We start from the raw sequence: 72089 nt of genomic DNA, 5'->3' as shown, positions 1-72089 counted from the left end.
CTCAAATGGTGTTGTCTTCAAATTTAGTAAGCTGTTTCATCATCTCAGTTGTTAATGAACACATTGAATAGTACCAGAACCAGAGAGGCCCCTGTCCAACCCTACTCCATTCCTATGTATGGTCTGTTGGTGAACAATCAATTACCACTTTCCAGATGTGGTAAGACAATTAACTTGGCTAATGATGCCATGTATCACATTCAGGCTCCCTGATAACTTCACCATTGGTCCAGGGAGGTGACTCAAGTAAAGACTCATTGCCAGCCTTCATGGTCAATCCCGCTTCCTCACAAACTCCTCACACTTTTGCTGCTTGCCACACATCCGTCACGTTCATACCGGAGTCATCACAACAACAGGAGGATAGTTCTTGCCAGTGCCACTCTGAGAGGCAGCTACCTTATGGTAGAACCACACACAGAACACCCCACAGCACCAGGTGGGGGAACCCGGGCAAGTTCCCAGTCCTACATTTTGTCTAGAGATGAACCTGGGAATCCTGGAGGAGAAAATAAGACTGGAGTAAGCTTTTACACTTTCACCCCAGGAATCTGACTCTGGGACCCTATGGTCAAATGCCCAAAAGAAGAACTTAAGCAAAAACAGACTAGAGACTACAAATGCTTAATGAGGAGGAAATAATTCTGAAATATTTGCTTGTCCACAAAGCATATTAAAAAGCCACAGAAGCACAGGAGAAATAAGACCTTTAATAGTAACACTATAAAACTGTACCCTTTGTCTGACCCATGGCTCAGTTTAGGCAGCCTGGGGCTAGAAGTGCACAGCATTCTTGTCCAAGTTTTAATTTATCATTATGGTGCATTTGCCATTTTTCCTATGGCTGACCAAAAAGATCCAGTTAAAATTGCCCACGTCTTTTTTTAATTGTTTTTAATTCTTTATTCAGTGAACCCAAGGTTTTACTCAGTCGCTTAGCTCAAAAAAGGAAAGCAACAGAGGAAAAGAAGTATAAGCTTATGATTTATGTAGATGGTTGGTCCTTTATGTATTCCCCAGATCTCTTTTCCTTGCCTATTATGCATAGACTGGCTTCTTACTGGCCTCCTAAAAGACATACGTTTCAATGAGGAACTTGAGCAAAGAGAACAGTGGCCCTAGTGAGTCCTTAAGGCAATAGCTGCAATAATCTTCTCAGATGAGGAAAATATACATACATATAACTTGATTAATATTCTACAGGATAACGTATTACTTTCAGAATGACTTCTTACGTGAATAGCTGAGCATCTTCGAACATTCAAAGTGGCTTTATGTTAAAAGCAGCGTGCAAGGCAAATAGCATGACCTTGTAGAGGTTACAGGGCGTACTGCTGTGAAATGCATCCAATATCAGCAGTCACATGAGCCAACCTGTCCCATATGGGTAAAGTTGTATGCCTAAGGCATTTGCTGGGTATAGCCCCATAGCTGCAGCCACTATGGAAGTTGTTTTATAGCCTGTCTTTCCAACAGAATTAATAAGCTTTTCCAAAAATAAAATACTACAAACACTGTGTCTTTGCTATCAAATTTGGGGTAACAAAATAATGCTTCTCTGAGGCATAATGTGAGGATAATCATGCGCTGGGAGTGCTTTCCCCAAGCTCAAAGTCATTCTTTCTCCTGATTAAGGGACCATTCAGAAACAACTGGTTTTCAGTGACTCCAAAAACCAGACAATTGCCTCCTTCATACCAGAACATATATACTCTTAAGGTGTGTTTCTGTGTGCCGCATTCCTCTTCAGTCAAAATGATTTTACAACAGGCAGGCACATCCAGACTATTGTTAAGAGGGTTAGCAAGCATAACAAAAATTGGCGGCATGGGCAAGTGACTACTAAGTGTGCCCAAGCTGCTTGTACTCCAGTTGCTATCCTGTGCTGTCATACCTTTACCACTGCTGTTACCAGCATGAAGAATATTAAAATTAACACAGGTAGCTCATGGGTATACCAAATCTGCCTTGAGCAAATATTTATAGTCTGTGTAGACATATCCAGTTCAAAAGCCAAAAAAAATGGAACAAATGTCTATGAAGATGCGCTCTTTTTTCTTTTTTGCATATTAGCAAAATAAGCTTCCTCTGTGGAAGTTCTTATTATAGTCTTACTTAGAATAGACTGGCAAGCGACAGGCTGAGTCATATTGGGTTCGATCTCCCTTATATGGCAGCAAACCAGGAGTCACTGCTGAAGTTCACTGGACTAAAACTAGGCTAAGTGGGATCAGAATCAGGCCCACAAACTTGTGTGAGAGTGTTATAAGTCCTGCTGGTGATACACTTATTTTAGAGTTAACCCTCACCTAGTTCATCACCAACACGGTGATGGTAACAGTTCTCAGAACTGAACAGGAGTCCAGATCCACACGGAAGAGTATATGGCAAAATGACGTACAGCCTGGGAAAGAGGTTTTGCTTTGGCATATGATGTATGAGAGTCTCTCAAACACACACTTGATACTTGCATCCCATAATGGTAATGGGACTAAAAGCATAAGTAAGAGTTACAAGATAATCCCTGACATAATTTTACTAATGCCTTACGCTCATTTTTTTTCTGACCCTCTAGGCTGTCATATAACTAAGTATTAAAAACTACCAGGGGATTCCTTGTGATTTAGCTCTAAAAGCTCGTTCATGAATCTTGTGATCTGACTAGCTTAAAAGGCCAGTTGTTCCCTGACATGTAAGCAACATCATAACAACATTAAACAGCACATCATCTCATCTTCAGACAATTCCTGAACATTTATTATTGTGTAAGTGCTATCAGTTTCGTTGGCGAAGACTGTACCAACAACTTTCCAGGGTGTATTAATTTCCAACCATTTTTATTGCAGTCCCTGCTGTTCTTCTTCATTATTTTTATCCTCTATGGGCCATCCACCACTTTGCTGAATCCAATGTCTTTTCTTAATAGCCAGTTTTCCTTGCTAAGTTGTTAATTTTTTTTCTGCTGGCTTTGATGTCTTTCTTCAGTTTCCCAGTGCATCCTCAGAACTCCAATTCATTTCAGGCTTTTATTTCTGTTCATGCCTGCTCTTTAATATACTGCTACATATGCCAGCAATTTACAACTGTCTGCTTTCTTTAATTTGAATTTTTCACGCAATAATAAGACACTAAGTCGATGCAGTGCTATCAACCTAAAGTGCAAAAAAATAGAAAAAAAGAATGTACCAAACAACATCCTCAGTTGGTTTATGATGCTAAGACTTTGTGGCATTTTTGGTCTTCTAACGTAAAGGTAAGGACAAAGATATGCAAATTATAAACAACAAACATAACCCTGAAGGAAAGTCCAGTGTATTTGAAAACATAGTTGAGATTAGCAATGAAGCTAATATACACACTTTTCTCCAAAAGGTATTCTAAATCTCAAGCCAGAATGCCCAAGGCCATTTGAAACTTGCTTTCAAGAATTGTTTGAAGGTGAACTGTTCTGTCAGGGTAAAAAACCCAGCTCAACCATGCAGCACTTGCACAGAGCCAGTGTTACACCCTTCGTGGGGGTTACAGAATGGGGAGAAGGGGAAGTAAGGAGTAGAGAATGAGGCAGGAAGAAACAAAGGCTTGTGGAATTATCCTCTGGCTTCTTACGTGTCCCTCAGAATATAGTCTGTGTCCCACTGTTGCCCCTTTATCTCACTACAGGACACAAAAGCACCATTTCTCTGCTTTGTAGTTCACCTTTAAGACCTTACTGTCCTGAAGTAAACTCCTTGTAAAAGCTCTGACATACAGGATAATTCTGCTCGGATCACAAGGAACAGGCTTGTATTTTATGTTGATGTAAACTATAAAGGCAGCATTTTCTGTATGTGGTTAAAACAAAGAATGGAGAATTTAGCATGCTTGAATTCACAATGAGAAAACCTGAATGTACTTCTAAGGAAAAAAAATGTCAGACACCATTCTCCTTGTTGTATTCATAAAACCATCCTTTCTGAGTGATTCCTTTTAAGTTCAAAGCACAGTTTTTTAGTAAATGAGACAAGGGGGAAATGGTGAAAACAGTTTCCCTGAGGAAAACTATTCCCCAGTTCTTGAAAAGTTTGAACATATTGAAACCTTAGGGAGATGAAAGTATTTTCTATTACATTTGTGCTTTTCTTCTTTCTTTTTATTTTTTTTAAATTATTTTTTACAGAGTGTAGCATGGGGAGAAAGAAAGGAAGAGATCATTCAGATCCATAAATGAGTTCTTGCTTGGGCTACACCAGTCTCTTCCTTCTCACAATTTTTTGAAAGGTTTCCCACCGTTTTCAGTGGTGTGTCATGGCATCTCTTGCTGTCCTCACACTGGCCCTCATTCAGCTCTTTCACGGCTTTGTAGGTGTTTTGTGCCTGGTGTGTTGATTACAGAAGAAAATCCAGCACAAAAAACATCTAAGCAGAGTAGTTTCAGTTATGTCCCAGATTTTTAAAAAATATATTTCCATCTGAAATACACTGGAAATCTTTACGTATAGCAATAGGCTCACAAACAGCAGGCAGGAAGGGACCTTGGAGGTCCTCTAGTTCATCCCATGACCTTACCCACAGTAGGATGGACCATACCTATGTCACTTCTCACAGATGCTTCTGCAGCTTCCTCTTAAAGATCGCTAGAACTTAGAGATCTGCTTCGTAGGACATATACTCCAGTCCTTCGCTATCCTTACCGTTAAAAATCTTCACTGATACCCAAACTACATGTTGCACTTGCATTATCCCCCTTAGCACATTGTTTTTGGTCTTTATTCAACATGAACACAGAGGTCAGTTTCCTGTCCTCTCCCTGGCAGGCCTCGATATGTCTGAAAAACACATTTGAAGGCTGACATCATGTCACTCCTCTCGCTTCATTTCTCCACAGAAAATAACCTCGGTTCCTCCTGCCTTTCCTCAGAGTCTGTGCCCTCATGATTATTTCTTGAGCTCTGATCATTCTTGTTGCTTTTCTCATGAAATTCTGCCAATAGTCCCCTTGCCCTTCTGAATCCAAAAATGAATTCTGTATGGATGATAAAAAGATCCCACCCTTGTCAGACCCTGCCTCTCAAACTCACTGTGGAATATCAATATGGAAAATCTTCACCAGCCACAGTAGAAACAAATAGTATTTAAGGATCTATTAAGGTCAGCTTTCAGGAAATCGCATTTTGGCCTCATTGTGTCGTTTGCCAGCACTAATAGGCATTAAGGCTAGTACCACATACACTAGTGTAAGGGAACACGCATCCAGAGGGAAGGAAGGTTACAGGCACCGTTGGATCCAGACCTGGAGTTCCCTTAACTGCCATGTCAGGGCCTCCACCATAGTGTTCCACTACTAAAGGTCATTTGCCTTCCTCACACACGATAAAAAAAGAGATGCAGAAAATCTGAGATGAGAAAGTGCTGACCCACTGTAATTCAATCAGTGCTGGTACAAAATGATGCTTGGATAGCAGGATCATATCTTCATTCTTGCCTTGTTCTACAAAAACTCAATCTGGTTCACACTCAATTAGTGTAAAGTTTGCTGGAGGCTAACTTTCAGAGTTAATCTCCTGAAAGACTGGTCAGTATCTTTAATAAACAAGGAACCTTATGTTGTGTAGCTGCCCAGGGCTTCTCTCATGTAGTATTTAGGATTCCATTCAAGAGCAGTTCCCCTTTGTTGCCTTCATAAATAACGGATACATCTTGCGCTAGAGATTAGCAAAGATTGTTAAGCTTCCTTTTTTGCATGTGTAAAATTTGGTAGCTTTTGAAATATTGATATAGTTGTGCAATCTGGTGCACCTATTATAATTTTAAGCAAGAGTTTAGAAATAAAAAAAAAACAAACAGGAAGAAAATTATGGTAGATCTAAAAAGCAGATCTCTGTCACTCAAAAGCATCAGAAAATGGGATCCATTTTTAAGTCTGTGGAGAAATAGTTGCATTACTAACTTTTGTAATACTCTTTTAAGAAGACTTTACAGAGATTGCTGCAGGTTTCAAAGCAATTACAGCAGGAGGTCATGAAAAGCCTTCAGGAAATGCTGCCAAGGTACTGCACCATCTATAAGGAAGAGCACAGTGCTGGAAACTTTTCAAATCTGATTGAGAGTAGACAAAGGAAGACAAATTTTCAAAGTCCTCTTTACTCATTCCACTGATACTATTTTTAATGTAATACTTCACAATTACATCTTTTCTCTGAAAACACTTTCATGTTTAGCTTTGGTATTCCTTTTTGGAAAAAAACTCAGATAATCCACTGCAGGTTTTGGTGGGAACCAGCTTTATCAGGATTGGTGAGTTGTGTTTTTTCTTTCCTGTGCATGCTACCTAGTTTAACTGTCTAAGCACTGACATTGTACTTGTGGTTCTTTGTATGCAATGAAGTCCTATTTCCAGCTCTCTAGCCCATCCCTTCCGCATATCCCACAGACAGGACTGTTAAATGCAGCTTATTACAGGGACAAGTTAACCGGTAATTTCATTGTGTTCCATGGCTAGGATCCTGAAATGCAGGCTGCATAGCCAAAAAAGGGTGGACAAAACCTAAAAGACTGCATTAAATAACCATAAAAGTTACAGGGTCTGATAATACATACAGTTATGGCAAAATCATTGCTTTCATGCTGTAGCCAACTCTGGATAATCCAGAGCTATGAGAAAGGAGGAGAAGAATAAAGGCTTGAAATAACGTAGCTTGAAATAACCATGCAGGCAACATGGTACTGAGCAACTTTGTGCCAAGGCATTTGAATGGTTTGCTGTGAAGTCATCCAGGATGGCTGGATATGTGCTAATATGCCCTTCTGGAGCATGTGGATGCCTTCAGGACCACACAAGTGTGTCCTTTTGTCCATGCTCCAGGTTGCAGGGATGCTCAGAGCTGGGTGAGGAGCACAGTGCAGTTGTGGTCAGGGCTCTGCAGGAGTTAGTTAGCTCAGGTCCGGCTGGACTTAATACCTCAAGATTAGTGCCATACTTGCTAAACTGAGGCTGGCTTCATGCAAAGTCACCTTGAGCCATGGGGTGCTTGGATACCCAAGTTGCCTCTGTACAGAGCAAACTTCAGTCTGCTGGGATTAAATAGTTCAGTGTGCAAAATTTACAAAATTGGCTGAGCTTCCTCAGAGACAAACTTACTTTAGATATGCCTGTCTATGCAACACTGTCTAAACTACCAAGCCTGGTCAGATCCAAGCTGCCTCTGTAATCATAATATAATTTAGCCTGAAACCACAGATCGCTGAGAAAGGACTGCTTTAAAGACAAATCATCTGAGATACGCAAAAGATAAGAGATTTATTCCAAGTCTCATTGCATGTCAGTAAGAAGTGCATAGCTGCTAACTATCTCAAAGTTTCCAAGCTTTAGGTCTTAGTCCAGGCTACTCTGTCAAAACAAGGCTGGAGTCTCTGTCTTTGCCTTCCCCAACTGCAGGGAACGGCAGGGTGAGGGACTCCTAACTTGTGAAATGAGAACTGCAAAACTGATCATTCAGCAGACGGAAAGCAGAAATAACAGGACTGAATTAATGGGGACTGAAATAATCAGCTTTCATGACTACATAAGGATACCACAAAAATGATCAAGAAAACAAAGCTATTTGGAAGTTGAAAAGCAGGGGACAGGTACTTTATACCCAAATGGGTTAGCTAAGGCATCACTGACTAAAATTACATGTGCCTTTTTAAATTACCCATTTAGCAGCACTAAATGGGTATGTGAAGAGGGCAAGAGATACTGACCGCATTGTTTCTTTTGACTCTGAGGCAGACTGTTCGGACTGGAAGAGAATCGGAACTTGCAACAAGCTCTTCACTCTTCTAAGATTCATCAGGTTACACACAATGCATCCCAAAGTGACTTAGCCTCTCCTCACATCATAAATATGTTGTGGAAGGAGAGTGGGAAAATACATGGAGAAATGACAATATTCGGAGATTTTCTTACTTTCAATTTTCCTCCTATTGACCTCTATTCACGTTCCTCTATGAGTTACCATTTGATTTCTCACTTCCTCCAACTTTTCCTATAAAGGAATGTGAAATAACCCACAGAAATCTTTCAAAACATAGAAACAGGGACACCAAGTCAAGGAACATCAGCACAGCCCAGTATGCCATCTGTAACAGTGGGCAGCTGTAAATGGCTAGAAAAGAATGTAGGAACAGAGCAAGTGCATGATGTTGTTCCCAGAATATCTATCGAGCACACAGCAATTTGTGGTTCGGAGGATTCCTGAACCAGACATGGTGAATTGGCATTTAATAGCCCCCAGTTGATTCATCTTCCATTAAGTTGTCTAGTCACTCTGGAACCCATGCTAATTTTACTCATCTACAGCATTTTGTGGTGAGGGGGGTCACATCTTCAGCATTCAGTCCTACATGTTGTTGCTTTAGGTTCTTGGTTTTGATATCTGAAGGAGATATTTCAGGAAATATTTCAAGAACTGACAAACTAGCATTGATCTCTGACCTTGAGATGAAGAAATGTGATTCTCCTTCAGAAGATCAGAAAAATGTACCTCTGCCTTTAAACAAAAAAACCCACAGCTGAGCACTACAGTAGCATATGTTTTTACACAGTTCAAGTACTTGAGTCTGGTTTCAGGTGCAAGCCTTTTGTCATGCACAGCTGAATCCATTAGAAAAGTTCTCAAGAAGTAATCTAAACTTGGCTGCATAGTGGGACTGTGCAGATGTATTGCTTTTTGATAAGTATTGAACAGAATTTATGCTGCAGTGTAGCTAGTAGACTCACTCCTGTGGAGTTTCATAAGCAGCGTCTTCTGTTTTCCACTATTCCTTCTTGCCAAAGGAGACAGTTCCCCATGCAATTCCTCATAAGTTTCAAAGGAATTCACAACAAAAGTGTGAATTCTATCATATACTCAGAAAAAATGGATTCTTTGTGCCATAAGGTAATGGAGCATATCTAAAATAATACAGCACAAGCATTAAGCTTAGCAAGAAAAATTCTGTGCTGTTACCACTAGCTTATTGTCAGAAAATGAAACTGAAAAATTTGGCCAAGCGTACTTCTGTATTTTCTTCACATCTGGTGGTTGTGTTCAAAGGCCTTCTCTTTTCCACAAAATATAAATGCTCCCTGTTCAAATCTAGAGTTCATAACTTAAGAATTTGTTAGCAGGGAAATGTTTTTATTGTTGTTACTAATGCTACTGAGAAGAAGGGGGGAAAAAAAAGTTTACTAAAGCATTACAGACAGAAAGAAGGAAAACACTAAGCAGTGAGATGACTTTGGCCATCCTGGCCAGCAGCAGCCACAGCACCCTGCTGGCACACCCAGTTTGACCTGACATCAGCTGGGAATTGCCCCAGAGTGAGGTGCTAAGATGGGGACAGAAAGCTCTGGCAGAGAGGTGGAAGTTCAAGATACCCACAAGGATATGCCACCTGATTTTGCTGAAGGTGGGCAGGGAGAAAAGAAGACTAGGGAGAATTTGCCCGTAGGATCTGTTTAGAAACCTGGAAAATGGAAAGAAAGGCCTTCCAACAAAAATGCTAGAAGAGGAGCTGGGAGGAGCAGAGAGGGAAATTGGTATGATGGGAGACATTCAGTATGATATGACCCAGCATGGGACTAACTAGGAGCAGGAAGTGGTTAGAAAGGAATCCAAAATTTTATAAACTCCAAAATGCCTTCTGTGAAGATGTGGGTCAAGAAATATGACGATAAATGAAATTTTTTACTCTAATATGTGCAAGTATCTTCCCCTATACAAAAGTCTATCTTTGCAGTGTATTGCTGCTTGCTGCAGTGGTAAATAAATTCTGCTTTTGCAATTCAGGGAGGACGAGGTCTGCTTTCTGCTTCCCTCTGAGGACACCAAGGGCCCAGACACAGTGGGATGGTGAACAGCAGTGGTGTAAGCAGGAGAGGGGACAAGATGGCTCCATGGATTACAATGGTCCAGCAAGCAGGATTTTGCAGAGGAAGAGTGGGCAACTGGACCACAGGGCTGTTGCTCAGCTGACTGACTGCTTCTGAGCGAGACAACACAAGGTGGGAGCTGCAAGCAGCCACGAGGCCAAGCTGTCCAGGGGGAGAACCAGAACATCACTTGTCTCTGTGAAGTCCACACTGAAAGGAGGAGAGAAAGTGCCTTCAACTGCCACACCCCCAAGCATCCCACTTGGGCTTCTGCACCCTCAGATTGCGTGGATGAAGATTTTGCCCTAAGGAACAGACATAGATTGCTCTTCAGCCACTACTATGTCATACTGTGCTGTTTGCTGTAAGTTTACATTCAAAACAGAACTGGACTTTTGAACTGGAGGACCCCGGGGAGGCAGAACTATGTACCATTACTAAATTTAGATGCTTCTGAAGCGGAAAATGGCAAAATGTTTTGCAAATAGCAAACTTTTCAGGATGCGGTGCACAAGAGTTGTTCCACACAGCCCAGCTGCTACAAACAGATGATAGGAAAACAGGCAATCATTAATCTCCTTCTGGAAAGACATATAGACTCCTAAACTGTTCACAGATCACTTCAGATACATCCAGAATGAAAGGCCTGATTTTTCTTCTTGGCTCCAGTTGCACACAATATTTCACACTGGCACTTCTGCCTAGGAATTGCTGTTCCCCAGGGAGGCATTTGAACCCTCTGCAGAAACAGATGAGTCCATGTAAAAGCTGTCATATTTCCTGACAATATTTGGGACGGGTGTTTTTACCCTGTATTTGGCACTTCTCTTTTTGGGGAAGCTTTATAGGTATCATCAAAACTGATAATCTACTATGTCAGGTAATCATGGTATTTATGGCTTTTATCACCTTCAGTTCAGTTCAGAGTATTTAATTACACTTCAGGTATACTTACATTTCCATGTAGATGTACATCTTGTACTTTTCTGTACATTTCTTAATATGGGTACATAGTGCTAATTAGAATACTTTACTCCTTTGTGTCTTGCTATGGCTTGTTTACAAAGATCTGTAAGAAATTTGGCTTTGGATTTCTTGCCTCTTCTGTGAAAGATCATCCACTGCATTGCATTGCAACATCTGCTTCATGTAAGCTCCTTGAAGGTCACTGGGACTCGGCATAACAAGTAGTAACTAGGGGTTGGCTTGACTGGTGGAGGCAAGTGAAGATTCATCTGCAGAACCTTTCTGACAAGCACTGTGGTCACTACCAGTGATCTGTGTATTTTCATGGTTATTCAAAACAGTAAGTCCAAATGGCTTTTGGGATGTACAAACTGGAATAGATAAAGAGGAACAGAAAAAGCCCAAAGCTATGCTTCCTCCTTTAATTTTTATTCATTACCAATAGAGAAGCCAGATGCAGTGAATAAAAATGTGTGTACTTAAGACCAGAATGCTTTACTACTTATATAACAGAATCATTTAATAACAAGAGGTAAAATCCTATAAAAAATAGCATTTTGCCTGTCTGATGTGGAAGATATGATGCAGACTGGTGGTTCAGAGTAAAACTAGGACAATACAGTTGCATGAATTATGAGACAATATAACTTAAGAGAAAATGTAATTCTGTTGCAACACCATCTCTTGGTTGCACAGCAGGCCAAGGGTTTCCTAAGACAAATTTGATAATCACCACAGAGCTTATTTTCTTTTTTTAGTTGCCTAGTTACAGAGTTTGTAAGCATATATTACAAGGTTAGCCCATTTCCGAGGTATCCTGAATATGTTAGGCCTGAAAACTATAGCCTTGGCAATGTAACACAAACCCAAAGGTTTCTTACAGGAGACTCTGATATGCATCAGTTTCCAACAAAACCTGCAGATGAAGATAATATTTGGCATACAAAAAGGTCCAGGTTAGATCCAGATGGACAATGACCCAGTGTTTCTCCATGGGTTTCTCCATTAGGCTTCTTTGTGATTCAATCATCTTGATATCTGCAATATGCAAAACAAAAGTCTATTTCCTTCATTTCTGTGAAGAATTTTAAGATCTAAAAATAAGAGTTGTATAACAGAGCTCAGTACTATTATCCTAACTCATTCTACTGTTGTGTCTTAAATCAATATATCTATATTCTATGATTCATAATTTGCTCTCTTTTTAGTAGTAGTTTATACATTTTTTTGTGGTTTCTTGATTATTTTCTGATGTCATGCTCTAGAATTTGCAAGGATTCACTTTCCTCAGGATTTTAGAGGTGCAGAACCTAAATAGGCATGGTGTCCGCTCCTCTCCTGTATGGTCACAAAGGTAACCTTGAAACTGTGACAGTGTCATCAACCTGTGTAGTAATGTCTTCCTGAGGTTGCAAACAGTCTGAATTTAGCACAATAAACTGCCTGTTCGTGTTCCAGGTGATCATGCATACGCTGTGATTCTGCGGCTAGGGTATAAAATTTGTCTAAGAAAAAATAGGCAGTGCCTTTTTTCATAAAATATTTTCCTTCTCCAACCTCTTCTCCAACACTTTGTTTACTCTTTTTCTGTCCTACCATGACCTCTCTGAAACTGCCCTTTTTTCAGCTCTTTAGGAGCAAATTAATTGGATCAAGCAACTCCTCCTTCAACCACCAGGAAAGGAAGTAGGCTGTTAGACACCCAGTCTGCAGCTCTTCAGGCAGAAAGCTGCGTATGCAGGAGGCAGAACTAGGCAGCTCAAGGACCAGCTGGGAAGCTGGGACCAGCCAAGTCCCAGGGCAGAGCTGCTGAAGCCACCTAAAAGCAACCTCTTTCCTTTGAACAAATGGAAGGAAAAGAAGGTGCTGAATAAACACCAGCCAAGCCAAGACTCAAGGAGCAGAGCCTAGCCAAATGAGAGATGTAATGTAATAATAACCTTTGTTGAGAAAAATCACATTAGTTTCGCTGTCAACTTCAGCAACAGTCAGTCGTCAATTAACCATCATGGATTATTCATCCTGCTCTTGGAAACACCTAAACCAGCTCTGCACAAGCCCAGGTCAGGTCTAGAAACAGTATAGGCCCTTCATGGGGAACTGTACCTGTCTGGTCAGCATAAAGCTAGCTTGCTGTTTTTTCTCATTGTATGTCTTTACAGCCTGACTTAGATATGTTTCATATTGGTCTTTTTTTTATTCAGGCCAAGTGTTCACCTCTGTCTTTGCCTGCATTTTGCTAGATAATTAGCAGCTGTGTGAACCATACTTATGGGATGAAGGTGGGCATGGAGAGCTGAGAGCAAAGATTAAGGCCCCATTCTTTCACCTTAGAAACAGCATTTTGTTTCAGAAGAGCCTATGAGTGTTGCCATGGCACTTAAGGACTGGTTTTGTGCGTTGGGTTCCACTGTGTGGTAACTTACATAGAGCTTCTTTTAATTTCCTGACATTTTCAGTGATGAGGCTAAATTATAAATTCTCAGATCTCTGAACTTTGCTCCTATTGTGTGGTTTGAGCTCATTTTATTGACTGATAATGATTTTATAATAAGAGAATTGTTTCACTCATTAGCAGTGCAGTGACTGCTGAAGGTCTGTGCCCAGTGTAAATTACTTAATCCAAGCTGGCCAGATACTTAAATCAACCATGCATTTTAGCTGTTTCAAATGAGGACCATTTTCATTGAACTGGTTTCTATTCATTTTCACTGCCCTCTGACAGCTGCTGCATCAGAGTTTCCTTTCTGTAATTAGTTATTGCAAATTTGTATATATTAACAGTTTTTAAGTACAAAAGGTAGCTGACACTGGTGCCATTTGCACTGCCAAAGTGGGAAAATGAGTGCAGCAGGAAGAATAGGGGAGACCTTACAGAAGTGAACTGCTGCCGTATGAAATGTCTTTTGATGTAGTGAAAGGCCTTAGAACCACACAGTGATCACACAGCATGCAACACCCACCCAGCCACATAAAGCCATGGCCCACCACAACCAACCAACAGTCCTCAGGAACAGCTCCCTCGCATTCTCCTGGACCCCTCTGTCATGAAGCTGACTCTGCTGCCATGCATTTAGCAGGCCAGATATACCATAGGTTGCAATGAGTAGTCAACATGAAATGCTGGTTGCAAAGAGTAAGGCCATGAAGAAGTGAAGCTGCCAGGCTAGGTTAGCCATTAGTGCTCTCTCTACAGAGACACCTCCAATGGACAGGTCACTCACCATCCACCAGCATAGCAAATGGGCAGCTTTTCCACTGGTATTGACAGCTTAACTGGGTCTCACCATTTCTTCTAGCCACTCATTTGTGCCTCCACAAGACTGCCTCAGCAGGTCAGAAAAACTCTATGTGGCCACTCTGTGACCACCAGATCAAATGACCAATGTGGACACAATTCGCTGCATCCCACCAACAGAAGCTTCAATAGCACCAGTCATACAACAGTGCAGAGGAATGAGAAGGCAAGGAGACAAAAAGAGCTGCAATTTAATTAAAGCCGTTGCTGACAGCAAAGGAAATATCTGTGAAGCCACCACGACCACACTAACTGCAGACCGACTGAGCCTCCCCTGCTACTTGTCCCACTCTGCTAACTACTGACAGAGACAGGAGACCTCCTCAGGCTAAACACCTAATTTTGAGATGGTTAAAGTCAGATTAAAAACCCCACCCAAAAAATCTCTGGTCTTTGGTGTGAAAGCACCACATCCTGGTACCTTGTTTGCTAACCAGACTATCAAACAATTTCTGATCATGTACCTGCCTTGATGCCCCCTCACTACCTGCTCTTTTTCTCCCTATCCTTTCAAATTGTATTTTGACCCTTTCATTTGCTCTGGCTTCTGTTGTACTTCTTTTCCGCTTTCTTTCATGTTTTTTATCTTCTCTTTTTTTTCTTCTCTGGTTTCAGCTTTACGTTTCCGTACTTCGCTTTCAGTGAGCTGCTGCCTTGTGGGTTGTCACAGTAACACCTTGTACATAATTAGCTCCTGTGCTCTTCCATTGTACTGTTGGCTAGAGATCTAATTGGCCTCTCAGTTTCCCTGCTACAACTCCATAGCCAGGCCAAAGAGCCTTGGTTGTCCCTTCCCCTTCATGCTAACCATCACCATTGTCCTCCTGAATGTTTCTTCACTCTGCCATCCACATGCTGTTGGCAAGGAAGTATATGATGTAGCCTCAGAGCCAGCCGGCTTCCTGCTTTAGTAGCTCATCAAAAATTTGCCTTCCTCAAAACCTAATTTGGAGCTGGCAACTCCAAAGCCAAGCTTCAGCAGTCACGTGAGCATGTGATTTCAGGATAGGGTCACTGACTTGGGGGAGTTGGATGCACCAGAACTGCCCTTGGCCCTCAGCACCAAAACCTCTGAAAGATAGAAACAGAAATAATTCTGCGAATTGAATCCAGGGGTGACTGGGAAGGGCTGGGGGGTGCTGCGGGGAGGAGGGGGAACAGACATGCTCCTCAGTGTTTGCCAAGAGACAGCTTGCTGTTCAATCTGCTTTATAACCATTAGCTTATAAAAAGGTACTTCTCAGCTCTGCTGTGCAGTAACACCAAAGAGTCAGTGCTCTCCAAGTTGTGGAGGGCCTATGCACAGCCTGTTGTAACCAAACAGTGCATTTGATACATTTCCTCCAGGTACTGCCATACATAAAAAATATCCCAGATTGTTTAGCTCCATTAAAGAAAGCAATTACACTATGTTCATTCAGCTGGACTGGCAGGCCAGTGCCACTGTAAAGGAAATTCATCTCCAGGATCTGCAATTGACAGACCTGGCTCCCCTGTACAATAAAGCTTACTGCAGCAGCATTTAGCTGCAGTACCATTCGTTACATTCTGCTTACTCTGTACAATATTGGGTAACTTGATATTGCTCCAAATGACATTTAAATTTAAGTCCAGAAGAAAGCTGATTGTCATCTTTTGTGAAAACATTACGTGAGAATTTTAGACCCCTATGTCACTTGAAGTAAATCAGCTCTGTATATAAAAAGCTACTAAACTACCCTCAGACCCTGTAAGGGCTATAATTTTCACGTAATTTTGGGGTGATTATTGTTCAGCCATTTATGTGTGACTATGATAAACATACACCCTTAGAATTAGTCCATTTAAAAACACATTTCCATGATCAGCTTGCCCTTCTTAGCCCTTCTTGACCCCCACTTGGTAATTTCTTCTAAGCCATTTTATTCATGTTTTATCATTACAAGGCTTCTTAATAGGACAGTCTACCCTTCCTTTCTCACTGCATGAACACTGCTGCTGGAGCTTGATTTGCATGACCTAAATGATTTCTGCAATCACTGCTCTCCAGTTGTTTGTCCTGGAGGGACAGTGAAGGATTATACTGTTTTAAAAGCATTTCTATTTAGCAAATACCTCATTTGCAATAAGACATCAGCATTTACCACATTCATAATGCAGCTTGTCCTGTTAATAAATTTCGTTTCTGCTTCAATTTTCTTGCTTCACAGAAGACCAGAGACAAAGATTGCATAATTGAGATCCAAGAGCAGGTAATAATTCCTTGCCCATTAGCCCTCCAACTGCAGAGCTGTAAGCTCATTCAAAACACCATCCATCCTATCCCAAGGACCCCACATGAGGACCTCCACATCCCCCTGCATAAAAAGGGAGGAAGACCACGCTGCTGAAGCCTTGAATTTCTGTTTCTCATGCTACTGTTCCTTTCTGTCTCAGTTTCCCTTCATTTTAAAATAAAAAAAATGAAAACCCTGAGGCTTTTAGCACCACAAATACTTTGACATTAAAGATGGTATTTCTTGTGTTTGAGGATCTGATCCAATCAATAGGAATTTCATTATTGAGTTAAATCACTCCTAGTTCAAGCCCATTTTTGGGAATGGGGAACAAAAAAATGGTGAGGTGAGGTGAAGGGATGGTGTTCAAGCCTTTTCCAGCTGCCCTCCCAGATGAGCTATTCTCTATAGCTAATGGAGGTAATACGCACTAGGCCAGGAGCTATTAAGCTCATTTCCTTTGCTGCCACTACACGGATACACTGAGGATGAGTTAGGTTAGAGGAAGAAGAGTCTAAAGTTTCCCCCATCACACTGCAGCTATGCAATAAAAGAGGCACGATTCTCTTCATAACTGTAGGCTAAATGGAAGTTTTAGAGTTGATTAATAATAGTGGCAGAAAAAGAACTAGTAGTGAAAGCATTTTTAAGTCACTGTATACCTTCCAGTCTGGTGAAGGATTCTTAAATGTACTACATCATGCAGTAGTTGCTGTTAAAGGAAGGCATTCATCTTGCATTATTGATATTGTTTATTCATACAGGTCTTCAGAATAACCACCAATGCCATGTCAAAAGCAGAAATAATGGATTTCCACATCACCTTGAAATAGCCTGTCTTTCTTAAAGCAGGGTATGTCTCTGCCACGTTTCTGTCATGCCGAGGACATTGATATTGGACCTATTAAACTTCATCATAATAGAAGGAGTAATTATTTTATAATCCTTGTAAGAGCACTATAACTCAATAACTCAATAAAATACTTCCTTTTCTCAGCTCCAATATCTAGATGATGCAACACCATCCAGCTCCGCAGTTGTTCCATAAAACAGGTCTGTTTCTGGCAAAGGGAAGAACTTCTTTGGGGAAACATTTTTTTTTTTTCCATCTGCCGTTGAATCCAAAACAGTCTCTCCCTCAAGACCACCAGCAACCCAGAATATTGCTGCTTGGAGCAGAGCACACTTCCCACCACACTGCAGGCCTGCTTTGTAGGGGATAAAAAAGCAGCTGAGCCAGCAGACACTTGTTGAATTCTGAGCATTCTCCATCACCCACCACAAGCAGTGAGGGCAGCTCAGCTGCTGGCTGCAGCAGGAGCAACACAGAAGGCATATTAACAGAATAGACCATAAGGCATTTTATCAGGTTACACAAACACTCATGCACACAAGTACCCACACACTCACACACAAGTACTCACAGGCTCACACACAAGTACACACACAGAGAAATAATAATGGCGCAAGAGAGATAAAAGCAATTTATAAGGTTTTCACCTTGCAGTGCAACAGCAAATTAGAAGAGAGACAACTCCCTAAAACATGGCAGCTGGCCATAACTGGAAGTCTCACTATTAGCATTCTGTTTCTCTGCTGAATTTGGATTAAAGGGGGAATCACAAAATCTGGTGTTGAAAGCATAATCCCCTATAGAGCAAATAACACTCTCAGAGCAGGTGAGGTTCACAGTGAATTGATACAGCTCATGCAACATCAGGCAATATGAGGTGTCATTTACAAAAAAAAAAATATTTGGCAGATAACTTTGGGTCTGTTGGCTGAAAAAGAAAAAGCAATCAATACACGTTGGCAATATTTACTCACTTACAGCACTGCCAAATGTGAATTTGCAGGAATGTATCAGCTGTTCTGAACTGATCTTTGACTTTGTCTCTCCACAGACGAATGTGGACTGAAACTAGAATAATCCACATTACAAAGGAAGAGATATGGCAGAAATGCACAGGGTCACCCCTATTATTTGTTCTTGCTGTAAGAGTCACTGCTGAAAAAATTAGGTCAGATACAATTTCCAAAGGGATTAAGTGAGGTAAATCAGATTGATAACAGAATATGAGTCTGAAAAAACTCACTGTGTCTGACTTGATCACTCTTCTACCTGAAATAAAACCTAGATTTTAAAAAAACTGGAACAGAAATATTGGATTTTAGAAGAACAAGCCCACATCTGGTGAATTATGTTTCCAGCTCTCTCACTCTCCCTTCCTCTCTCCCCTCAGGCACTAGCTTTTAGATGCACCCCCTCAGAAACACAGACTGAGACATCAATGATGTGCTGCAAGTGGACAGTAATGAACACCACCTACAAGACACAAATGCATCCTATGGCAATAAAAAGGACAAAAATTACTTCTGCTTATATAATTTGGTTCATGGTTGCTATTACAGTCCATGCTATGAAAATTTCACTTAAAAACAATAATGATTCCAAATATCAGATCCTAATTAAAAGCTGCAGAAATGTCCCACTAAGCCAAGCTAAAGATCCATCTCATCCAGTATTCTGTCTTCAACACATGCCTTTTTGTCCTGCTGATACTATCTGCTCCCCCAACCTCCCTTATCACTTGTGTAACACAACAAAGCCTTTCTACTCTATCCACATCTTCCAAAGGAAGGCCCAGCTGCCTCAGAGATACAGACCTTGGGCCATAAACACCAACATGTGGGTCCCTTCCTAGAATGTCTTCCTTCTCATTTTTCAGAGGCCAAGAAATAGTTTGAAACTGAAGATCTGGCTTCTGTGGGACAGCAAAGGCAGGAGAGGAAAGTTAGCTGTTTGCAAGGTGCCAACAGAAACAGGGCTCTCCTATGGTCATACAGAATTTTGAAAAAACTAAGCAACAAGCCTGAGACATGGAATAAATCAAAGGAAAAACTAACTATTGTTCTAAGGCTTTTGCTAGCATTTTTAATTGTGAAAAGAAATGAGAAAACTGTCAAGTGAAATCTCTTTGATATGACTGCATTAGAGGATAATTTCCATTTCCCCGATGCGTGATCTAACTCTTAATGAAAGGTGTGTCCTGAAGAACAGAATTTGGCCTTATGTGAATCTAATGAACACAACATCTTTAGCAGGCTTCTCAAATACTCCTTGGCTCTGCAAAGTGCTTTACTGTACTATTTACATGAAAGAAGCTGTACAAAAAAATTAGTCAGATTAAATGCCATAGGGCCAGATTTCATCTGACCTTTCCATGATACCCTAGTAAAAAATTAAAGGAAGATCTTGTAAAGGGAGTATTTCTTTTTACTGCATGAAGCAGAGGGTCTGCTCACTCACAGGGAAGGAAACAAGGACTCAGGCCTAACTTCCCTCTGCACTGGAGGAGATACTGAAAAGCTGAGATCTGCATATTTCCCCCACATAGCAAAGCTAGGGAAGAATAGTGCCCAAGGTGTAGCCTTACTTTTCAATTACATTTAGCTTATAAGAGAATTGTGGCTTTCCCTAAAACTGTGTCTGCAGGGCAGAGCTGCTTGTAGACTGTGGGGATGAAAGGTGTATAGGGAAGGTTGGTATAACTGTACGAAGTTAGAAAAAATTTTCAAAATAAAATAAATCACAAAGCTATACTGTCCCAAGCAGCTAATGAATTCTGACTAATTAAAAGGTTAATTTCTCTTAGGTCCCTGCAGGACTAAGTTCAAGACAAACAGAACAATAGGCACCAGGCCTAGGAGGACCTATAGGTGACATGAAGCACTCTGGAAGAACTGCTGCTACACATGAGCTCTGTTCAACAACAGTACAAAACAGATTGGGAGAATGACAGTAAGACAGACTTTGGAGATGCTATACAATCCTTGGGGAATGAGAAGTATTTTGGAGGTGATTTTTAATTTATTGACAGAACTCTTTAAATGTGCATGATAGAGAAGGAGATATGTTTTCTGCAGCTCAGTTAATAAATTCAGGTTCTGATTTATGTGGACATTCATTACAAAGAACTGTTATCCTGTAGATATGGCCAGACTCTAATTAGTGGCAAATCTAACACGGACTGAAGTTACAACTCTGTGTCCCCTACTCCTCACAATCACTAAAAGCCAGCTTTGAAGCAGATTTAGAACTACTGACTATATCTCAGCAGCAGAGTAGCACCAATGTAAGGGCAGGCATAAGGAGCTGCTGTTGCACAGCACACTGTGTAGCTGCTGGCTCTGATCTGGCTGAGCTGCCCCAGCTGGCTCATGCCCTTGTGCCTGGCTTTGGGGGTCCAGCCTGGGAAACCGGCCACTGAGCTATGTGCTTTCTTGTGCACTGACGAAGGCAACCTGGTGGACCTCCACAGTCTCGTGGTCCTCACAGCAGTATCTTTGGACACACACCCCACACATCACCCTGGTCCTTCCTGGAGAGGTCCTGGTGTGATCTCCAGCAAAGCAGCAGAGGTGAGGCTCTCATCAGCCTGATCTTGCAGTGAGCACAACTTGTCTACAAGTCGGGGATGGATACATGGCATTAAATCCTGGGACAACTTCAGGCACCTGATCTAGTGCCTCCTCATATGGCCACTGAAACTTATGAATATTTAAAGGTCCAAAAGAGACTACAAGCTGTATGAGGATCAGTAGATTGCTCCAAATTTTGGGTTTGCCCCTCCCCATAACTCTGTATTTTACATGGTGTTTCTACTGACAACTGTAATGGAAACACAGGCACTTAACTCTTCCATGTATTAGAAGCCACCACTACTTGTTTGTGAATGCTTTCCCACACCTTTCAGTTGAGAAAACTACATAAGAAGCCACATATAATATCCAGTTTAAACATGAATGGTCACCGATATTTTTTTTTCTGAGAACTACTTTGAAAAATCTTTGTGAAATGAATGTAGTATAATGCAATGAGGTAGATGACCTAAGCCAGTTGTTTTACAAGATGGGTGTGTGGTATGAAAGGAAACATGAGTACAAGAACCAGAAAAGAAAAGAAAAGAAATAGTGAAAACCTAATATGCAAAAAAAAAAAAAATTTAGGAATTGGAATGAAGGAAATATGTACAAAGAGGTAGATTGAGAATTTTGTAGGACTCAGACAGCAACAGCAATACTTCATTATCAGTTAGCAAGGGTTAAACCACGACAACAATAAAGTGCTACAAATATGAGATGGAACAAAGGAATTTAAAGGGGAAAGATAATAGTCTAAGAAGCAAGAGAGGGAAACTGATTTCTTTGTCTTTTCCTGTGATTTGTCTTCATGCTGATAAAACTCCAAATATTTAGTGCACAGCATCATTAGTGGCAAACCTTACTCTGAGCTTTCAACTGTTTTCAGACATGTAGTCAGATTTCAGCGGCACAACTGCTCAACAACTTCCAACACATTCACAGACAACAGGTCCACAAATTACTATCAAAAGCACCAGGTACCCTTCAACACCCCCAATACAACAGTTCTGGATGTTGGGAATATGCAAGGAATGGCCCACAAAGCATGTCAGAGTTTACTCACTATTCTACCTGTACAATGTCTCCCACCTGTGTTAAAGGTAGATTTCAGGACCAGATAGATTGTCAGTTTAATCTCATAGGGCATTTCTTACATGCTTGTGTTCTTAAATCCTTTCAGAAATGTTGTATTAGATGACAGAGTAAACTTCAATTTAAGTTCACAACCCCAATCTCTCTGTTGTAGTGTCCTATGTTATAAATGTACTGCGGGCATTCAGGAAAGCTTCTGTCACACTTGGGCAAAAAGAATTGCAGGATGGCCACAATAGGCCACATTCCCAAATTATTTTCTGGTCCAGAGGAGTCCTTTTAGCAGATCAACATCTTGGACTAATTGTTGGGAAAACCTTGTAGGCACAATACAGAACATGTGGACTGGAAATACCCAGAAGAATTAGATTACTGTGACAGGACAGGAGAAAGGGATAAAGTTTTCATTACTTGAAATCCAACAGCCAGTTTCTTGCACCCCTTTTGACTATCAATACAAATCTGAAAATTCCTGCTCTGCTCAAAAGAGCTCCTGGTTAATATAAATACAGTCTTCATATAGGACTTTTTCCTTAGCATTGCTTTGATTCTCATGTTAATACTTTATGAGCCAGCAGGAAAGGAGCTGGCACCATTTTACACTTGACCCACAGGTTCTAGTGTGAGTAAAGAGTACTCATCATCTCCTACCATTGCACCCGGTAATTATCTTTGGGATAATTAGCATATGTATCCTGGAGATCTCCATCAAAACTCCTCTTTCTATTGCGGACTATAGCTATTAGGTTGGATCTCTGGCTGGTATGAAGTGGTGCAGCACTCTTAATTAACATCTTCTCCTCTCCCTCCAAGCTGGGAGGAAGCCTTAGCAATAGATGTTGTTAAGGGACATTCAAAGCAGCTATGAGCTGAAGATTTGAGTCTCTTAAAATCCGATTGTGCATTCCTTGTGCACTCAGAGCTCTGAAAGTTTTAGCTTGGTCATAAACATGAGATCAGACCCTTGACTTGTTTAAATGGAGGAATATTCGCTGCATAGAATGCAGTTATCATTAAACTGCTAAACCTTGCACTGATAGAAACATTTTTTTAACGACTGAACAAATTATTTTCAGACCTTAAAACCTCACAGCCACTATCTATGATGCAAAAGTGCTTGGTCTACCATCCTTCTTATTTTAATTAATATAATTATAATGGATTAGTTTGTACCATTCAAACAAGTTCACATATCTTCATCTTGCAAGCAAAATACCAGTGGTACTTCATGGACCTATCTCAGCTTGAGAACAGCTGAGGTTATTACTATTATTATTCCTCTTTCTCTGTTTGTTGTAGCTATGGCCTGTTTTGTGTTTGCTGCTGAAACCTGACTACAGCCTATTGTGGCAGCAGATCTATGTGCAACCTGGGAAGCTGTCAGTGGGAACAGGGAAGTTATGCCCCCACTTCCTTTCAGTGATAAAAGCCTCAGGATAAAATGTCTGTAAAGCCAAGTGCTTCTGAATAAACGGTTCAGAGGAGTGGAAGCAGGCCGGGATTGAAGTCTAGCTATTTATCTCTTCCTACAGGAGATTTGTGAGTGTTCGCTCTGGAAAGAGGAGAGACTTCAGAAGCCATCAGTGTTCACAAACCACAATGTTAGAGCAGAAGTGTTAACACTTTTCTGTGGCAATGTGTTGGTTTTGTATAAAGTACAGTGACTTCTGCCTACAGATAAATGCTCACAACATGCATCTCTCAACTTGTGGGGAATCTATCAGTAATAACAATAGGGTTTCTGTACCCCCTAATATTTCTCTGGATTAAAGTAAGGTATGAATTTTAATTATAATGACAATTCCAGGACAGCTACTTTTTCAGGCACAGGTAATCTACCACAGTTATTTTGGTTAATTTTTTCTCTGCAAATAAGTACCACTAGTAATAGCTAGCATGTTGTTACAATCCTCTTATGATCTTTCTCATCACATACATTTACACACAATTGCTATTATTATTTTTATTGTTGTTGTTGTTATTATTATTATTATTATTACAACATAGCCCTATATAATAATTATATATGCTATAGGTATATGTAAGTATATGTATTGTGTCTTTAAAATATCATGCTGTATAAAATGGCAGGTATTAGTGTATATGTAGGTGCTTTGATAAATATATGCACAAGGGAGTGATGGATACTTTGACAAAGGGTATTGTATTTTGAATCACATATGAATAAAAAATTGAGAAATAAAAAAAAAGGAGCTATGTTAGTTCAAACTAAATTCCCTGGAAAGAAAACAAGAGAGAAGAGCTAAATAAAAGCGGTGTATAAAACATAGCCTACACATAGATTCTGATGGCAAGTCAGTGCTATAGATATTCTATCAATATCCAAATTGTTAGTGATAAAGTATTTTTGAGGACAGATTAAAATAAAACTACCCCCCCCAAAAAAAAAAAAAGTTATCAACAATCAAACTATATTTTCTTTTCTTTCCCTCATAGAATGACTTTGATTTTTACTGTATTCAAATAGATCCCAAATCCAGGAACTGCCATCAGGCCACTTGTTATTCATGGGGAAATACAACAGAACTTGTCTTTCAGTATATGAAACAGTAATATCTGATATTGCCAGTATAACATCAGCACTTTCTATTTCATTTGGATGCAATTAATATGGAAGTATGGTAAGGTCCCAGGAAACCAATCTTTACCTAGTTTTACACAGCAGAAACAGATACCATTTACTGGAAGAGTGGCCTCACTTATGTGGCACAGACCTTCCAGTTGGAGTTTCCAAGCACCCCAACATTTCTATTTTGCCATGCTTCCTGTAGGGTATATATCCATTTTCTGTGCTGGTAGTAACATAAGCTATGAACTCCAGGTGTAGTGACACAAAGTGCATAGCCTCTGCACTTGAGCAGGGAGGAAACCGCAGGATATTTATTTGAAGATTTGGGTGACATATGCAGCAGGAAAAAATGGTGGATGTGTAAAAAGGAGCAAACACACACTGAAGATGTGAAGCTGAGAGGCAAAGAGGATCATCTTCAAAACATTCCTTGACAACAACACACACAGATGACAACTGCAAGGTCTCCAGCTCCAGTGGAGTTACAGGCCAGTTTTGCATCCATGTGGTGGCCCTGTGAGGCTTAAAACTCCTCGCTCCCTAGATCTGCTTTCTATCATGACTGCAATCACAAGGATGAGGCTTGTTTCCAAAAGTTGCCTGATCGGGAAGTGAAGATACCTACCAGGATGCCTCTGTCGAGCGCTGCATCTTACCACTGCCATCCTCAGATGCTGGCAGCTGTTGCTGGCACTAGCCAAAACCAGGCATAAATAAATTTGCAAGAATGTCTCTGCATGAGGTATTCAAACACAAAAAAAAAGGCAGGTAACACCCTAGCCCATAAAACTGCTATGAATATATTGATATTTAACTATTGTGACTTAATCAAGATTTGTAAATACCTTAGAATGAGTAAGTGATACACTCAGTGTCAATTAAAGCAAGAGGATGACACAGCACTGAGTTGATAGTAGCCAAAGATATTTCTTGATGATCTGAAAACCGCACCTATCTACTGCTGATGCTTGGGGCAAATTATTTCTGTAGGCTCAAACAATCACAGATACCGTTCTGAATGATGTTTATCTAACACGGCTTTCTTCACAGTAAAGACTGTTAATGCAGCAGTTGAGCAACTACAGGAAGGCACAGTTATCCTGAGATAATCAGGAGCCTGAGGGCTCAGAGGCAGTCATCTGTGTTCTCTGCCCCAATTTCATCAGTATATCAATTTAAAAAAAAAAAAATCAGTATGTTAATACATCATTGAAGGTCAAACATTTCATTGCAAAGAAGTGTGGAAATTCAAAGGTAGGATTCCCACCGCAATTCTAACTGTATGTTTACATGTATATAGGTATGGTGTATTTTCCCAGATATTTTTACTGCTGTCACTCAAAACCTATTAAAAATATGGACAAATTATTAGGAAACTGATGTCTCAAAAAATTGCACATTTGTTTATTTGTCTCCGTGTGTGTGTTTATAAAGTGTGTGGGTAAGCAAATAACCAATTACTTCAATTTTGCTTTGGATATTTATTTAACAATATTCTTTGATGAATTTTGTAATTTGTTTATATATTATGTGATTGCATATATAGGAAGGCAGAATTAAGGTTCATCCGTCCATCTTAAAAATTCCATGTAACTACCTGGGATCTATTTTATGCGATACTGGTACCAAACCATAGGAGATTGGGTGTATATGTTTTTAACTGTCCTTTAGAGAAATGACAGCTTCCATATAGGTTCATCTGGCAAGCTTTTTGCTAGTGATATACTCTGAAAGAAAATGGAGTTGAGATTTATTAGTGGTGTTTAGGTTTCCTAATTATGGGCAAAGCAGCCTTGGAAATCTACTAACAAACCTGAAATGAGTTGTAACAAGCTGACAGGCATCTGTCTGACAGAATGGTTGATGACTCTGTTGTGAATAGGTGGCTTATTACAGAGCATCGAAAACATACATCTCCAGAGCATCACTTGGACAAGTATATGCACAGCTTTTCAATGTGGGTGTCATCAATGTATGCGTATGGCAAGGAGTCAGGACTGACTGTCCTCCCTACACTGCAATAGGAGAGAGCCATCTAATCACACTCTGGCTAGATGAGCAGAAATCCTGAGTATGGAAAATGCTGGGAATTACTGGTCCAGTGAATTGACAACACTCTGTGTTCTCTGTACATTAAATAATGTGGGCAGCTCTGTTCACTTTCTGGAGTACATGTGCCTGAATACTGCAAACTCCACACATGCAGCCTTCATGAACAGCCTAAACCATGCACAGAATGTTCCTAGGAACTAAATACAATGTTATGCCTGGACCAGGGCAGATACAGGGAGACCAGGACATGGGCCAACCTAGGAAAGCCTGAAGCACCTCAGAACTTCTATAAAAGGAAGGATTCCCTCCTGAGGGCTTTTCCTCCATCACTGAATGGCCAAAGACAGACAAAAAAATTGCTTAAATGATAATAAGCTATTTGCAAGAACTGGCTATAAAATGACTGTTATCTCCAAGGCACTGATCTTTCTCTGAATCCACTGTTACCCATCAAAATTGTTAAGTAACATGGTGCTAATCTAAGAGTGTTTTCAGAAAAATAAGCTACATTCCTCTCTTTTTATATCATTCAAGGAACATAAAGAAATAAAGTAAGGGTAAATGCTGATCTCTGAGCATAAATTTCAGCATTGTAGTGAATGAAAGGAAATGTAAAGACTATCTTGAAGTTGATTATATCACACAACCCCACCCCAAAACTAACTTGCAATCTTTAAACTGCTGTGTTAAAGCAAAATGGGGGACAAGATAAAAGACAGAGACAAGAAGAAGGGGGGAGGGTGAAAATTGCTGTTTTATAAGATGATGGAATGATATATAATAAAGCTTAGACAAAAATACATGAGTTAGAGAAAGATGGCATGACATCCATTACTGCAATTCAATGTGTCCTCACTGGAGTCTAAAACTTCTATAATTTGTTCATTTTTTAAGGAAGAGAAGAATGGAAGGAAAAGGAAAAATGTAGAAAACAAGAAGAGTTAGGAGAAGCAGGGAGCAAAACTAACAACTCAAGAGGCAATACAATTTAAAAAAAAAAAAAACCAAAACCTAGAATTTTTAGTTTACATTACATCATTAAAATCACGGCCCTGTGTCTTCTCACACTTGAACCGAATTTGGAAAAGCCACATGGCACACACAAACAGGCTGTACAACTAGCATAGCCAGTGGAGTATCACCTTAGCAGGTGAAACACTGCACCAGGGCAACAGGAGTATCTTCTTCAGGCAAGGAAATGCAACACCAGAGCAACAGTTTCCATTCTGTCCCTATCTTTGGTAGTGATTCATAGGGCTCCCCTTCACCCAGCCTCCTCTGAATATGACAATAACGTCTAGAGCTCAAATTAGAATAAAATTTATGCTGCTCGAAGTCGTAATAGAAGATTCTGTGTAGTGCAGAGGTAGTTAAAAGGCTTGGGACCTTGAAGCAATCCTGAATTTGAAAGGAAGGTTTGGAGAGGATAGCATTTTCATTTCAAACGCATATTTTTATTGATAAAAATTGAATATAACAACACAGATATCTCATGGGAATAGGATATTATGAAATCTTCAATTTGAAGTTCAGCAGAACTGCATAGTATAACAGCAGTAAAATGAAAGGATTCATAAAATAAATCTATTACACAAATAATCTATTTATAACCTCAAACCAGTTAAGGAACAAGAAGAGATCTGACCCCCGAGTCCTTCTGAAAGTGACAGCAGAAAGGGGCAAATAGGCTGTAGGCCTACTAGCTGGTAAAGCACCCTGAAAGAAAGGCTAAAACGAACCAAGCAAGTTGCAAGGAGTATGGCAAGCAGGAGGCAGAGGAGGCAGAACAGGGCATCAACATGTCTCCACACAGCTCTGATGCCATTGATTATCACAGCACCTGTAAAACACGAAAGAACATCAAAACTTTCCCAGACCAGACTGAGAGCCATGGCCTGTGGCAGATGCAGCAACTTACTTGGAGATGGTTTGAATATATGCAGTCACCCAAAATCAGCAGTCAACATTTTCTTGGTTTTACATTGGTTATTTACGGCATACAAAGTTTCACTAAAAGATCATGTTAAAACTAAAATATATACAGTTGGGTTAGCGATAAACACTTCAACAAAAGGTCTGTTTGAGGGTTTGCCATTTATGGACTTGTTAAGAAAGAAGTCAAACAAAGACATTTTTATCAGCTAAAAAAACCCACAATGCATTCTTTTTGCAAAAAAAAAGATTCATGAAAAAAAAATATTACCCCGCTTTTTGGCTAGCTTTAAAAAGCAAGGAATATGCGTATTCCTTGGTGTAGACTTTTAACTATCCTCATTAAGACCTCTCTCCTGATTGTAGTTTCAGCAACAGCTTCCATGGCCAGAGGGAAGATATGGCAGAACAAGGCCATATCTACAAAGAAAGCTAAGGAGAAAAATACCTAACAAAGTTATGAAATAAATTCTCCTTTCAGTTTTGTTCTTCTAACCAAACCGAGTAACAAAACTAATGAACTGCTAATGTAACTAATGATTTCCCTGTGACTGCTTTTGGCCCATTGTGTTTATTAATGCTTGATTCTGAAGTGGACAGGAAACGAAAAGAAGCAAAGAAAAATCATATCTATTTCTATATTTCAGGGTAAATTACTATGTTAATTGGGATATAATTCTGCTGCTGGGGGAAGCAGGACAAAAAACACCGAGTATTTTTAGACCTGCCATCATTAAATATACTTGCTCCTGTCTTAATATTGACATAAACCAGAAGTGAATATATGTTTTAAATGCAAATATTGCTAAATGTTGCACATCCCTCAAGGGCTGAATTTAAGTCCCGGTATAAAGCTCATTAAAATCAGCAGCAACTTTTCCTCTGTCTCCAGAAGAGTCTGAATCTGGATACAAAAGAGTATACTAAACAAGAGTAACAATGGAAAAGAAAAAATTAAATAACTAAAGAAAGGTATGATAGTTAAAATGTTGATACTGACATTCAGTTATAATTATAGACACTCTTTTCCCAAGTCAAAATTCTGTACTTTCCTGTTCTGGTAAAGCAGAGTCAAAAGTACCCACTTGCCATACTGCCATGTTATCTAAATTGTGAGTGTATCAAACATCATCATTGGTTACCAGCTGTTGCACCCAGTCCTTTTATGAAAGACTTTAAAGAACTATCTAGGTATCTGATTAAGAAGGTAGTAACCTTCTTCTGCATCATATACTGCTAAAAGGGTACTCCTGGAAAAGCAGGGAAGTAAAACTTGTGAAGCTCTAAAATTGTTAAAATACATGTGTTAAAATGCTTTTTTTTTTAAGATAAGTGTTTTTTTTTAAGATAAGTGTTCTCCCATATCCTCGACAGATCTGCTCCAGGTAATTACATTCCCTCTCTAGTTCCAATTGGCTACATTATTCTTCATTTACTCTTTTAAAACACTTACATTGCTGTGGCAATCTTGTTCCTTATCTGATCAGCTGGTTGTCCAATGCAATTTGAAAGATGTTTTCAACACCGGATAAAATAAAGTAGGCTATTCTTTTTATCAAATTAATCCTTATTTTTAGGAGTTGAAATTCCAGAGCTCAGGGCATTTTCTTGAATCTCTCTGCAATTCAGAGTACTGTGCTTTCACAACAGCCATGTTGTGAAACAGCTATTCCTTGCTTTATCTGAAGTAACTGCAGTGACATAAAAGTAGTCCCTCAAAGACAGGAGAAAATAGATTAAAACATGAGACCCTTGTAAATAAATGCTGACATTTACAATTTAAACTGCAGTAGCGTCCATTGCCTGTGCTTCCCCAGCTTAAAAAAATAAAAGCAAATTTTGCTCCTCAAAGCAGTTATCACGGGGTAGGGAGGGAGACAAATCACAAGGGAGGCCTATGTTATATGAACAAATAGTCAGATTTGGGCCAACGGCAAGGAAAAGACTTAGCCCAGTAAGAGATATTTGCAGATAAATTGGAAGAGTCATAGAACATCCCTAAGAGATAGGAAAAAGCACTAATTCAAGGTAGTTTTGAGGAAGAGGAGCAGAGAAGTGTCTGAGGATTTTCCTCAACAATGAGGTAAACATATGGCAAGTGAAAGGCTGGGGAAAAAAAATAATCTTGGAGTTAAGTTTCAGTCAAGCTTGTGATTAAATTAATTTAGACGCTTTCATTAGTAAATGGCAATAGATCAAGAAGATGCAATGAAGAGAGGTTAAGATGCAGGACTGCATAATGGAAGCTATGTCAAAAGTGAAGATGATGAACCAGCAGAACTGATAATTATCAGTGTAAAAATCTCAGGCTGAAGTTGTATCAACAGATATGAAGACACAGAGAAATTGCATCGAGTTTTCAGGAGAAGGCACATCTCTGAAACATCTCAAGGAGCTATTCAGGCAGGCAGGTATTCCCACATTATGTGGATAAATCTTCTGAGTATGGAGAAACACCAAACAAAAATCATATTGAAAGATAAAGAATGATAAAGAGCTCTCACAGATCTATGTCTCAAAAATAACAGACATTTTTCGTTAGTGTTGGAGATGTTGTCTCCTTTTTGCTCTCACAATCCAAAGCACATGCTGATCTAGTAAACACTCTCTTGCTGGAACAACCAAGTGTCTGAGCTAAGAATCCACCCCTTTCAGTCCATTCACCAAAGACAAGAACTTTGCTTCCACTCTGAAAGCAAAGCATCCTCCTAGATTAACCAAATGACATTTCTTCTCCCTTCAGGACAAATTTCTAGAAAAGTTCACAGCTAGCTGGCATGTAGCCAGCACTACATTCCCTGGCACCACATGCCTATTAAACTTCAGGGTTTGCTGGCACAAGCCAGCTCTGCATTCTGTCCCAGAGATGGCTGTATTTCAGCAGTAATGAAACTGCAGTACACATAGAGCTACATTCTTTGCTCCAACACCCATGCAGCCCCAGTGAAAACAATGCAGGCAAAGTTAGAAAAATTGTATGGAGGTGACCAAAGGCCACCTTGTTAAGCTTTTATTAAAGCATTATTTAAAAAAAAATATTCCTTTGTTTTCCCCAAATAATCTATCAACTCCCCCTTGCCCCCCCACTAGTTTCACAGAAATTCTTAAGATCCGTCAGTACTTTCCTCCTCTTCTTCCATCAGAAGGGATCTTCTATGTTCCCTTGTAGCTGTTCCTCACAATAGCCATGACATTATCACACAGCTCACTGTGTTAGTGGTGAGCGGGCTGAATCAGTTCCAACTAAGTACTGGTCATTGAAATAAGAGGTTTTTGGAGTACGGGCAGGCAACTGGTAAATTGGGAGACAGAAGTTACAGCACAAAGGACAAGTGTTTTGGAGAGGTCTATTTGTCATTAACGTTTATGGACATAAGCAAGTCTCTTCTGGTTTTTTATTCAGTTAGCAGGCAGCTGGGTATTTGACCTCCTTCTTTTAAAAACTCCAGATTGATGATGGGCACAGGCAGGCCTGCTAAGGAAAGCTGATGTGTCTGTATTGTTCCTATTAACACAACAGCACTTTGGCCCTATCTCCTCCATTTTTTCTGTATTCCTGTTTCTCTTGGGAGTTGCTCTATCGTAGGGGCACCTCTGCACTAGTGCAGTCGCTTGAGTGACCATCAGTGAGCAGCTCAGGCACGTGTGAAACACTTAGCAAGCTAAGCAGAACAAGCCCTGTAGAGTACTGGGTGAGTATGCTTAACAAGCGTATCAATTTCTATTTGCTCGTCACACTGATATGAGTAAAGCTGGTTTAAGAATGATGCTGAGCATTAGCTAGATGGTTCACAGGAATATCCAAACTTAAGGGCCCACTTTACATTCAAAGTATGTGGCTGAGAGAGTTGGTCAGAACGGATCCTAGTTGCTTATTTCTTCTAGTTACAGTGATCAATCTCCAATAATGTCTGCATTAAGTAACCCATATGTGTAAATACAATTCTTTTAGAACACTGAGTTTCAGATTCCCCTGTATGAAATTCAAAACACTGAGATCTGCTCACAGGAGATTCACTCAGACTCCCAAAGGCCCCTTCCTGTTTTGTCGTTGTATAGCAAAGAGCAGTATTTGCCCTGCTGCCTGTAAAACACAAGGCAATTAAAGGCACACTGTAAAGTATTATTAGGGTAATGACACACATCTGTTCCCAGAACACTGCTTGGTATTTGTGATTAGTTCACTGAAGAAAGTTGTGAGGGCAGAGGATATATCTTTCTGTTTGTTCTTTTCCTCTGAATATTTTTGGGTGCTGATAATAGTATTTGCTGGCAGAAAAGACTAAAGAAATAGAAACATTTTTCTATCTGGTGAATAAACACGCTATACAGCAAATAATTGCATGAGATGCTCTTACGATTTTTACTTGAGAGATCATATTTTACCTATTTTGACATCTCTCATAAACAATTTTTGCCCTGCATGGGACGCCCCACTGAGAAAGGACTGGTTTCTATACACTTGATTTCTTACAACCTGAGCTCTCTTGCATCACCCGTCATTTACAGGGATTCATTATCAAAGTACTGCACAAGGGTTTAAGCTGTAAAGCACCAAGAGATTTGTCTGGACTTTGGAAGAGATTTTATGACGTCTGGGATTTAGGAGCAACACTCTAAAAGAAAAACATTTTTAAATGCGTCACTTTCTGGACGCCTTGAATCTAGATGAAGCTTCTCTTACCAAGGGCAGTTCATTTCACCGGTCATTCTTTGATGGCATTTGCTCTGAGCTCTAGTGTCTCTGTCTCTCAAACATCACCCAAAGCTGTATGGTCGCCAAGCATTTACAGCAAGGAACTCTCCATCATGCAACTGGGGGAAATGTAATCTCTCTCTTTATCCCTTTTCTATCTCTGTCCCACAAACAGAAAGCCTGTGCTTCCTCCACACCCACACTCCTTGCCAGAAGCCTCACTGCAACTTCCTGTCAGTTTTACACACTCTGCTGTGGACTTCCTCTGAGCAAAAGTTTTATCTGAAGGTACCACGTTAACTATTTGCTTACTGTTTCCTAGAAACATAAATGCTCATTTATGTTTAACCTTTATCAATCAATCAAACCCTTTGTAACTGGAAAATACTAGTGACACTCTGGAAAAAAGTGACTTATATTATTTAGGACTGAAATAAGAGAAAGGCTAAAAACCACCTCAATTATTTGCAGGCAACAGGCATCCTGCTTTGTATCAGCAAGGGCTAATGATAGGCAGTTTGCATCCAGAGGTGTAATAATCCACAGTTGTAAAAACAGCAGTATGTTGCACTTGCAAAACACTCTTCACCCATGGATCTCAAACCCCTTTTAGAACTGTAAGTAATGCTGCCCTGGCATTTATGTTTCCGGCTCTTGATGTTCTAAATTAACTTAAAGCAACCGCAACGTGCTTTTCACCCACCTTCGAGCTGTAGCTAACCTACGGCTCCTACCTGGGGCCAACGAGAACTTGGGGAAAGAGGGACTTGTGTGACCCCAAGGGACGTGCCGCTACGGAGCACGAGGTGTCTTCGGGAACCTCTGCAGGCCCGCAGGGCGCCCCTAGGCTCTGAGCTCCAGCCCTGCCGCGCTTTCCCAGCCCCTGCAACAGCACGTTCAGCCCCTGCTCCGTCTCCCGGCGAAACCCTCCAAGCCCAAAGCAGCACCGCTGACGACGAGGGCCCGGCCCCCACACGGCCCGGGCCCGGCGGCGGCCCCCGCACTCGCTGCCACCGCAGGCGGCAGGCCGGGGACAGGCCGGGGGAGGCCTCAAGAGCCGCGCGGCGGGCGGCCCGGCCCGGCGGGGTTTCCAGCCCTGGCACCATGGCCCGAGCAGCGGCCGCCCCCCCACCAGTCGCCGGTGCCGGGGGTGTGCCCGCGGGGTGTCAGCGCCCCGCGGGAGCGGCGCCGCCCCTCGCCGCCCAGGCGGCCGCCCCGACGTGGGGCCCAGCGGGCGGGGGGCGCGGGGGGTGGGGGAGGGGCGGCGCGGCCGCCCTGCCGCGCGCCTGCGCAAGGGGAGCGGAGCGGCGAGGTCACCCCTCCCCTCCGCGCCGCCCCCGCCCCGCCGCGCCAGAGCGAGGCTGGGCGTGCGGCGTCACGGCGACGGCCCCAAGCCGCGCCCCGGCACAGGCAGCGAGAGGGAGCGGAGCGGGCGGCGGGCGGAGCGCAGCGGGCTCGGCCGGCGAGGCGGCGGCGGCGGTTCGGCGGGGAGCGGGGGCGCTGTCCGGTAGGTCGCGGCGGGGGGTGCGGGCCGGGCCGCTGTGGCGGGGGAGCGGGGAGCGGCGTGTCTGGTACAGGTGGCGGGGCGGGGACCGGCCGGTGGGGGCGGCGGCGGCGAAGGCGGCGGGGGGGGGGGGGGGGAGCGGCGGCGGGGAGCGGCGCGCTGCCAGGGAAGGGGCACGAGCCTGAAACATGGCGGAGGAAGAACTGGGAGCCGCCGCCTCGTCCGGGCTCCGGCGCGGGGGGGACACCGCAGGGGGGCGGAGAGGGGAGAGCGGGGCGCCGAGGGGCAGCTGCTGCCAGCCGGGCTGAGGGCCCGGCCCTGCCCTTCGCCGCCATCCCCCTCCCGCCGGTCCCCGGAGCAGAAGTTGGAGCGGAAGCGGAAAGTTGTAACCCCGCGGCTCGGGGCCGCGACGTGGGGCCCGGCCGGGTGCGGGGAGGGGCGGGTGACGCCCGGCTCGGCCCCGCCGCGGGCGGGGAAGGGGACGGTCCCCGGCTGCCGCCGTCGTTGTCAGCGGGAAGTCCGAGCCGGAGCCCCACCTAGTCCGGTCGCCGGAGAGAAGCCGCTCGCTCTTTCCGGCCGGCGTGCGGGGGCGAGGCGGGGGGGCGGCCGGGTGCGGCCCGCCGGTGCCCGGGGCGGCCGCGGAGTGGGACGGACGGGCAGCGTCGCGGCCAGCGAGTTCCCCTCCTGCTTATCGCAAAACATAAAGGAAAAGGGGATGACAGGGATGTTCGTCTCGTCTGAACACCCGGCCACCACCACTACCCGTGTCAAAGCAAATGGAAGAATTTGACAGACGCTTCCTGCGCCAAACCCGGCTAATAAGCCTGAGATCCGCATATCCTTCTGCCTGTGTTGGTGAAGAAGTGGTGGAACGAAAGTGAAGTTTGCAGAGGGGAAAATAAAACCAAATCCGAGTATTTCTGCACTGGCCTCGGATTACAAAAAGGATAATAAACCAAGGTTTCCTGCAAAAAAAGATCGGTGTGCTTTTACTCCCATTTCCATCTTAAAGGGATGGGTTTTGCCATTCAGGGTAAAACACAAAAAAAGAAAAGAAAAGTCTTTTTCTATACTGTTGTGGGGTATGATAGTAAGGTAGTATGGTTCCAAGACAGAGGGTGTTTCAGAGATGCCTGGCTTGAAAGTCGCACAGATTGTCTGTGTGTTCTTGCATTCATATGTTTTGATTAGTGTAATTTGTTATTTCCAGCATGTAACGGCTACATCTTATCCCAGTGCGAACTGTGTACACAGTTTATGACAAAGGCTTTTCAGTATTCTTTCATGGTAAAATATACATTGAAATTACTGTTATAAAAAAGAAGATACAAAACAGTCTTCTTTTTCATAGGTTATAATTAAAAGGTAAAGAAGCAATCACATTGTCTTATATCATAACCATTCAAAATCAAATGTAGTTCCCTTTGGAAGGAGTCGTTTTCCCCTCTGTTGGAAACTTGAAAAATTAATCAAAATGTCATCTTTTGTATGACTTGCCTCTGTTAAAATCGCAAGTGGGGGATAGACACATACACACACAAAATAACCACTAACAAACTTGATAAGAAAGTGAAAACACTTTACTATTACTCGTTGCATCTTTTTTTATGCTTGCTCAAAGTCTGTCCTGTAGATTTCATTGTAGCTAAAAATGAGCTGAGTGAATAGTGGAGGTTACCTTGGCTGTTCACATCAAAGGCTTTGCAAATAAAGTAACTGATTAGATGCAGGGTTTTATTCCTTGGTACCTGCATATTTTCAGGGATGCTGCTTCTAGTGGTATGAACTACTTTAAGTTCAAATTGCAACTGTGGTGCAAAGCTTCACGATTATCTGTAGCTAAATAACAGAGTTTTGAGTTGCACCGTATGATATAACTGTCATATATCTTTTTGCGGCAAAACTGATCATACTTGGAGCACCAGTCTGCTGGGTGAGTGTGAAATAATGTGCAAAACAGAACTGAAAGACTATAAGTGTAAAAACAGAATTTGGGGGCGGGGGGAGGGGGCAGCGGCAGCAGCAGAGCCCCAGTAGTCTTTTTACTGTCTGTAACTGTGTGTCTTGCTTCTGTTACTACATACGTGCACCAGATAAGTTTTCTGAGTGGAATTAAAATTGTGCTATTTTGTTCCAAAGCTCTGCTGTAGGACAGTTCATCAAAAATAAATCTGAAGTGAGCCATGACAGTTCTTTTTGTGCTGTGCCAGTTTTGCAGAGTAAAACTTGACTGTCTTTTTAATTGAGAACCTTTCTGGAGCAGAGGCAAACAGATGGGAATCTAGGTGAGGGCCTACAAAAGGAGAGAGAAGTTACTTGTATGGCTGAGGAAGGAAGTGTGCTGAAGACTGTGCACTGTAGCTTGTGATCTAACAGTTACTAAATGTGACTTGGGAACTAAAACGATTGTCCACCTATCATGTGGGATGTGTAAAGTGCAAGAGTAACAGAAATACTTGATGCTTACTGCTGTAGTGCCAATCCTGTCATCTGCAGAGCTCTGCTAGCTGCTCCTAGTTAGGTATGAGGTGCTCTTCAGGGTAAGAGCATCTTGTAGGTAGCAACAGGCATTCTGTTGTTCTTGGGTGTATGGTAAGAGGGTAGGTGGGTCCTTTATGAATTGGCCTAAGTAACACTTAGATGACTTTTGGATACCTAACTGATGTTTGAGAGTGTTCTTCAGGGTAAGTTCAAGCTGTTGTGAGTTTTAATCAAAATTACTCTCTTAATAAACAGATCACTAAGCATACCCTGTGCAACAGAAGTTCATGTTTAGCTTGTGGCTGCAAGCACTGCCACTCTTTTGCCTCAGAACAAATACGAAAGCAGACCGAAGTGCACTGTGTAATGTCAGTGTGTTGAATCCCTGCTGAGTTGGGACAGGCTTTTGCTGTGTTCTGTTGCATCTAGGTCAGGTAGAGGGATATTTTAGACAGCCTCCTTGTTTGGAGAGATTAAAGGAGTATCTACAGTAACTACACCTTCATATTCGAAGGTAAACTTTGTTTTCCTGCTGAGACATGGCTAAGGTTGTCTGTTTCTAGTCTTGCATAAAGCAGGGAGAAGGGAAGGGGTTTTTTTGCTACTTGAATGCTTGTTAATAAGGAACCTGTTTTCAGAGTTGTTCAGCAGTTGACTACAGTAGAGCTTTAGTATCTCACTTAAGCATCTAATGTATCACTTTCTCCTTGGGACCTGTCAACCATGAAAAAACAGAGTGGGACAGGCGTACTAGAAGCAATATTCTGATGAAGTTTCTATGGCACTTTGCCTGTAGTAGGCAAGCACTATTTGTAGAAAGTCAAAGACCTTGTCTGCTGGCACAGAATGTTTCTTCCATGGAGCAGTTGAATGAGGCTACCTTTAAAAGCAGCAGCGGGTTCTGGCTTGAAGCTGGTACCTCTTGAGCTTTAGAATGCCTAAAGAAATGCCGGACAACTAAAAGGGAGAAGGGTGGGGGTTTTTTAATTGTTGTGTGTGCCTGTGTAGTATATGCTGTTGTGAGCTCCTGACGTGTTCCTCTCCTCTAGCAGCAAGGAAAGGGAGGAAGGCTATAAGCGCCAGGTTGGAAATCTGCCTACTAGGCAACTTTTGAAATATAAATTTGAAATATAAAATTATTTGGGGGCCCTCTAGCTATTCAGGATGCTCGTTTTTCAAGAACAGTGTTTTAATAGTAACTCTTACTACTGAAGCAGTAGAGTGACAGTTATTATAAGACCCTACAGGAATGTGTGTAGCAGAGTTAAAGGAACTTTTTAGAGTTGAACCAGGAAGAGGAGGCATTTGACAGTATCTTGTATGCTGTCCCACTCACATTTCTAGTTATTAATCTAAGAACTTGGTGTTATTTGAAGTAAATCCCTGATAGGCAACTATGAAAAGAGACTGCCAATTACAGTACACATGGTTAGTTTATTCCTGGCCAAGGGAGGAAGGCCAGACCATAGTGCAGGAGGGGGACAGCCTAACCCTTCTCATGGACTGGTGTTTGTATCCTGTGGCAGAGAAGCAGCATCTCATGTTTCTCTCCAGATGGAGATTCTCTTCATGGAACCCCTAGTTTCTTAGATCGCTTTGTATCATTCCTGCAACTGTTGCAGCACAGCAAGGTGTCCTAAATCTGAATGACTTGACCAGGTCTTCTGCTAGAAGGATATTGTGTGCTGCTGTTACTCGTTCATTAAATAATTTTCGATATATGTCTATTTGTAGAGCTGTGAGAAACTTTGTCATTGAATTTCTGGACAGTATTGAAGAAGTGGAACAGGAGAAAAGGTTCCCTACAGTTACGAACATAAACTAAAAGGATCTGTAGTTACTCTTTTTTTCACAGAAACTCTGAGGAGAAAGTGCTTCTTGCACAAAAATTTGTTGACATTGAGGTGAATGTTACTCTCACTTGCTTTAATTATAACACTTATTAGAAATACTTGATTTCTGTAGGTAATCCGGGTTAAAGGAAAAGATGTAGTATAACAACATTTTCTTTAGTGTGGTTTACTGCGTAACTTTATGTGAAAGTTTGGGGTTTTTTCTTACACGAATTTGCTGTTGCCCAAATAGTGTATGTTGGCCAGCCTGCTTTTCAGTTAATCTAAAATAAGATGTGAACACAGATACTCCCTGCAACTGTTTCTTCTTGTTTCTCTGTATTAGTTGTTAGCTTTTGAATTCTTGTTGTAGTTTTTCCACTCATAATCTCTGTTTCTGCAACCTAACCAGTTGTGCCTTTACTTTTTTTCATGTCTGCAATGAAGGGAAGTTTCTTAAAAGCATTCTACATATATCAGGAAGAAGCAAAAAGAGTACCACCATATCATCTGTGTTAAAGATGAACTGCAGGTAACGTGAGTTGCCTATGTGGAGTTCAAGAGGGGAGATACAGGAGACAGAAGACGTGTATGTTGCTAGGGGTGGCACTTCAGCACTACTGAAATCGAAGTGTTTTCAGTAGTTGCAGGGCCAGACCAGCTACTTCTATGTTTTTCTAAAGGTTTTGTTTATGGTCAATATTTTTTACTTGAGATGAAGCTAGAATGCCGAACAGTGCTTGGACTGGATCAGAACGCAGACAATACTGATAGTTAAGTTGTGCGGTTAATCAAACTTCTATAACATCTAGTCTGATACTTCCCCCCTAAAGTGATTCATTAGAAAACTAGTGGAAAGCTGCTATGTGTTTTGTTTTTTCTGAATGTGGAGAAGGCTAGACTGGAATGTGGAGTGGAAGTAATCTATTAAGTGGAAGTTACTTAAGAATCTTACTCTCTGCAATAAAGTATTTAGGACTAGATTTATTTGTTTATAGTGTGTCATTTACAGTTGCGCCTGGACACAGAGCCATGCACAACTCAGTCTCATGTGCTCAGTTAAGTGTAGGGGCAGACAAACAACATACTGTGCAGGAACATCTTATTAATCTTGCAGATGTGAGGTGGTTAAGGTGAATTGTTAGACGTTAAGATGCAGTCAGTAACCCTCCTATCTTTCATTGTGAAGCTACTTAGAAGGTAACTTTCTGAAAGTTTGATGTACAAGATGACCCATAAACATAGCCTTTGTGTGATTGCTTTTTGTGTTCAGTATTGATGAAGGATTTTCTCAGGGTTGGGAAAGTGTATAAATGAATACAGCATGCAAAATCTTGACTCTTAGTTTCTGGAGTTACGCAGCATGTATAAGGATATACCATTACTGTCTTTCTGTGACCCTTCTGGCTTGTTTAAAATGGAGATTTGATGGGCAGTAGGCATTCTGTGAGTGTGGTGGGTTTATTTCTGTTCAGGGAGTGGTCCTTTTGTTACTTACTGTCTATTGTTTATATTGGTGCAAGTGTCCAGAAAATACTATGTATTTTCGTGGGCTTTATGATGAGCAGTATCAGAAATGAGTTCTTGGCAAGTGTGAATTGATCTTCAGAGTTCTTGCACATAAACCAGTCCATTGATGAATTTTCAAGATAGTTTTATATTAACAGTATTTACTGAATATAAGTATACAATTTGAGATGCCTTGGACTTGTGTTCTCAGTGGGCTGTAAAATGCTGTGTTCAAAATCCAGCTTCTGCTGACATTAGTTATTTGAGAATATGCCATGCTTCTCCTGATGCTGAATTGTCATCTTAGCACTTGGTGGAAACTAAGTGTATAGTACTCCTGTGGCACCAAGAAGGAGCACTGGAAGAGGCAAGAATAGCTGATGGTCATGCTGGAGAACCTCTTTGATTTTTCCAATACATCTTTTTTGACTTAAGTTGCACATTAGGTGGGATCTCACCAAGGAAGAGACACCTGTTACTTGATATAGATCATACTGGACATCGTATAAGTTTGGAGGCCAAGAGAGAAGTCTGCGATACTATAATAGGCAGACATTCATAACTCATCTTTTAACTGGATGCTTGGTCTTCAAATGTTCTTACTTTTTGGTGTACAATTTTCTACTTGCTTTTTATATCTGAATACTAAAGCAGAAATAGGTATCATTCAGAAATGCTTCTTTCTCTCTTTGTATGTTCTTACAGTTTATTGTTACCTTTTCACCTTTCTTTGTATTTGAGCAAGTCCTTTGCCTTTTTTTAAGGATACTTTGGTGGTTTGGTTTTTTTTCTGATCTCCCTAAACTTTTTATTTCAGGAAATGCTCTAAGCTAAATTGAGGTTCAGCCAGAGATCTTGCATAGAGAATTTAAGTGTGGTAGCTGAAGTTCTTCAAAAATTGAGTGGCTGAAAACAAGGTTTTACAATTAATTGCTTTAGACCACTGTATTTGCTGGTGTTTGGCATCCTTTTGATCTTTGTGTTGCTTTTCATCAAACTCTTAAGAGTAATATCAGAAAAGCGCTGTATCTATATGAGTAGGAATTACAGTGAGAAAGAAAGATTTCATGTGAAGCCTCGAATAAAAAGATCAAGTAAGTTGCACAGTTTTATTCTTGAAGAACAAAGAAATCCTCATGCTTTTCTGCTAGAAATTTGGGTTCTGTTTAGCCAGGAAACTGGTGAAGAAGCAGCATGAAGTGCATGTTAGTTTGGACTTAATTTAATTACTGTAACCAATATATTAAACAATGTGCAGTCTTGCTGACTGAAAGTACATCCTGCTTCTAGCCAGAGGCAAGATCTTAAGACACAATTTGCAAATACTTTTTTGACAGACAAATATATAAACTTGAAAATATTTGTATTTTCAGGTAATTTTCTCCTTCCATTGCTTAATCTTATAGTGGACTACATGAAATCCGGTGTGATAAGTTTTACAGAGAAAAGCTGAAGCCTCTTTTCCAAGCTGAATGCTGAATCTCCTTTAATAATAAAAGTGAAAATAAGGAACCATTCATAGCCTTACCTACAAAAGGTCAAAGTCATAGATCCCAAGAACCTAAATAGAGAGTGCACTGGTTAAACTGGGAGCACCCAAAGCAATGTGGAAATACAAGGCTGTGGTTTCATGAAGGATAAACTTACTTTGCTGGAACAGTCAGGGTGGGCTAAAGAGTCATTCTTCCGCTCAGGCTTTGACCAAAATATAGGTTGTTTTGAGATGTGTATCTTTAACTTGCTGAAAGTAAGTGTCTTCTCCAGTAGAAGATTTAGGATGTTCTAGTAACACTTCTTTAAATGCCGTGGTGGTTGTCATAGTTTAAATAATAGATGACTCTTAGAAGACCAGACATGCTGATTTGTATTCAGAAAGGTTTTCCCATTCAAACTTCTGGAGCTGATTTTAAATTTCAGTATGCTTTGGACATCTTCTACTACCTTATCAAAGTAAAGCAAAGTGAGTCTTAATGTACAATGGGATTCTTCAGAAAATGGCAAGCTTTGAAGATGCAGAGGAACCAAAAAGCATGGTCTAAACAAGAACTAGAGTGATCTTAAGAAGATTCAAGTAGACTCGATTAAAGAAGTTTAACCCTCATTAATTTGGTAACTCTCTGCTAAAGATCTAGTCCATATAATAGAAAGTGGTGTGGGGATGAGTGTGATTCAGATTCATTTGGTTAAAATTACTTTTTTTTTTCTTTTTTTTTTTTGTGTGTGTGTAGGTGTCACTGTGTCTATGAGCTCAGGCTTGCAAGTGTGAATTGCTTACCTTTGGGTTCCTGCTCATAACTGTCAGATTTTAACCTCTCTGAAATACCTGACCCATTAGACAGGCCCAAGTCTCATTTTTAAGATGTATCAGCTGCTCAAAAAGCAGATGCAGAACTATGGCAGTTCACAGCTTGGCATGTTATGATAAGTCAGCATTTGGTTTTGGGAGGAGGGCAGGCTGGGATGGTTTGGTTTGGTTTTTTTGTCTCTTTTTTTTTTTTTTTTTTTTTTTTTTTTTAAATACTCTGCTCGGAAGCTTGTGACAACTTAGCAGTTACCTCAGAAACAACCAGGTTGTTGGCAGAGTTGCGGAGGTCAACTTCTACAGTTGTCATCTTCTAGTCAAGGTGTGTTTGAGTTGAATGTTCCCTGAGGAGCTGCCATCCCTAGGTTCAAGATACTACTGCCTCACTGCCCAAAACAGAACAGGATGTTCTGCCCAAGTTTCAGCCACTTCAGTTAAACATTTCAGACCTTTTGCAAACCCACCTTCATCAGTGGATTCAGCTAATAAAGTTAACTGAAAAGAAGCAGTTAAGGTTGCACCTCCATTACTGCAGGGCCAGCAAAACCATGTGGCAGAAGATGGTAGTTATTGGTGGGTGTTGGTGTATACTTTTTTCAACTTAACCTCAAGACAGATGTCTCAAGCTTTAACAAAAGAACTGTTTGTGAAATTAGGTATAATTTGGGTGACCTCAAGTGACTTTTGCTGCTCACATTCAAATATTGTGTTTCTGTTAGGGAAGTATTGATTGAGAGGTCAAAACAGACACGAGTTACAATTACTCAGGACTTTGCTGATACGGTTCATTTATCATGGAAGAACTAATTTTGTTCCTGTTAATGAGTGCTAGTAGCTAGTATTCTCAATTTGCATAGAATCAGTGTCCTTTCAACAGATAAAACTTCTAAACTTAATTAAAATGACATACGGGAATTTGTAAGACTGCTCTCAGGCTACTAGCATGATTTGTAATAGAATTACTGCAAATGATATATGGAAGAATACTTTGTATATAAAGGGCCTATACCAGCCGGTCTTAAATGGTCAGTAACAACAGATCATGCAGTCATGAAGGAAACACATATCTGTGCCTTGATGATGTGTTAGTAAGGTAAACATTTGTGAATTGAAACTTTTAATACCGAAGACAGTGCAAGAAATGGTACCTTGGGATACAAGCTCTGGCATTGCCGGGGTTGTATATGATGTGTTGGTTATAGGGAAGAATAGACAAGAGGAACAAAAATTCAGGTGGTATTGGAACTGCAGTTGAACTGAGCATTGCATTATGTCAGTAGAAGGAAACCCAATACAAGGCTTTACTGGTTCAGCAGCCAGTGTCACAATCAGAGTACAGATAGGATTGCCAGATGTTAAGCAGATATCACGTGGAATTTGAGGCTAGGTCTTGTTTCTACAACAGAAGTTAATCTGCCTTTTTCCAAAGTAGAGTATCTTAAGCCAACTGGCAAGTTTATTCTTGAAGTAACTTTCAAACTGCACACGAGTGCATTTTTACTAGAGAGGTATCTTGACTGCTGAAAATTTCCATGCCTTACTTGTCCTGCTGTTTTTAATTGTTTTTGTAGCTTGAAAGATAAAGTTACTGTAACAGTTATGAGGAGAAACAAATGCTTATACCTGCTTTTAATCAGAAGGATGCTTATCAGGTAAAGCATGTTGCGTATACCATGATGTGCCAATCCATTGATTGCTAAAAGTTTTAGAGCTAAATACTGTTTATTCTCTGCAATGACAGTAGAGCCAAATGTACAGCAGTAAATTGCTGTCTCAGTTCTCAAAACTTGCTGTATGGTTGAATACTTAGCTTATGCATAGCAAGGTATCGTCAAGTGGTAATTATGCATTCTCTGAATTTAATATATTTGTATTTTTTAAAATCTGAGTGGTGGTCTTTCTGTTTATTGTCTGCCTGGATTTTCTTTGCAAGCATAAAAAACATTTGCAATTTAATTTCTTCAGGAATTCTGAGATCATCTTTTCAGCTGGAAATCTGAATGGTAGAACATGCACAACTTTCATGGAGGACAGTGACTATTTTACAGAAGTAGGGAGAAAATGCAAAACCATAGCAAACAGTTACCAAAAAATAAGAACAAATCTGATAAATGTTACAAATTCCAATTGGGGCTTAAATAGACACTGTAGCTTAGGTTTTATAAGGGACTCAAGTTTTGAATTTTTGCACGAAGTTGAAACTTGAACTCTGTGTTGAAGCATAGCATATTTTTAGTAGCTTAATGTTCATTGCATCACTTGCTTTGAATTTACTTTTTACACTTTGTATGAAACTACAGCAAGTTGCACATGTCTGTTAGTCTTTTGTGTTAGGAAGCTTTCATCTTGAGATGGTGGCTTCAAGCAGGCCAGTTTTCATCCTTAGAACCTGTGTTAAGTTTATGTTCAGATTTAACATCTAGCTGGGAAGTAACTGAGTTAAGGGAGAAAAAAACCCAAAACCCACCAGATTTTATTCAGCTGTACTAATTATAGACAGTGGAACTAGTCTCACAAGGTAAGCTCATGTTAGCTGCTTTGTGGAACTTGTCACTGTGTGCAGTATTACTCAAGATAGCTCCCTTCAATGAAAGGAGGAAAACTTAGTTAAGCTGTGGATAAGTGTCCCTATAGGCAGGTCAAGGAGCATCTTAAACCTCAGCGCCATGTTTGTGCTGTAGTAACTTGTTCTGAGGTGGTTGGTATGTTTTCATGTCACTGGATAAGCTTAGTCATCCAGACAGCTTTTTGAAAATCCTCTGAAGATTCTCTAGTGTCAGTTAAAATATTTGAACATGATTGAAGAAATACCGTTGTCCAAGAGAAATTACTGTATTGGTGCCCATAAAAACTAGCTGCCCAACTGATAAAATACGTGTCTGTTAAGAAGCTGTCTCAAAACGAGGTAAAAACTGGAAATAAAAATTGCTTCTAGCTTTGTTTACGGAACAGTTGACTCACTTCCAAAGAGTCTGCATTAGTAATGAAATAGCTCTACTTCCAGGAGTCCTGGGTATAAAAGCCTTTAATTAGACCTGATGAGCTTTTCAGTGTATCTTGTCTTCAGAATTGATTTCTGAATAATGTTTTCTATAAATAAGTGTGAAAGTCAGCTCTGGAGTATTTTAGCTTCTTTCATAAGACACACTGCTTACCCTGTTGAGTAAGGATTATCTGAGTTGCATCTAAAAACTGGTGAAAATGAACAGGCTTCCACTTCAGGTTATGTTGTAGGTTGCTGCTTATACCCTGAGATTACTCTGGGGAAAAAAGAACCTTCTTGGAGCTGAGGGATAAGAATTTTGGACTTCCCCTTACATGTAAGTATTTGGGGAATGTTAAGAACAGCACACATCCTCTCTTCTCTAATTCATTGCTTCCCTGAAGAAGGGATTCTAAACCAAGAGACTCAAAACTTAGTGGAATCCGGGTGGTACAATTAGAAAGTTTGGCTGTCTGAGGCTGCTCCAGTACCAGAAGTGGGAAACATCTTGTCTGGAAAGACTTAATCCTCTGACCTTGGTTGGTCCTGTGACTGAACTAGAGCTATTTTTCCAGATGTCTGACCATTGGTGTCTTGCTCCATCTCAGCGCTAGTATACCCTCTGAGAAGCAGGTTTTTAGTTCCTTGGCTTTTTTTCCCCTCCACTGCTAATTGTAAGCAGGTAAACCAGTTGGTTAATTTGCTTTGTCTGTTATGTTAATGCTTGAAACTTTTTCCTCATGCAAACAGTTGAGATTAATTTAGGAGTGCTATTCCCAAGGTGGTTCTAACAAAGCATCTCTTCCAGAGATAAAAATGTGCTGGGGCAGAAGCATTATGAAAATTTTAGTGAATACACTGCAACTTCTCAATACAACCAGAATGTCAGGGTCTGAACAAGAATCATGGTTTCTGCAAAGTGCTGAATAATCATGATGCCTTTTGAAAACGAGAATGTTTCTCAGATGAGTATTTGTTTAATTCTGTACTTGAACAACTAGTTCAAATAAGCAAGTCTTGGGGATGTCTTTGAGTAGTAACTGTATTTAGTTCATGTCTTTGGTCTGCAGCTGAGCTCTAGTTACAGTGTCATTTGATTTAATATCACTTGGAAAGATTGTATTATTAACTTTCCCATTCCTCAGGTAACAAAGTTGAATCAGAAATGAAAATTTGAAGCTGAAGGAGTTGAAAGAAAACTAAATTCTACTAAAAAAAAGAAACAAAACCCCCAAAATCCACCAAAAACATAACAACGCGTTTTCATAACTATCTATCATATCAAGCTCAGTTATCAATGGTATTTGAACTTTCCTGAATTCTTTGTTGCGTGGTTGCTTTTCAGGAAAGCTTTACAAAGCAGTAAGTGTGCAGTTTCTTCATTTGCTGCTAAAGTAGGATTTCTTATTCCTCAACTTTCTTAGCATCATCACTTTGGTTTGCCTTTTTCTGGAGACATGCTTCAAGAAAATGACGGAGAGGCACTTTTTCCTGGTTTATCTGACAAGGGCAGAAGTGGAAAGCAAGTTCCATGTTCATGGTCTTTGACAGATGTGAAGCTTTTAAGATGCTTCATTTCTAGTGACTTGTTCTGGTTAACCTTTCTTCTGTGCATTTATTCAGAGATCTGTTCATCCTTCAAAGAGAATCTTTATGGGAAAAAGTGTCCATTTCTGTCCATGTGAAGCTGTTGCTCATCTAGTTTATCAAGTGCTTTTAAGAGGTATGCCATGAAGAAGGAGAATTAAGCAGTTAAATTAATACACTATACTAATACATTCATACATGCATTAATTAGAGAAAGTAATATGAACAGACTAGTGAGAGGGGCTTCACAGATGTGGTGGTTTTATGGACTGTATGTTTCCAGAAGTGTACAAGGCAGTTACTGAAGTGCCACTGGCAGTTAATGGAGGCAATCTGAAAGCAAACTGTGTAATTTCAAGGGATTGTAGTACTTGACATCATTAGAATCCAATCCAGTTCATGTGAAAATGCTATGTCTTGAAGAGTAATTTCCCTCATTTTTCTAGCTGAATCTTGCATTAGACATCTCCAGAGTTCACAGTTATGTCGAACATCTGTCCATATAAATACTTGACTCAGCAGTTCAAAGCCAAAACCTGCTCCAATTAAGAGGAAATTTCTTCAGCACCTGCATGGAGACCAGTTAACAGTATTTTCCTGCCTAAAGATGGAGGAGCAGAAAAATGAAAAAAGCAAAGGAAGCTGGCATTGCTCTCGCTCTTTGCAGATCTGTCATTGTAAAGGTAGCCAGCATCCAAAGCAAAATTTCTTTCTTGAAATAGACTCCACTAAATGAAGAGGGATTCAAACAGGTTACTTGATTTACTTGGTTAGGAATAAGTTTAAACTTGTATTTAATTATTGAGTGATTAGGTGGATACTTCTCATCAACTGTCTAATAAAACTGGGAGGTTTTTGCTTATCTGTTAGTTATCATAGTCTCTTTATTTCTATTGTGGACCCTTGACTATACCAATTTTACAGCCCTGAGATGAGGTGTTCTGGGGAGTACAGACAAATACTATTGTTAGGCTTAACACTATCATATTCTAGAAATTACGGCCATGCTGTGATACAGCTGTAGCTTTAGAATGCTAAGTTGTAGATGAGGAAACATGTAAACCTGAATGTCTCCTTATTTGAATGGCTGAGGTCGTGCGATCTAATGGTCCTTTCTCCTCCTTTCCAGTTAATACATTTCTTTCTGATAGCTTTAGAACTGAAGGGTATCATTGAAATGACTGGTCAGTGCAGACTGCTGAAAATTATTGTTCAGGTGCTAAATTGAGCTCTGTTTTGACTGTACAGATGGTTTCATAATTACAAATTCCTCCGAAGTTCTTCCAGTAACTTATTTTTTTGGGGGGTGGCAGAGGATGACAGTATGTGAAATGCAAGGCACAGGCTTTATAAAGAGGTGTTCCATGCAGGAAATCCAGTATCAGTTTTAGAATGGCTAGAGAAGTGCACTTTTTTTTTCCAGGCAGAAAAGGGAATCCACCAGAATGTTGCACTTCCATCCTGCCTTTTATAGTTTGCATCTCTTTCAGCAGTTCAACTTTTTACTTCTAATGTCTTGCTTGAAGCTTAATGGCTTCTGTTGTTTCAAATACTACTATTGGGTAACTGAAAGGTGCTTTTATGGCTTAAACCTCTACTTTTATACTTCATTGTCTTCCTCCTCTGCCCCTACTCATTTGTCATAAATGAGTCAAAAGGAAATCCTCTTGGCACTGGATAGAGCTGAATACAATATTAGTTCCAGAGTCAAGCATTGTATCAGTCTTAAAAGTAAAGTTACAGCATGGTCGAGGTTTAGGATGCAAGCAGTCTGTACAACCTGTGATATGAAAAAATGGGTTTGAGCTACAGCAGTCAAGTCAGGCTAGTTGGGAATCGCTGGAAAGTCAAGTTCAGGCAAGATCAGAGCCCTAACTCAGTCTGGAGCACGCTTGCAGCCAACAGGCATACTGATCAGTGAAGGTGCATGATAGGCTTTTATTATACCAAATAATTTGGCAGACCTCAGTGTTGTAAAGCAGCTCCTACCTTCATGGGCTGGTTGCTTCTTAGCTGAGAAGGTGGCAAAGACCTGTATGTAACCAGAAGTTCTCTTAACTAGGAATTGAGGTTTTCTGTTAGAAAACAGTAAGAGAAAGGTAAAGTGACATCAGGACTGTTCCTCAAAGCTGTTGGGGTGGTGGATCTAAGCGGGAGCAAATGATAGATGGTGCTTCTGCTGCATGCTGTGTTAGAGATCTCCAAGTTTGCTTTCTTAAAGTGTTTTGGAGAATACATTGGTTTGTGTTTCATTCCAAGATGTCATGGCCAGACTATCTGATGATGATTGATGACTTGCAAGCTACTTCTATGCTGTATAGGTGTGTGTATATATAAAGGATTACTGTGTGCTCCCGGTGAGTTAGGGAGTAACTGTACAAATGACAAACAAGTTCTTATAGAGAAAGAGGAAATCGGTATCTAAATTGCTCATTGCCCAAGTTTGGGTGGAAGGTCAGAGAAACATTTGAGTGAACTACAGTCTGGCTTTGTCTCATCTTCAAAGATCTTAAAAAAAGCTTTTTGCTTGGGTGCTTCAGAAATTAAGATGATTGGCTAACCAATGTGTAATAGTGTATAATACTTTAATTATGTACCACCACTTAAAAGTAGTGAAATTGGTTCCAGAATGTTGTACAGCAATTGGATATTTAGGGCTGAACTTCTAAATCTAGATACTGAAAGAAGCTTTGGCTTGCGTTAAATTCCTAAATCCCTGTTTGAGATCCAAAATGGAATTAATTGCTAGTCTCTCACTAAAACCAAGTTTGTTGGCTGCTTCTTCCAGTACTTGGAATTTTCTTTAAGGAATTTTAGATCATTCAGTAAGAAAAAGTCACAAATTACTCAAAACAGTAGGTAAAACAGGTATTTGGTACCCGCTGCTTAAGTTCTGTTACTCCTAAATTAGGCACTTTTGGTACTGACATCTCCATATTTAGTTGCTAACTTCAGACTGAAAAACTCAGTTTAAACTGTAGTGAAATTACTGCAATTCACTCAGATTACTGTACTGGGATTTCCCCTACACTGAATATCTTTATGTTATTCTACTGACACCTTTCCAAAATTAAAGGCATAACTAAATGTTTTAAAGAAATGACGGGTAATGTAGTTATAGGCTTAACTCATCGTGAGTTTGAAAGGTGTGTTTCAGTACAGTTAGAGACAATCCTTTATTCGTCTCCTTTGTAGAAAAGCTGGACGATTTACAAGTCTGTGGATCTAATTGAACATCTACAGTGGTGCCAAGTAGATGAAACTTGTGGTGTGAATGGTTCTGGTGATCCATGTTTGCAAAAAAATCAGTGTGGGGAAGGAGAAACAGTTTCTTAAAGTCAAGAGTGAAAAGTTGTTCTGCTAGGTGTGAAAAACACTGAAGAGCCCTAAAACGTATTGGTAAGAGAAACCTGTGGAGACCTGCTTTGCTGGGCATCAGGTCAGTGATTTTTCCTTGTATTCCTTTTGCTTAAGGTGCAAGGAATGGTTTTGGTAAGCTGAAAGACTGCTCATTATGTATTTTGCAAGAAGAAAATTAAAGAGGATCTGGCCTCTTGCTTTCTCAGTCTTCTGACAACGTGGAGTTAATCAGTGATAGTAAAGATGGACAGTAACTTGTAGGTGCTCTTTTTCTATGCAAATCATCTTACCATTTTGTGCTAAACACCTAACAGATGGTGTGACTCCAGAGATGCTGTGAAATTACTATTGCTGAGAAGGGTCTTTCTTACCTTACTTCTGCTGCTTGTCTTGTACAAGTACTTGTGCTGGATTCCCTTCGCTTCTCTCCCCCAGCCCCCAGGTTATTTGTCCCCAGATTATTTGTCGGCTGGGGAGGGTTTCATTCTTTCCCCTGGGGTGGAGAAGGGAGAAAACAGGTAACTCAGTCGGGTAAGTGCTAGAGCCCCTGCAGGAAAGGAACTGAGATGAGACCTCCGTCCCAGGGCAGCAGTAAGAGTCCTGTTAGCTCAGTTGCTAGCAGGACTGTTTTCTTGAGCATTATAACCCAAAGATGTGTCCTTAAATTTTGTTTTGTTTGCTGGTCAGTTTTGAACGAAGATGAGCAAGCAGATCTGGCAGACAACTGTAGGCAGCCCCACTAGCTAGTGTGGAAGAGGGGAACAGAGGTAGCTTGTAGAACAATGGTCTCGAAAGAGTATTTTAGTTGCCTCCAGTTATTCATGAAACTACAGTCATTATAACTGCAGTTAGATATCTAGCAAAACATTAATCAACTTTCAGACTTAAGAAGGGATCAGTTTGAAAACTGACTTCTGGGATCCTGCTGTTCTTTTTGAGAAATGTTTGTTTGCTGGAAGGAGGTTGGTTTAATTTTCTTACACAGATCTCTGTGGTTCTTTGTTTAGTGTTTAAATGTTTCAGAATGAGAAAATGCATGTTACATCCTCTTGGATAATTGTTTCTTATTAATAGTAACTGTTAGCTTTACTGTAGTAGGGTTTATTCAGTATTTCTTTATGGGAGAACAGTAATGAGGTAGAGGAAATACAGTATCTGATGGTTTGCAGCATTTTATCGTAGCTGCATTAAGAGTTGATAGTTTGAAAATGGCCACTATTAAAAAAGTTAACTAAGCCTTTTTATCAAACCCTGCTTAGTGTACTGGATTTTAGCATCATGGTTGTACTTTGTGCATATAGATCAAACTTTGTGTCAGTAGATTTGGTTGTTACTTCAAGTAAATAACTGCAAGTAAAGAAATGCTGTTGCCTAAAGAAGTTTCCCATTTTGTGTGGGTTTTTTGTCAGCATGCTGATGCTTTCAGCTCTTCAGAGGGGACTGGAGACATTTCATGTGTATCGGCTTGTACGAACCAATTCATTTACGTGTGTACATACATGCAATTACAAAAACTTGTGTGATATGAAATAAGTTTGGGGGATGGGTGAGCAGAGGATGTACTAGCTGTGAAATCTGAGAAACTTTTTTAGAATTACTGTGTTAGTACCGTAGGTAACTAACATTAGCAGCTGTTTACCTGATAAACCTATACAATACTCTGTAGCTGTTATAAAACTGCAAGCTCTTTAGGCATCTGTGTCGCTCTTGGAAATACTGGGTTTGGTCTGTTGTTGCAAAATGTACGGTATGAGCAACTTGTGAGTGAATGAAAGATCTTGAGAAACCTGTGAAAAACCTTAATACTTGCTGTGACTATAGCTGAAAGGTACTACAGGCCCGTTTGAATGAAGAGATTTTGTAGATTTCTGGAAAATGTTATGAGATGAATATGCCTCACTGGATGGTTTACTGTAATCCAAGTAATTGGTCTACCAGTTGGGGTGAACTAGTTTCTATGCCTGATTCCCCTTTGCTGTAAATAAAGGAGTTGAATTCATCCAGAGGCCTCTGAGGAAGTGATACATGCATATGGGTGTGAGCAGTTCTTGCAGATACTCATGTGCTTTCTTTGAAACACCTGAGATGCTTTAGCAGGATCATGATACTGAGGTCTTTATTACAGAGACTCTTAATCTGTGCTTGCCTCTTATCTAAATTACCGTTTCATGGGATATAAAAAAATCGGAATTTTAAAAACTTGCCAAGTCTGTACTGTGAAATTAGGTTAGATAACAGGTAAAGAACCACCATTATCCATGTGTTAAAACATGATAACAAGAAAACCTTGGAGGTACTTTATTTGTGCTGGATGAAAAAGTAGCATCATTCAGCAATTACCGTGTCTTGAATAAATATCTGTAGTTTCTGTATGGTGTAATAAAGTGACATCTTGCTTAGGTTATGCCTGGTTATGATAGTATATCTTGTGCATTTATCAGTTGATCGATATTTAATTGTTCATGTCTTGTTATATATGCAATCTTGCAGTGGCTGTCGTAATGGTAACATAGTTGTCCTGTTGATCGAAATGGTGAATAATTTATTGTGTTTCAGGTATTGAGGGTGATTTACCTCTTGCATCATGCGTGAATACAAGCTAGTGGTTCTTGGTTCTGGAGGTGTTGGAAAGTCTGCTCTGGTAAGTATTCTGTGAGGCAGTTCAAGTATGTTTTCTTAAGCTTCTTTTCTCTAATACACTCTCTACTACCTCATTTCTTTAGGTAAGCATGCACAAATAAACATATCTGTAAGTAATGACTGCTGAGGGTTCCTGGCTCGAATAGGTACATCCTTTACTGGGTGTATCCGCATCTAGCGGTGCACTCTCACATGCTACTATTTTTGTATGGGGTTGGTTGAAGGTGCGTGGTCAGTCTTTTGCCTGCCCTATGCAGCGAAGTGCATAGCTACAGCATTATGAAGGTCTCTGGCTTCACTGGATAACCCAGCCATAGGTCTGTGGGAAAAGCTGCTTCATGAAACTCACACGATGAAGTGGTTTGCCTATGTCTGGCCTTGGTAACTGCTGTCTCTAGAAAGGTCTTCAGGGTGCTGTTTGCTTAATGTTGAATTGCAGTCTCTAAAGCTCTAGGGTTTTTAGTGCAAATACAAATTTGCATGTTTGTAGGAAGTTTAAAATGTTTTCTACATCTTTCCTTGCAAGTAGATGTATAGAAATGGCAGGTAGATGATTGTAAACCCAAGAGCTCATGTATTTTAGTTAAATGATTACAGAGAAGTCTAGTCTGACCTAGGCTAGCATGGAAAAAGTTTGCAGAATATGATGTTCTCAGCCCACCTAAGAACTTCACGCCTTCCAGTTTAATTGTGCACCTTATCATAAGATAAGGTCTAGAGGTCCACTCTTATAAGGTAAGAACTCTTCTCTTACAGAGCGGTTCCTAAAGGAAAACCTAAAATGACAGATCATGTTAAATTGTGAAAGAACTTTTTCTTCACCTCTGAATTCTTTATCTTACTGCAGCATTTCTGGATTTGAACCTGTCTGCTCTGACTTGGCCATTGAGTCTTAAAGTTCCATATGACTTGTGCTAAAAACGTCCTGCGTGCTAGGTATAAGGAATATTCTACTGAGTCTAGTTAAGACTAGTAAATGCTGGCAGTTGTTTTTTGACTAATTCCTGTGCTGGCAGATAAATAGCAGAAGGTGCGGTAGTTCTAAATGTAAAAGCCATGCAGCAGTATAGTATCCTATTCAACTAAAACCTAATAATGATTCCAAGAGTTAGACAAACCTTAAATCAATGCATGCTTTAATTCTTACACTCCTAAGTGAGAGTGCATAAAGGAAGGTGTAGCACTGCTTCATCTAACAGTACTTAAACAGGCATATGCATCTAACTTCCTGTTCTTTCTTACAATTCATAGTTATGTTGATCACTTGCCTTCAAAAATGTAATGGATAACAGAGTATACACCTAGAACAGTAATTTGTCTACAGTGTTTACAATATGTCACTATACAAGAAGAATCTTACAAGAACTTTTGTGTTGCAGACTGTACAGTTTGTTCAAGGAATATTTGTTGAAAAATACGATCCTACGATAGAAGACTCCTACAGAAAGGTATATGCAAAAGACCTGTCTAGTGTTACGGAAACTTAAAACTGCATTATATGTTGTTAGATATTTGAGTCATTGCTTGAAAAAGGGTGTGCATGGTGATCCCATGTAATACCAAGTAAGAAGTTTGAAATGTAATGGTGCTCTTAAAGTCTGTCTGAAAGGAATAATTCAAAGCTAATTTTTTTATGTTTAAGCATAATACCTTACGAGCTAGTCAGTAAAAAATGCTAATTTCATGGTTAGATTTGGGAACATTGATTTTTTTTAAAAAAAAAAAAAGTGTCAGTTTTTATTTTTTTATAATATTTACTATTAGTTTGTGTGTTACTATCTGCAGGTACATTTGGACTTGTATGTTGGAGGTTCTAAGCTTTGCTACTAGGAAAGTCTGCTAAAAACAACTTCATGCCCACCTTCAGAACACTGGAGGCATCGTACTGTATTTCTAAAAATTTGACCAATAGCTTGATATGCTTCCATTGTTGTTGTTTTATTAATAAGTTAACACAAACTTATCATAAAAGAACAAACACAGTGGGCTGTTGGTTTCTCTCTTCCTATCTTTGGCGTGACAGGCTGAAAGGTCTGACTCTGCTTGCATCATCTTGAATCTCCATATTGCTCGCTTTTCAGTTTTAGCTGAGACAGTGATTAATATTCCAGACTGAGATAGTTTGTCTGGACTGCTACTAAAAGAGTTAACCATTTCATGAGGCAGATTGGTTTTTGGCTGTGTCAATTTCTTAATCTTCTTTTTTTAGCTGAATTACTTTTCAGATACATTGATAATCTGATGTAGCTCACCGTGTGGCCACAAAAATGCCAGTGTCTATACAAGGGAGGCAAGATGCACAAACCCAAGATGGGAATGTGCAAAAACTGCAGGACTTCCTGTTTCAGGACTGGACTACATTTATATTGGTATAAAGAGACTGCATTAACAGCCATTGCAGCTTACAGTCACCAGAATCTTTTCTGAACAGAAGAGGAATTAGCAAGAGCAAAATGATAATTTCAGACTTGTTTTCTTTGACCTCATAGAAATCTGTACGCTGGAAAAATCCTAGTCTGTTTTAAGCATGTGGGCTTCCAGCCAAAGCTAGAGCTCTTATTAAAGAGGCAACAGCAACAACAAATTCTATATAGCCACTTACTTTTTCTGTATTAGAGGAGCAGGAATTTTGGACCCTGGCCCAGTGTTTGGTGCAGGCCTTTGCTGGGTCAGGCCCAGTAAATTACTCCAGAAATATTCACAAGCTGTACTAAAGTGGAAATGTTTCCTTTGTTATATATTTACATTCTTCAGGTTATACTAGATTCATGATGTTTGCTGGGTGGATTTTTTTCCACAGGTTGTTTCTGTGGAGCCTGAAAAAGTAAAGCCATCTTAAGAAATTTTGCCCTTTGCTTTTTTTTTTGCTTTTTGCACACACACCTCCCCACCCCCCGCGCAAAGATCTTATAATGCTCCTTTCAGGTTTGGTCCTGAAATGACTAGGAATATCTCTGTGTATTCTTTTCAAATCGGCTATACTGTTGAAGGAAGCCTTGCTTAAATCTGGACAACACTTTATGCAGTTGTTTTCTTCCCCTGACTGTTAGTTACAATTCTGTCTTGCTTCTTGACTTGGGTGACTTTAAAATATATTGGTTTGGCAGTTGCAATTCTATACTATTAATGTTAAATCTAATTTTGTAATATTTGAAGTTGAGAAGACATGGCTTGAAGTACTTTGTCTATAACTACACTGAGCATGAAGTCTTGAAATTTGATGCCTTGGTTTACTCCTCAAATATTTCTTTATAAAGAGAATAGATGCTGCTTAACTAGCTGAATAACTTTGTCAGCAATACATACTAAAGTAGTGGTTGTTGAAGGAATCTCCATCTCTAGGGGATTTGGGGGAGTTGTGAGAGGAGTGGAAATATTCCTCTTCCCAGCACCACCACACACACACACACACCCCCGCCCCCAAATCTAGATACAAAAGAAAAGCTCAAAGTTATACTAGTGATAATGCATACACTGGGAATAGGGGACACAAAGTTCTTTCTGGGTGCTGATCTGCCAACTAAAAATTTTACATGCAAATGGAAATATATTAACAGCTTGGAAAAATAAGAAATTGTGGATAGCATGCTTGAAACAGCTTGAGGGCATTTCCATGTCTTTTGCTGCCCTTGCAGGCTTGTGGGATTTTTTTGAGGTAGAAACTAGATAAAGGAACTCTGAAATATATGAAGAAATTGATCTGGCTTCTTAAACCTTCTGGGGTTTTTTCTAAGTTTTTCTAAGCTGGATCAGTTTCCTAATTAGTATCACTAAAAGCTTGTTTTGGGGATAGCACCCTTAGTGTTTTGCTTGGTTTATTGTTTGCTGTGTGCTACTTGCACTCTTGTTCATCTGAATTACTATTAAATGAGCATTAATATACCAATCCAACTTTCTAGCTTTCACTTGTACTTTTCTGTGAATGATCCCTGAAACAAGTAGAAATTGTGTGAGTTGCTGATAACAATCATTACAAATTTAGTGGTCTCCTTTTGAATAATCAAAAATTCTTGATCACTTTGCAAAGTGATTCTTGGCTGCTGACTCTGCTTTTGAAAATGTCACTAGGGCTTTTTGAAAGGCTTCTTCCTGCTGTTTTCAAAGTGTATATCCATATGAACTACTTTAGCCATTATGTTGCTTTGTGCATTATGAATTTGCTTATAAAAATCACACAATTCCTGGTGTCTTTGGAGGGGGGGGTTGCAAGAAGAAGAATTCTAACCGCATTTTTCTCTCTTAACAGCAAGTTGAAGTAGATGCACAACAGTGTATGCTTGAAATCTTAGATACTGCAGGAACGGTATGTCAGACTTCCTGAAATATTGACGTACAATGTTAAAAATCATCAAAAGCTGTAGGGATGTAAATGGTGACATGTTTCCTTCCTTATTCTCTAAGGAGTAACTGTGATTGGTGTATTGGGTTAAAGGATGTTCTTTAACATAGTGGTATTTAAACAAAACTTGAGTATGGCATCAGAAAATGAATTGCAGGTTTCTTGTGAGTTGATGTTCTGTAATAGGGGAAACACGAGACCGAGCATTTTAAGATTATGCTGCTTTCAAGTTTATATTGCCCAGAGAAATTTATGCCCAATAGTTACTCAGGTTTGATTTCTGTTGCTGTAGAGAATATGTGCTTTCTTCTCATCTCCTTTTTCTTTTGTGTGTAAGATGTACTCTGACATTGGGATAAAAATCGCTTTAGTCAGCTTATGGGAGCTCAAAGCATGGGGTTTATGTGGACCCTTTGCATACTGGTCAGGTTTTTCTCTATCTTGTTACAAAATTACTGAAACCAATAACTTCCTTCATTGATTCCAATGAGCATAAGCTCAAGACCCTTAGAGTGTAATGTGTTCTCTGAACTGCATTAGTACCCTGGTCCAATAATAATAATAACTTAATTTAAACTCCTTACTAGAGTAAGGCCATGTAAAACTATAGCAAGATGGAGTGGCTGTTCTCAAAATAAATTGCACTTTTCATGTGATGTACAGTAAGGGACTTGGTGAGTGATTGATCAGGCACAAGATAGCAGTCATCAGTGTGAGAAAGGCAAATGCTATTCCACAGTCATTACTGGTGAGAGTTTTCAAATGGTGAGAAGTCCTAATGCTGCTGTGCAGTGTACCAGCAGCTCTTAATATGCAGTATCATAGTTGTCACCGAAGGCTAGGAAATGTGGCGAGTCTGTTGAGTGTCTTCATCCTATAGTCAATCTCCTTGAAAATTAAAGTGGAATCTGATATAGGCAAGTGCCTAGACTACAAAATGGAGGCTGAAAAGTGATGCGTTTATTTTTTGATGCATTTTAAAGAACAGTCAGGAGATGGGGAAGAAGTTGGTATGTAAGGAGAGATTCAGGAGGAATCTAACTTCTGTAGTCTACAGATTACACTTCATCTTCTATTGCACCTTTCCTCTCTTAAGAAATCACTCTAGTTTCTGTGCTGTTTTTCCCAGAGTATACCCCTTGGCAATATCTAGATGTTGTTCAGCTACCCCACAGATACTGTCCTAAACTTAAGATTTCTTTAAAAGCAGTTTGGTTTATTGTAATATTTATAGTCGAACAGTTAAATACTGGTCAATTTAAAGGTGGGGAGGGAGGGGGCACAAATGCATCATACTTGTGGATCCATTTGTGACCTGAAGTGTATTGTAGTTTCTGCAATGAAAGTGCAGATTGAATGCAATATCTGTATCTTTTTTAATTACAGGAACAGTTTACAGCAATGAGAGACCTATACATGAAAAATGGACAAGGTTTTGCATTAGTATATTCCATCACAGCACAGTCCACTTTTAATGATTTACAGGATCTAAGAGAACAGATTCTTCGAGTCAAAGACACTGATGATGTAAGCATCTCTAAAAATGCTTAATACTTACGTTTAGAGTTTTCATTACAGATATTGTAATATATACACTGTGAATCAGATAGCTTCCAAGCTTGAAATTAAGACACAAATCAACCAGCATAATACAGAAAGGCAAACTGGAGAAATTCTAATTTCTCATGTGTCACATAGAGAATTGTCTTTTTAATCTCTTCCTTTAAAAGACTCCATCTGAAACTGTATGTAACCTTGTTCTTTAATACTGCAGAAAACATTTCTAAAGCAACTCTATTCTTACCTCAGTAGCAATGTACATTTAAAGAAAATCCTACAGCTTTAATTTGTCTTCAATATGCTGACTGTGTATGGTATTTTAAAAGAACAAAATTCTAAGTTCTTATGGAAGACAATACTGTGAGCTTAAAAGCTGCGTAACGTGCAATTTTAATATTTCGTGTATACGTTTGCAGGTAAGTTTGGTCATCCTATTTCTACACAATTTTGATATGCACCTCAGCATTTTTAAAGATATAAAGTGAGGCTAAGACATTCCAGATTATAATTGATTTAAAAAAACCACTGTGGTTGTAGGAAGCAAATGCTCCATCCCTTAATAAAAGTAAGAATGGTATTTCAAATGTGAAACAGCGCTAAGAGCGTGTTTTTAACAGAAACACCTTGTAGGTTGTAGCCATTGGGCAGGAAAATCTTCCTTTGGGGGAGGCTGGGGGGGGAAGCAAGCAGTTTTAAAGTGTGCCCATCTCATTTAAACTGTGCTCATGGAAACTTTCATGCCCTCCTTAATGCATGTACCCATATATGCTTCTGCTGTCAGCAGATGTGGGATGTAGTAAATGTGTGGTGGGCTGACCCTGGCTGTGTGCCAGGTGCCCAGCAAAGCTGCTTTGTGACTCTGCTCCTCAGCTGGACATGGCAGAGGAAAAATATAACTACAAGCTTGTGGGTCAGGATAGGGACAGGGAAACATCACTCACCAATTACTGTCACAGGCAAAACAGACTCAACTTGGGAAAATCAGTTTAACTTACTACCATTCAAATCAGAGTAGGATAATGAGAAATAGAACCAAAACTTAAAACCACCTTCCCTCCCGCCCTTCCCTTCTTCCTGGGTTTACTCTTCCTGGGTTTAACTTCATTCCTGAGTTCTCCATCTCCTCCCTGCTAGCAGTGCATGGGCACAGGAAATGGGGGTTGTGGTCAGTTCATCACACGTTGTCTCTGCTGCTCCTTCCTCCTGACACTCTTCCCTTGCTCCAGCATTGGGATCCCTCCCATGGGAGACAGGTCTCCACAAGATTCTCCACCAGGAGTCCTTCCCACGGACTACAGTTTTTCACAAACTGCTCCAGCATGGGTCCCTTCTGTGGGGTGCAACCCTTCAGGAACAGACTGCCCCAGCGTGGGTCCCCCACGGGGTCGCAAGTCCTGCCAGCAAACCTGCTCCAGTGTGAGCTCTTCTTTCCACAGGGCCACAGGTCCTGCCAGGATCCTGTTCCGGCGCAGGCTTCCTGCAGGCCACAACCTCCTTTGGGCATCCACCTGCTCTGGCATGGGGTCCTCCATGGGCTGCAGGTGGATATCTTCCACCATCATGGACCCCCATGGGCTGCAGGGTCACAGCCTGCCTCACCAAGGGCTTCACCACAGCCTGCAGGGGAATCTCTGCTCCAGCACCTCATCCCCCTCCTGCCCTGACCTGGGTGTCTGCAGAGTTGCTGCTCTCCAGATTCTCACTCCTCTCTTCAGCTGCAGTTGCCCTTGCACATTCCCCACCCCACGCCCCTTCTTAAATATCTCATTCAGAGGTGCTACTACCATCACTGATGGGCTCAGTCTTGGCCAGGGGTGGTTCCATCTTGGAGCTGGCTGGCATTGGCTCTACCCAGACATAGGGGAAGCTTCTAGCAGCTTCTTACAGAAGCCATCCCTGTAGTGCCCCCACCTTGCTATGCAAACCTGATACATAATGTTTCAGGGAAGTTCATTGGGACTTTTGTAATGCAAACCACACTGCAGTTTCTTAATCATAAGCATTTGCAGGTCTTGTCTATGTTCAGCAGATTTCTTCTAGAAGTGATTTATTGCCAGTTATCACAAATGTAGCTCAAAAGGGGATAGTATTGAAATTGCATGTACCTTTCCCATCCAGAGCCTACCAAGTTACAGCCTTGTTTAGCATCAGATTAATTTTGTACACTAAAATAAAGATAAGTGTGATGATATCTGAAACCTTAGTTCACATGGTATATTTATGTTCACTAGCATAAGCTGTCTTTGGTAGTATTTCCTTGGAATTGTATTTCTTTTTAGAACACTCCCCTCAGTCTTGAAAGCCATTCCATAGTGTCAGGAGAAAGATAATAAGCTTTAAGTTACAAGCTTTCACCAGATTTTCCATTAAGTTTTTCCTGTGCCAAAGCTGAGGCATGACTTGCCTTCTCAGTGGGAGGAAATTAAATGGCCAAAATATTGTAAACCTTTTTTTAGCACTTGAATTTGGAAGAAATGTAGCTATGTCCTTAAATTAGTAAAAAGAAGTTTAAAAAAAACCCGAACAACTTTGTATGATTACCTTCTCTTGCTGCAAAGGTCAATTCAGCATTTTCTGTCATTGGTAATTTTGTTAAGGTAGCATGTTTCTTTCCTGTGTGGGCACCAGCTTCCTAAGAAGAACTGTGTGAGCAAACTGCTCTTGAAAAGAGTGCAGATACGCTGGAAGTAGAGGAATGGTGAAAGGAGCTTTAGTGTCATTCATTGTGCTACCCACTATAGGCCTCTTTTTCCAGGATTTCTGAACACTTAAAAATCTGGTAGCAGATTCTTCAGTAGACGTGACGCCTCAAACATCTAGAAATGAAATTTCGTTAGGTCACCTAGAAGATGTGAAATGCGCTCAATTGGCAGTGTACTGAATCCTCAAACCATTCCCACCACCATCTGACCAAACAGCAAGCAAAGAATGCAGTTACTTTGATTTTAAGATTAAAGTATCACAGAACTGTAAACTTAATTTTCAGTTATACCAGAGCTTGATTATTCTGGAAGTCAGGATCCTCTAAGGATTCAGATAAGATTTTAGGTGTGTATTCACATTGTGCCTTCCCAAAATCTTAATGATTTTTTTGCTGGTACTAAATTGTTTTTTAGGTGCCTATGATTCTGGTTGGCAATAAGTGTGACTTGGAAGATGAAAGAGTTGTGGGAAAGGAACAAGGTCAGAACCTAGCAAGGCAATGGAATAACTGTGCATTCTTAGAGTCTTCTGCAAAATCAAAGATAAATGTTAATGAGGTAAGGCCCATTACCTGTGCGGGGGGAGAGATGGCAAGGACAGAAGGATGGGATGCTGTTCTAGTAACCAAATATTTACAGTTTGTCAAGGAAGAACGATTAACAGTCCATGTAATGGACAAAAACTGTACCCTACTATTGTGAGAATGTGAGATGTATCAACTGAGAATGTACTGCTAAACTACTTTTTTAAGAGTGAAGTCCTTAACACTATTTAATTGAAGTTATTTCGTATTACATAATTTGAGATAGTAAGAACAAGAACTCTCTCAAGGTTTTTGTCAAAACTAACAGCTCTGTTAAGGAAAAAATGGGCAAAAGCTTCTTCGCTTTCTAGCTACTTATTTAGCAGGAGCTGACTGATCAAATGTGCATTTTTTGGGACTTGCCATGGCACATGCCGCCTTATCCAGTGGGGGTGCCAGCATAAAAAAAGAATGCAAAAATTTTTACAGAAAGAAGCTGTGTCAGTATTTACATTTCTGGAACAGCTTGAATTTTATGATAAACTTTACAGTGCATTGTGTCTTCTGGAAAATGTTGGCCATATCAGTCAAGTTGAAAGGGCCTCTGCAAGACTTGCATGTAATCAAAAGAATATGGTGGGTTTAAGCACAGCTGATTTTTCTTAAAATGAGTAATGTGTATTTAATTATTTGGGAATTCCTGAAAGCTGTTCAGTTTTTCTTAAATACAAATTAATTGTCTTAACTATATAAAAGTCATATGTTTAATAAACTAGAACTTACTTCCATCAAATGCTAAAAGCCCTTCTTGGAATGTTTGCTGCTTTGCAGCCAGTGCTTAGGAAACTGCTAAGATGGTTTTAGTATAAGCACTTCCTTGATTTAGGAGATGCAGAAATAATTGGAACAATGTCAATTATGAATGAAACAGATGCTGTTTAATTGTAGTATGTAGACTTGTCTTACATTAGCCTTTCAACAAAATAATGTTCTAATTAGAATTCTAGGAGACTCAAAGTGTGAGTGAGTCTCGTACATGAATTACTTCTCTAGGAAATGTTACGCTTATGTCATGCTGCAGTCCTAGAGAGGCTGCTAAATTAATTCTGTGGACTTCAGTATTTTTAAAATATCTGGAAAAGCATGATCTCATTCAAAAAAGGGAGTCTATTACTGAATACGCATTGTACTTCAGTTACCATGAAAATGTGTAGTTAAAACACAATAAAACTTACTTTATAAAAAATATCCTTGGAGTGATTTGAGTTAAAGAAAGCTGTGCCCTGTTTCTTGACCTCAGTGCTAAATTGCAAAGTAACAGCATATAGTAGTTGATCGCTATGGCATGTATCGTGCATGTTCAGATTAACTTAACCCAGAGGTTAAATAGATGTGGATTACAGATGCCTCTTCAGTTGGCTTCATTGAAAGTGGAAAACCCTTGGCAGACAATTATCTTAAACAGAAAAAAACCCCAGGTATTAATTAAGCATACAATGTAACTTTCTGCCTTTGATAACTAAATATTTACAGGGGTTCTTGAGTACGTGAGTACATTATGTGTGAAGATTCAAGGCTTAAGGTTATGAGAGAAGCCTCTTAATTCCAATAACCAACTGATTTTATTTTTCACAGATCTTTTATGACCTTGTGCGACAAATTAACAGAAAAACTCCAGTGCCTGGAAAAGCACGCAAAAAGTCATCATGTCAGCTACTTTAATACATAGTTGTACTGTAGCTCTGAGCCAGGTAAACCTTTTAAAATTGTCTGTGTATTACGTCTATTAAAAACAAACAAAACAAAACAAGAAAAAAACAAACCTAAACAACTGTGGTAGCTGTTGATGCAGAATAGCATTGAAATTTCTTGATTTACATTATCATAGAAATTTTTGAGGTCTTCATTTTGCCTTTCCAAAGTCAGAACTACAAATAGGTGCAAGATATACTGCTCACACTAGCATCTTTTTTTATATATATATAAGATTTAATGTGTTGGTAGAGCCAGATTAACGGTGGTGTTCCAATAGTTCAGAACTTTAGCGTTTGGAAACAGGGGTGTTTTTTTAAAAGGCTGATCAAATATACTGGTCAGGAACGCATGCTGTAAAATATTGCAGTTTGCATGCTAAAATATCACTTTCTGCTTTGAACTCCTGAATATATCTGAATGATGTCATAAGAATTTAGCTTGCTTTCTTTGAGCTACATGGGTATTTCACAGACTCTATTGTGATTAGTACATTTGGAAGAGAATCATGAAGTGATCATTGTAACATTACAAATATTTGACCTGGAGCTGTTGGTTACTAGATCAATTTCTTACTCATTGGCAGTTGGCTAATGTTCTACATGACTAAATCCATGCTTTAAGAATGCTGCTGAAGGCTCATTCAAGCAAGCTCCAGCCTGCTCTTCAAGCAAGCCTTTTCAGAAGTTAGTCAGCAGGCATGGGTTTTTTTCTGCAACATGTTCTAGGGCAGCTTGTTTCCTTCTTTCTACCTCCAAGCCTCAGTATGGGCTGAGGTCTCCCTTGATTGACCTGACATCATGCAGATTGCCTGTTCATAGAACTGAATGGGGGGTTGGAAGGAATCTTAAAGATTATCTAATTCCAAACACCCTGCCATAGGCAGGGACACCTTCCACTACACCAAGTTGTTCAAAGCCCCATCCAGCCTGACCTTGAACGTTTCCAGGGATGGGGCATCTGCAACAACCTGTTCCAGTGTCTCATCACCGTCACAGTAAAGAATTTCTTCCTAATATTTAATCTAAATCTGCCCTCTTTCAGTTTAAAGCCATTCCCCCTTGTCTAAATTTGCTACAGGCCCTGCTTAAAAGTCTGCCCCCATCTTTCTTATAAGCCCCCGTTATATGTTGAAAGGCAGCTGTAAGGTCTCCCCAGAGCCACCTCTTCTCCAGGCTGAACAACCCCAGCTCCCTCAGTCTGTCTTCATAGGAGAGGTGCTCCAGCCTGTGATCATCTTTGTGGTCCTCCTCTGGACTCGCTTCAACAGGTCTATGTCCTTTTTATGTTTTATGTATGTTCATTTTGATTCCTTTTGATTTTACTGGACATATGGTGGTTCTGTTGCTTCAGTGCTATAATCCATTATTTTGTTCTGATAGACTTATTTGTTATGTCCTACCAGGATGCTCCAGTATTTCACTGTCATAAATTTTTTACTTTTAATATTCAGATATTGCCATGTTTAACTATTTTTGGTATTGGTGTTAAAACTAACTTAATTTGAACAACTTGAATCCGTTCAAAGCAAAACTGAAAGAGTTCTAAAAGCATTAGCTGAGGATGGCAGGAATGGCTGCCTTATTTCTTTAACAGGGCTTTTGGTTCAGGAGCTTTGATCCTCCAAATGTGTTTTTGCTTTTAAAGCTACTGGAACTGTCATACAGTAAGCAAAACCAGTTCTATCCATCAAATACTACTTCCACAAGTAGTTCCAAGTTCATCTTGGATTACTATATGCATCCCAATTAAGTTTTACTAGTTGAGGTAGACTGTTACTTGTATGTGTATGGTAGAAATTATGTTAGTAGGGGAGAAGTAATAAGGTTATTTTCTAAGTCTGTTTGCTCAGAACTTCGCTAGTTCCTACTTTAGTTCCTTTAACTAAAGAACAATGACAAACAGTTGTTCCTAAGACTAACATCTTGTTTTGTTGTTACAGGTCTGAAGAACTGTTGCCCAATTCAACAGTGCCAGCATTCCAACTTTATTAAACCTACCAACATCTTAAATGGACTTTCCTGTGGTGGTACCCTTTAAGAAATGGATGAAAGCTACTACATCAGTTTGCACATTCTAATCACTTTCCAGTGTCATGAGAGATTTTTACTTATAAATATTCTAAGTGTATGCAACTGGTAAAACCAGAGCCTACATCCAGTATTACTGATAAGAGACATTGTTCATCCACCAATGTTGTACATGTATGAAAACTGTGTACTGTATACTTCAACAACCCCCACTTTCTATTGGAGAGTACAATAATGTAAATCCTAAAAGCACCACTATTTTAGCATAATAAAAGAAAGTCCAAAGAGCTCCTATATAGACTACTCCAGATAACTTTGCTTCATCGGTATTTGTAGCTTATTGTAACTTTTTTAAAGAAATACAGGATCATCATCATCATCGTATTGTACAAAAGCGCTTTGATTAACACAACAGCTATATAGTTTTTTAATTTTAGGAAAAACCTGTGGAGACAGTGATCTAGTCTTTAAGAATCCTTTCAGTATAACGTCTGACTAAAGACATGGCCTTTAATATCTGTTGGGAAGGAAATGTCCAGACTTTTCAACCTTTTATTGTATGTTTCCTTTTCCTTGTTTACATAGGGAACAATGTTTATAGTTGTGTGTACAGTGGGGGTCTACAACAAGAAGTGTATATTTTAAAACAATTTTTTAATGATTTAACAATTTTTTGTAAATCATTTTCGGGCTTCTGCAGCTGTAGATTCTCACTGTGAATTCCCTTGCTTGCTCATGCATAAGTGTATTTGCAATACCAAATATACAGGTTTAGTACTTTTGCCTGTTAGTGATTGTTTTACATGTGTAACGTTTTGGTTGAGATGTTAAATGGTGGAAGAGTACTGTGGATGTGAATGTGGGAAGTAATTTTAATCATGTGTAATTGGTCACAGGGCCTAAGTTGCAGTAATTAACTTTTGCTGATTTATTTAACAATGCCTTGTTGCTTTGTATGCATTAACGTTTGGGTGTAAAGATTGTGTGTATATCCAACAGGGAGCCACAGTATTTAAATTGACCAACCTAATGTTACAACTGCTTTGAGGTGGCCAAATGTAAACTAAAAGCCTTAATTAAAGTGGTGCAATTTTGTATGACTTAGCATCAGTAGTTCAATAAATTTGGATTGCCATGCAAGGGCTTGCATTACAGTTATATACTACTGGAATGTTTTCTGTTTTAGTAGTGGTAGTAAATACTGATTTCTTTAAATCTCTTGCGCAGTGCAGATTCATACACCTTAGGATGAAAAGGAACTACTGTGACTTTGTCTTCTGCCATAGATATTTCATCTAATGCCATCCCATGTGCCAGGGTGGATGAATTTCAGACTGAATCAAATTCCATTAGCAGTTTTGGGACTTGGAATATTCCAAGTTCTGATGTAAGGGAAAGTCTAACAGAAAAGTATGTCTTCAAAGGTTAGACTATCAGTGGCTGTTTTGGGAACTTGAAAATTTGTTGCTTGCTATTTTCCTTCTTTCCAGGAAGAATTCATTGTTAAAATTGACTTAGTGCAGCTAAAAAAAATTCTCCTGGGGAGGAATACATCATTTTTCTGCATGATTAAACCATATTTGTTTAGTTTCAAGGAAATCTGCAGAAGAGCATTCTTTAGGTATTGAGGGTAGAGTTTTGCAGACTTCAAATATCTGTTAACACTGTTGGACTGTGAAGTGGAATGCATGGACTGTGGATGATTTCCTGATTTTGGCAGTGTTGCTGAAAATTAATGGCACACCCAAATACTTGGTACCTCCTGTTTCACTGGCACAGAATTATCAAAGCTTGTTCTAATCCATTCCTGCAAATTCAATCAGATTAGGTTAGCTAATACCGGTAAGCTTTGAGATAGTTTACATTGCCCAAAGTGAATTAAGGAGCCCAGCTGATCCTTCCTGCTGGTAATTTCATCAGTCATCACCACTGTTTAATGGAGGTAATACACTCTTCAGCTGTGCAGTCAGGGTTAAGACTGAAATTCCTTTTTATTTATCATTGGAAACTAGAACATGTGGTTGATGATCCACATAAATATCTCTTTTGGTACTATGCATCCTGATTGGTCCCCAGAGTAGATGAGACTGGAGCACTAGATGCTCTAGTTCTTTTTTTCACTAGGTACCTTCCTCCTTGATGAGCTAATCAGTATTTTTCCTCCCTTCATTTTCAACCTGCTTATTCAGGTCTTATAACACTTTTATGTCCCAGTTGTCCTTTTATCAGTGGTTTTTTTAATGTCTTTTCCAGGCAGCTATATGGTGGGAGGGAGAGAAAATGCTTTGATAATATCAGAGAGGGGACCCTGGTCTGGGTCTTCATGTCCAGCCAAAGAGTACCAATTACAGGGAACATCAGGCTTTGTCTTGAAAGCCCTGTACTAAAGCATTCTTGGTTGCTCTGTGGAATAGTAAATGTACAGTTCCTCAGCGTTAGTCAGTTCAATCAAACCCCAGGGAAGCAAAATTTTCAGGAACTCTAGGCTTTACCATCTGAAAGATTGTGCTAAAAAAAGTTAAATACCCTACCCCCCTATATTTAGAATTTAGGTCAGATTTGTAAAGCAAATGCATAATAACCCAGGTAATGCTGACACTCCAGTGTTTTTCTCCTTGAAAACTTAGGCAAGCTTCAAGGGAGCAGTGTCCTGGTTGTTAAAGGGAAAGAAGATGCATGACAAAATGATGCTGAGGAAGTAATGGACATGAAGCGTAAGGAAAAACACATGAAAAATTTCTTCCTATCTAACTAATTGCGGCATAAGAAGCTGTTCCCGCTGAGGAAGTGAACAACCAGTTCCCCCCAGGAACTGGAACTATGTAAGCGGTTACTAATTCTAGAAAAGAATCCTGTCTGCTGAAACTTTTGAACAAACTTAATATCTTCAGGATAACTGCTTTGTGTACCAACGCTTAAGAAGTTCACGCTTGAACTACTTGTACAGAAACAGAACACTTCTTATAAAGCTTTGGATGAAAACATGCATAATTCATATTTTGAGAATTAATGCAGTAATTTTCAAAATTTAGTGTTAATACACATGTATTACTGCTTGTAAAGTTATCTATGCTTACAGTGCACACAGAGGTTGTGACTGCTGTATTTCCACCCTAATCTGACACTGGTATATATATCAGTATTTAAATGTCTGAGCTTTCTGTGGAGGAAGTAATGTTTATGTCCTGAAATATAGAAGTATTATTTAATGGAATTGCACTCCTCATAGAACTCTTCCTTGCAGTGTAAGTAAGAATACCATACCTTATTCCTAATGCCCTTTTTCATTCTTGAATTCTGTGAAATGAATGTCTACTTATTTAATTTACAAGAATATTTTAAGACATTGCAAGATGTTTTCAGGTGTCCAAATGAACTAACTGTAAACTCAAACTACTACTGCTCTTCTGCATAAGAGAACAGTCCAGTTCTCAACAGAACTTCTGGAAACAGTATTGTAGAGTTAGGTATCAAGTTTGTTTCATAACGTGTACTAATATTGCAATGCTAGAAATTGGAGGTAGGAGGATTTTGGAATTTGAATTAAGCTGCGTTTTTTTTCTGGTGTAAACAGAGTTGCAGTTTCCTCATGGGTGAACACTAACATGAGGATTTTCTTATAAAATTCTCTAAACAAGCTATGGATTAATCAAACTTCATTGTTATTTTTCCCCATCTAATCTTTGCTGGTATTGTAAATAACTTGGGGTGAAATTCTGCCACAATACTGTAATAGTTCTAGGTAGACTTCAGTTTAGATATACCAGCAATAGAAAAGTTATTTCTAAATTTGAATGATCAAAAATAGTAGTTTATATACAGCTGTCGGTAGCACTCCTTGAATTGTAAAATGGAGATGCAGCTAAGCATCAGCATAGACAGAAAACTCTTTGTCCAGTTGCAAACTGCTGTCCCAAGAGCATTAAGCTATACTTCAATTTATAGCTTTTATTTTGTCTGTGTATGGACAGGAGAATAAAAGCAAAAAAAAAAGTTGCTCAAATATGTAACGAAGTGCAGTTGCATGTGGCATAAGAGAAGCAGGGCTCTTAACCAAATTAGGTTCTTATTTCTGTCTCAAGCACCTTACACCGTTCCTTGAAAAGTTTATGAACAACTTGGAGATTCATAGAACCTAATTTAACTTCTCCTTTCTGTAAAGTAAACTTTGGAATGATATATTTGTTGCAAACTTTACATTCTTAGTCTGGAACTAATGTTGTTTTGTAGTCTTGATTTTGTCCTCAGTGTTGCAATACCTGGGCTTCAAACAACATATAAATGTGAATTTTCCTTCTTTTTTTCTGTCTGGAGGGTGGGGTAGGTGTTATGTTTTTTTAAAAATAACCTCCAAAACCATTCATTTTTTTGAATTTTGAATGATCGAGTAGAGAGTGGCTTCCTGTCTTCAATGAGATGTTCTTTAGGGAGAGATTTGTGAATGGAGAAAGGAATGTCTTCGTAATTCCACTGTACTTACTTCAGCCTCAAAAAGTATTAGTTCTGATGAATAACAAACTCTACAGTTTCATTTTTTAAGAAAAAGTTCACTGCCACCGGGATTTTATGTTTGTTTTTTCTTTGAGGTTGTGGCTGGAGTGAACTACTTCATTTGAAAGCTATTGTAATTTCTAATTAATTCATGTAATATCTTTTGGCAAGTGTAAACTTGAAGGGAGGCGACATTTCTGTAATCTGGGGATAATGAGTGAAATTAGAGTAGAAATTATCCCTTCTTTCATCAGTATACTTTACCTTTTGATACCATGTTGCATTTTTACCTTACACTTCTAAAGCTAGCAGGGAAGAGGCAGTATCTTCACTCCTCTAGTAAGTACAAAAATCTGCATGTGAAATCACAGCTCTCATAAACTGGGTTTACTGCTTGTAACATGCCCAACACAACAAAAGCCCTTGGCACTACTGTCATGATTTTCAGACACAAATAAAATGACAGTTACAAATGTGTCTCTCATTTCTAATAAAAAGGGGGGTTTAGCTTAGCTTTCTCAATAGGAGTAGGCATAGGAATCAATTTGTTTAGGATAAAACCCCCAGCAAACGTTAATTTGAGTGTCAACACAGGTATTTTAATACTAAGCAAGCACATAAATGCTGTAGGTAAATTTCTGAGTATTTAATTTAAAAAGAAAAAACAACAAACTTTCCTTACATTTTCATTTTTAGAAGTGAGAAATTGCGCACTTCCAGGAATGTGTTTCAACTACAAAAATGTGGGATAAACTATGAGCTTTCTTCCTTCTCTTTCAAAAAGGCAAGGTATAGTGTCAGTGTCAAGGTTTTCTTTGTTCTGAATGCAGTTGTGATGCTATTGCAGATTGCACAAGAACTTTGTTGTGCTCTTGCTTTTGATAGTTCTGAATTAAGGCTACAGTTTTGTATGTGCAGATGTCATTATACAGCTTAGCAATGCATCAGGGCAATTTATTTGATTTGTGAGTTGTCTATATTAAAACATTTTGTAAAGGGTAATTGGAGTTTTGAGTTAGTTTACTTGTTTTATTTTAATCTAGTATATCCTGAACTTTAACCTAGTATACTCTGTAAACCCCACTAACTTCATAGAAAGCTGGTAGGGAGCAGAGGAATCTTGGGCATTGGCGATAAATATGCCGTGTTTCTGTGTTAGTTGTGGTAGCTGCTGAGTTGGCTTTGCTCGTCCTGCCTCTAAGTATGGAGTATTACTACCCCTTGTGATATTCTGACAACATGGCTGCAGTTAGGATTACTGTTGATGCAAATATGCGAAACTTAAGATGGATTTATAGTCTTTGATTAAAAAT

The 72089-nt window shown here is 39.9% G+C and overlaps 1 protein-coding gene across 1 annotated transcript; it reads left to right on the top strand.

Moving 5' to 3' along the window:
• Positions 1-34553: 34553 nt before the first annotated feature.
• RAP1B (RAP1B, member of RAS oncogene family) lies at positions 34554-67439 on the top strand. Its single transcript, XM_055807776.1, has 8 exons — positions 34554-34687; positions 53295-53379; positions 54758-54826; positions 57625-57681; positions 59104-59244; positions 62394-62537; positions 64139-64254; positions 66198-67439. The coding sequence occupies exons 2-7, from the start codon at positions 53323-53325 to the stop codon at positions 64223-64225; spliced, it is 555 nt and encodes a 184-aa protein (XP_055663751.1). The 5' UTR covers positions 34554-34687; positions 53295-53322; the 3' UTR covers positions 64226-64254; positions 66198-67439.
• Positions 67440-72089: the final 4650 nt, after the last annotated feature.

The sequence above is a fragment of the Falco peregrinus genome, chromosome 6 (assembly GCF_023634155.1).
Source record: "Falco peregrinus isolate bFalPer1 chromosome 6, bFalPer1.pri, whole genome shotgun sequence".
Classification (NCBI taxonomy): domain Eukaryota; kingdom Metazoa; phylum Chordata; class Aves; order Falconiformes; family Falconidae; genus Falco; species Falco peregrinus.
The sequence above is the reverse complement of the archived record's forward strand: the minus strand, read 5'-3'. Positions and strand labels throughout refer to the sequence as shown.

What these genes read in the sequence shown, in the direction of transcription:
- RAP1B (XM_055807776.1), top strand. Translation starts at nt 53,323, where the DNA reads ATGCGTGAATACAAGCTAGTGGTTCTTGGTTCTGGAGGTGTTGGAAAG. An exon ending in GTGTTGGAAAGTCTGCTCTG is followed by an intron (nt 53,380 to 54,757) that starts GTAAGTATTCTG and finishes TTTGTGTTGCAG; the next exon opens with ACTGTACAGTTTGTTCAAGG. An exon ending in CAAAGATAAATGTTAATGAG is followed by an intron (nt 62,538 to 64,138) that starts GTAAGGCCCATT and finishes TATTTTTCACAG; the next exon opens with ATCTTTTATGACCTTGTGCG.